Source organism: Leucoraja erinacea, chromosome 35 (assembly GCF_028641065.1).
Source record: "Leucoraja erinacea ecotype New England chromosome 35, Leri_hhj_1, whole genome shotgun sequence".
Lineage (NCBI taxonomy): Eukaryota > Metazoa > Chordata > Chondrichthyes > Rajiformes > Rajidae > Leucoraja > Leucoraja erinaceus.
The window spans coordinates 14,553,777-14,608,274 of record NC_073411.1 but is presented as its reverse complement, the minus strand read 5'-3'; the positions used below and the strand labels follow the sequence as shown (position 1 = coordinate 14,608,274).

Sequence of the window (54,498 nt, the reverse complement as noted above, 5' to 3'; positions counted from 1 at the left end):
TGAAAGCAGTCCAGATTTACCAGTTTTCCTGTCCCTCTTGTGATAAACTGAGCAAACAAACACATTCCTACAAAAAAGTCTGAAGAAGGGTCTCAACCCAAAACGTTACCCATCTCCTTCGCTCCATAGATGCTGCCTCACCCGCTGAGTTCTCCAGCATTTTTTATCTACTTTTGATTTTCCAGCATCTGCAGTTAAACACATTCCAACATTTGACCTGAGTTACTCCAGCGCTGTGTGTATTAACCGTATCTGTATTTCTTTGTGACTACATTCCTGCAATTCTTTGTCTACATTCCTGCAGTTAACCTGCCTTGAGGTTGTTGCAGTGCCGTGTGGTTGGTGGGACTGAAGTGAGGTGCCCCCCCTCCCCCCCTACACCTATCATTGTCTGTCTGTCAGTGCACATGATGTTGAATCCTGTAACTCCACCACTTTGTATTGTTTCAAACTAATTTTGTTTCGAGTAAACTTTTTATTTATTTATTTGACTTTACTGTGTTCGTGTGAACACCCATTGGGCAGAAGAAACTAAACAGATAATTTGCTCTAATTCCTGTATTCATGTTCCCTTTAATTGTTCTTGTCGTGCCTTTTCCCGATCTCATGAGGAACATTTCCACCTTGTGCCCCCATTATTCCTATCGGTTTTAACATCGGCTTCCCCCTTAGCCAATGAACCTACAAACCCCTCACTCATTCTGGTTGGAAAGACCATCCACATGCCATTTGTTGGGCCAGGCACCATAAATGTGTGCCTTCTTGTCAACAACTGTATACAGTAGCATCAGCAAGACAGCACAAAGGCCTGGTGTACGAACATGAACTTCCGTACACTTTAGTGATACAATTAATACCTTGGGCCCAACCCATGGTCAACCAAACAGGATTTCTCAGACCCACCCGCCTTGCTGCGAGGAAGAGACTCCAACCACAAAGGGTGTACTCACTCACTCACTATACATGTACATTAAACCATTACCTCCAACCAAGTGTGATTTGACAGGTGTAGTGTGGTGTTTTGGATGATCAACAGAGATGATAGTTCCAATACTTTCACATTTAATTTAACATTTCGTGATAAATAACTGCATACAGGAGGACTTTACAAAAACATGGTTTATCATTGCCGACACGGCTGTCTCCAGGCCCATCTGTGCCGGTACCAGGCAGGTCGTTGCAGGCTCAGCTCCCAGATTCACTTCTTCACCTTGCCCTGAGCTGCCACGGCCTCCATGGCTGCCTTCACCGTCGCCTCGTCTCCCAGGAACTGCATGGGCTTGGTGGGCTTCAGATTGGCATCCAGCTCGTACACGATGGGTATGCCGGTCGGCAAGTTCAGCTCCATGATCGCAGCATCCGACAACCCTGGAAAGACCAACGGTGACAAACTTAGAGGATGCAATGTTCTGTGACAACACTTCAATCAGAATCCTCCTCTGCAGCCACATCCCCTTTGCCCCCAGACAGAGGTAAGCAATGTGTCACGTGATGAACTGCTGTATCATCTCTACTACACAACACGTACATTATATAAAGCACTCCATTCAATAAGCAAGGATATCATATGCAGGAACGCTATCTATCTGTCTATCTATCTAACACACAGGGAAATGGATGCCAGCACACATTGGCTATGAGAGAAAGTAAGAACAGGTTTATCAAGAGTGAAGAAACAAGCAGCAGCAGAAAGGATGTGCAGGAAGAGAGGTGGAGGGACGGCCATGCAGGCAGGGCAGGTGAAGTGGGATAGACAGCTTGGTGAAGGGGGGGGGGGGGGGGGGGGGGGGGGGGTGGGGTCAGTGGAGCGCCAGTGATCTGGAGGGACAGACTCGGGTTGAAGCGAAAGAAAGTAAAGTAAACAAACAATGGTGCCAAGGCTGAATATGTGGAAGGTGGGAAGACAAAAGGTAGCGGATTGGAATCGAGCTGGAACAGTGTGGGATAGCACCAACCCATCCAAGCTTATTCCAGACAACTTCATGACATCCTTTCTTCTCAGAAGGCATTGAAAACAGCTGCTGTTCATCACCGAGCTGATTCAAGCTGATGACTATTAACCAGTTGTGGCCCCAACAGAAACCTAGTTGAAACTTTTCCCATTGTCTGGGCTGCTTCATGATCAGAATGGGAAAATCCCGTCTGATTTTGGCCTGTGGGGTGCAGGCTAATACTAAAATGTTACTGAAAACTAGTTGTTAACAGTAGAGATCAGGGTTAAATAAAGCAAATTTAATACCAGAACGGTTCTAATGCACAAGGAGGTGGAGGGTATTGGCAGCAAAGTTGGTATGTGCATTATTTTGTCAATTAAGTGATTTATACCAGACTTGATATGGGTAACACACTTTTCCTATCTTCTTCCAGGAAATCAATTATTTGGGAAGCTGCAAAAGCCGCTTTCCCAGGCTTCTCTACATTTTCAGTTTAGGGCAGTACAGTGGCACAGTGCTAGAGTTGCTACCTTGCAGCACCAGAGACCTGGGTTCAATCCTGAATACAGTTATGGTTTGTACGGAGTTTGCACATTCTCCCTGTGACCATGTGGGTTTTTTCCATGTGCACTGGTTTCCTTCCACAACCCAAAGACTTGCAGGTTTGTAGGTTAATTGGCTTCAGTAAAATGGTAATTTGTCCCTAGTGTGTAGGATAGTGCCAGTGTACAGGGTGATCGCTGGTAATAGCTGGTGCTGTATCTCATGTCTTAAGCATCAATCTGTATAATCTCAATTAATTCAACCCCCACCAGTGCTGAGAGAGTTCCAGCAAAGTTCTCTGCCACAGGCCCTGACCTTTATGAAGCAGGGCTCTGCTCTCCAGTTACAGTCTAGTCTGTCTGGTCTGTCAGCTTCTGCTGGGTATTTTTAGCATCCACTGATGCATGGTCAGGAGCGAAGGAGGGAAAAGGCTACAGTGACATTTATAGCACCCTGCCCATCAAACTTCACCTCACAAAAATGAGCCATGCCCAACAGCGTTCCATATGAAACAAGATATACGAACTGAACAAACTTTGACATTACACACAACGAACTGCAGTTGCTGGTTGATAAAAAAAACATTGCTGGAGTAACTCCACGGGTCAGCCGAACATGGATAGGTGGTGTTTCGGGTGAGAGCCCTTCATCAGATGGTGTACTTGGGCACAGCAGGTGCAAGTGGAGGACCAAGATGGAGGCTGGGCCGTTGTCACATCTGTCCTCCAGCTTTGCCGTAGTCTTCAGGACTGAATGCAGGGATGGAACCACAGAACAGCTGGGCCGAGCAGGTACACTGTACCTGGCTCTCTTGCCCTGGGTCAGACCAGAGTAACTTGCATCATACAGGTACACTGTACCTGGCCCTCCTGCCCTGGGTCAGACCAGTGTAACTTGCATCATACAGGTACACTGTACCTGGCCTTCCTGCCCCGGGTCAGCCCAGACCAGTGTAATTTGCATCATACAGGTACACTGTACCTAGCCCTCCTGCCCTGTGTCAGCCCAGAACCATCATACAGGTACACTGTACCTACCCTTGCATTGTACAGCAGAGTAACTTGCATTGTACAGCATATAGTGTGACCATCTTTCGGACGAGACAACAAACTCAGACCAATTGTACTTTGTTAGGCAGGCACTAAATATCCCACTGTACTATTATAAGGAGCAAGGGAGTTACAGCAGAGGCCTGGCTGATATGAATCCGCCATATCCACTGGTACCTTGCTTCATGTTCAGATGTTTTCCCAACCATGCAATTGGTGCGAAGGGGACATTGTGGAGATGCATAACTGACAACGCTAGAGTACCAGTGCAAGCCTCTGCCCTCCCAACGCTACAGTATTTGGCCCACCATGTCCGCACCGTCCAGCGATCCTGCATACTGGTACTATCCTACACACACACTAGGGATAATTTACAATTAAACCAAGCCAATTAACCTACAAACCTGTGCGTCTTTGGAGTGTGGGAAGAAACTGGAGAAAACCCACACGGTCATGAGGAGAATGTGCAAACTCCACATGGACAGAAGCAGAGTGACACTACAAGGCAGCAACAGCACCACTGTGCCAGTCATTAGGATTTCCAATGTGGAGCAAACGGCTAAAGGCTTGTAGTGGAAGATATTTTATCAAACATTCCAAGCATCCTTGTCCTTCCCAAGGGGCTCTGCCGCTCCACACACAGGGCGCTCCATCAGTGCTGAGCCTCACACACATTCTTTACAAGTGGGTGCAGGATGTGGAGTTTTTGCAGGCACTTCAGCCACAGACAGCATCCTGCCCTCACCCAAATCTACATCTAGGATTCTCAGCAGCATTCACTGATTCATGATATGGTGTGGGCAACAAAAGTCAGAAAAGCAGACAATGTCAAGCATTCTAATGTTTGCCACGGCTCTTCAACTGACTAAGTCTGGAGGGGTCTCGACCCAAAACGTCTCCCATTGCTTCCCTCCAGAGATGCAGCCTGTCCGGCTGAATTACTCCAGCATTTTGGGTCAATTTTCGTAAACCACCATCTGCAATTCTTATTTTGTTTCAGCCCAGTGGAGGCTTTTCCCCTCAGTAAAACTCGTAATGGGCAATGTATCATTAGTTAGGAGAAGAACTTGCACATCAAATAATCTAGTCATTAGGAAACGGTGAAATTAGTTAGACACATAGGGTTTAAAAGTCACGTCTGGTTAAATGATTTACTAAACTAAACTCAGTTAATAAATCTTTTATTCTTGGACTGGGCCAGTTTAAATAAGCGTTGATTAAAAGAAAGGATTTGCAATGACAGATTATGCAAAGAGCAGAGAAATAGTGACTTCACATTGACCATGTCATGTACTGAAAATCCTTTTGATGAGACTCCTGCTGACTGCAAACAAGCACATTGAACTCTGAACATTAAACCACTGGAGCAGATAGGCGACTGCAAGACTTCTGCCTGGCGGTTTTGTCGGTAGCTCCAAAGCTGACTGACCCTGGATGGGAATGAACGCTCTCCGAGCTCAGCTCACTGCCCTTCAAAGGTCAATGGTAAGCAATACCTTCCCAAGCTGCCCCTGCAGAGAAGGCTACATAATATCTGAATACTTGATACGATGGGACCTCACCCTGCCTGTAAATGACCCATAGTATTTCAATGACTGGCAATAGCATGTGTGAGCTGGAAGTTCTAAAGCAGTGTCAGGAGGCAGATCTTTGGATAGAAAAAAATGGGTGATGTTTCGGGTCGAGATCCTTCTTCAGACTGAGTCTCCCTCATCTATTCAGAGATGATGCCTGTCCCGCTGAGTTACTCCAGCATTTTGCGTCTGTCTGGAATGATTGGTGATCTGTGCAAAATTATCAAGACTACAAAAATTGATCACTTGCAGCAGAGCTGCTGCACCTTAGGGGGCTGACAAAGTAAAGCATCATCTTGCCTCCAAAACTTTATGACCATTCAGACAATGATGCTTGCACTCGACTCTAACGTGCTACTGCTCAAGCTGCTGCATAAAGAAAGGTCAGAACAAAGAACTGCTCACTCTGTGGAAATACACACCAAAGAACCACTGATTTATTGAGCAGCCCTCAGATAGCATTGTCCTCCCTCACTGATGCATCAAAGCAAGGGCCTGGTCCACTGGACTCATCTCACACGTGGGACCATCCAACTCAAAGGCGAGATTGCTACTAAAAGTACAAAATTAGTTCAAGAATCTCTATCATTGAAACCAGCTCTTTGCAAGCACACACAGGTTATTTTGCAAGCACACACACGCAGGTTATCCCTTACCCTCTAGGTGCTTGACGATACCACGCAGACTGTTCCCATGGGCCGCGATCAGGACGCGCTTCCCTGCCTTGATCTGCGGTGCAATCACGTCATTCCAGAAAGGCAGGGCTCGTGCAATTGTATCCTTAAGACTCTCGCAGGTCGGCAGCTCACAAGACTTTAGTCCTTCATAGCGCCGAGCCTGGGATTAAACATTTGCAGCTCAGTTCAATATGCTCCAAGATAATTGGCATATCACAACAGATAATAATAATAAACACTTTATTGATCCCCTCAGGAAAATTCAGATGTCCAGAGGATAAAAGTTTTGAGTTTGCACTCCTAGGACAGTTTGTCAGTTTTATACTTTTAATGTTTTAAATACCTTCTGAAGTGCAGTCACATTATAATGTAGGTCATACAGCAATTGACCACAAAAGGCATTGCAAAAACCATATTTTTTTTGTGAGCTTCAGAGATTAATATAGGCACCAGACAGAAGCAACCAACCAAACAGCCATCACTGTTTGCATTAACTTTTAGACTATATTGATGGTCATTTTAGTGGGTGAGGTGTTTAAATATAGCCTCATTGCATCTTTAACAGACGCTGCTGTTAAAATTTTGAGACACTTCCACGACCTGTGTTTAAGCATCGCAAGGGAACATGTTAGTGGGGACAGAGGCAAGACTAGAAATGAAAAAATGCTAGTGCATGAGCACACTTCTAGCGACCCGGTTTCAGGCAATGCGTCAAAACGGCAGAGAATGCGGTGCTGTAAATTGTCCATGACATGAGGAGTGAGGTGGACAGAAGAGCAACGTGAGGAACTGCACGTCTCACTGCGAGAGGCGGAGAGAGACACAGAGCGGACGCAGAGTTGCAACATGAGGAAATGTCTGCAGCACCGTCCGCTCACAACACAGATGCAGTTGTGTGCATGATGTTAAATGTACAAATATGCTCCACGATTGAAGACGAGTGCAACGATCAATGGGCAGAGGTCGGACATTTTGTGAAGGGGCAGCGAGCTACACTGGCTCAAGTGCCAGCATTTGGGGAGAGGGGGGGTCGCCCGTTCTCCTCCACCCACAAAGTCTAGAGGTGTCACTACCCCACCCACACAGATATGGGGTAAATCCCATCGTACCCCCACACACCCAGCCAGCTAGCTAGCAATCCAGGGGTAATTCCCCATTATTCCACCCCCACATACCCTCCCTCATCCTCTTCCCCCCCCCTCCCCCTACCCCTCCCCCCATCACCCCACGTCCCCCCCCCCCCCTACCCCATTTCCCCCTCCCCCTCACCCCCTCCCCCTCCCCCCCCCCCTTTCCCTCCCGGGCCTCCCCCCCCCCCACCCCCCCCCTCCCCCCCCCCCCCCCCCCCCCCCCCCCCCCCCTCCCCCCCCCCCACCCTCATCCCTCCCTCCCCCCCCCCCTCTCTTTCCCCCCTCCCCTCACCCCCCCCTCCACCCCACCCTCCCTCACCCTCTCCCTTCCCCCCCTCACTTCCCCCCTCACCCCCCCCCCCTCACCCCCCCCCCATCCCCCCCCCCCTTTCCCCCCCTTCCCCCCCTCCCCTCATCCCTTCCCCACCCTCACCCCTTCCCCTCATCCCTCCCTCATCCCTACCCCCTCATCCCCCCCTCACCCTCATCCCCTCCCCCCCCCCCCCCCCCCGCCCCGCACCCACCTTGCTGATGGTGGTGTAGTAGGGGTGCTGCTCGTCCATGGGGGGCGGCGGGGTGTCGAAGGAGCGGCGCCAGATCTTCACCTGGGCCTCGCCGTGTTTGGCGGCGGTCTCGGCCTTGTTCAGGCCGGTCAGGCCGCCGTAGTGCCGCTCGTTGAGGCGCCAGGTGCGGGTGACGGGCAGCCACATCTGGTCGGTGGTGTCGAGGATGAGCCACAGGGTGCGGATGGCGCGCTTCAGCACCGACGTGAAGCAAATATCGAACTGGTAGCCGGCGTCCCTCAGCGCCTCGGCGCCGCGCTTCGCCTCGCACAGCCCCTTCTCGCTCAGCTCCGCGTCGAACCAGCCGCAGAAGCGGTTCTCCTGGTTCCAGGTGCTCTCGCCGTGGCGCACGATCACCAGCTTGTAGCACGCCATGGCCGGGGAGCCGCGAAATCAAGGCAGGCTGCGGTTGCTGTGGCGACGGCGACAGGCCCGGGAATGGCGGCTCCAGCTCACCGCGGCCCTATATATACCCTCGGTCCGCCCCGCCCCTAAACCATCGACCCCCCCTGGCCCCCTGGCCATCGACCCCGCCCCCTAAACCATCGACCCCCCCCTGCCCCTAAACCATCGACCCCCGCCCCCCCTGGCCCCTCGACCCCGCCCCCTGGCCCCTAAACCATCGACCCCGCCCCCTGGCCCCTCGACCCCGCCCCCTGGCTCACCCCCCCCTGCGACCACCCCGCCCCCCCTGGCTCATCCCGACCCCGGCCCCTCGCCCCCTGGCCCTCGACCCCGCCCCCCCTGGCTCATCGACCCCGCCCCCCTGGCTCATCCCCCGCCCCCTGGCCCCTCGACCCCGCCCCCCCAGCTCCCGCCCCCCCTCCTCATCGACCCCGCCCCCTGGCTCTGGCCCCGCCGACCCCCCCCCCCCCAGCCCCTCGACCCCGCCCCCTGGCCCATCGACCCGCCCCCTGACTCCCGCCCCCCCCTCGCCCCTAAACCATCGACTCCGCCCCCCAGCTAAACCCCGCCGACCCCTCCCCCCCCCCTCCCCTGCCCCGCCCCCTGGCTCCCTGACTCCGCCCCCTGACAATCGCCCCGCCCCCTGGCTCCCTGACTATAGGTTCCCCCGCCCCCTAACCCCGCCCCCTGGCTCCTCGACCCCCCGCCCCCTGCCCCTCGACCCCGCCCCCTGGCCTCTCGACCCCGCCCCCTGGCTCCCCCTCGACCCCGCCCCCTGGCTCATCGACCCCGCCCCCTGGACCCTGACAATCGCCCCGCCCCCTGGCTCATCGACTCCGCCCCCTGACAATCGCCCCGCCCATGAATCCATAGGTACCGCCCCTCCGCCCCCTGACTCTCGCCCCGCCCCACCCATCCCCGCCCCCCATGGCTCCTCGACCCCGCCCCCTGAACCAGCTCACTCCGACCCCTGACCCCGCTCACCCACCTCCTAGTATCTTTGGTTTTAAGACTAGTGATCGGTGGCCAGGTAGTTTACAGGTGTGGTTTTTTGCAGTGTAGGAGCAAACCGGAGCACCCAGAGGAAACCCTTGCAACGCTGTGAAGAACCTGCAAACTCCACACAGACAGCAGCCGAGGCCAGAATGGAATACAAGTTGCTGCATCTGTCAACACCTAGAGGCGGTGGACTGGAGGATTGGGAATCTATGCATGTAGGTCACTAAAACATCAGGTCACCTGTGGAAACTGCCTTTTCTATTTAGACAATTGTAGTCCCAGTGCCAGATTGATTTATTGAAAGATACATCATGGAATCAGGGCCTTTGACCCAGCGAGTCCATGCCCATCACCCGTATGCATTAGTTCTATTTTATTCCGTGTGTGCTCACCGCTCCAGGGGCAGGGTATAACCTACAGACCCACACGTCTTTGGGATGTGAGAGGAAACAGAGAGAACGTACTAACTCCACACAGACAGCGCCCAGGGTCAAGATGGAACCCGGGTCTCTTGCGCAGTGAGGCAGCAGTTCTACCCACTGCGCCACCATGTCGCCAGAAATTGAAACCTTTCCGTCATCCCTGGCTGTGGTGACAAGGGCCAGCGGTGAAGAGACAGAGGGCGTGAGATTAGGATAGAAGAGGTGCGATTGTGAAGCCAGAGGAAGGAATGGGTGGGGAGGGGAGAAACCGGTGTGAGTACAGGTGGGGCATAGGGAAGGTTGGGGGAGGGAGGGGGTGGTGAAAGAGGTGAGGGGGTTTATATTAGTTATCTGAAAATGGTGGATTCAGTGTTCATACTGTTGAGTTGTAAGTTATCCAAGCAATAGTTCGAGCAAATTGCTCAAAGGACTTGGTAGGTCAGCCAGCATCTGTGGAGTTAATAGACAGAAAATGTTTCGGGTGGGGACCCTTCTTCAGAGTGAATAGCGATAGTTTCACTGTGACAGGGCTTGCATGGATGAGTGAGTTAGAAGCCTTCCTTTTGTGCAAGGTATTTAGATTCAAATGTGGGCTAGACATGGGATCCGGAGTCAGGTCAGGCATCGCTAATGGCCTCTGATTCACAGGAGATCCTTCTTCACTGTGGTAATAAAACATGGCAACTCCTCCCCCTTCTGTTGTGGAGTAGACTGAGACTGACACCCCTCCCCCTCCCCAATCTTTGCACATCCCCCAAGCCTTTCCACTCGTCACTTTAATTTCATATTTCATGTGTTTTGTGTATTTTGTGTTTTGATGGCTGTTGGCAGATCAAATTCCCTCCTGGGATAAATAAAGTTGTATCGTATCATATCTCTGCCACAGAAGGCGGTGGAGGTCAATTCACTGGATGTTTTCAAGAGAGAGTTAGATTTAGCTCTTAGGGTTAATGGAATCAAGGGATATGGGGAAAAAGCAGGAATGGGGTACTGATTGTGGATGATCAGCCATGATCATATTGAATGGCAGTCCTGACTGGAAGGGCCGAATGGCCTCCTCCTGCACCTATATTTCTATGTATTGTATCGTATTGCCCAAACGACAGCCTGTGGTTGTGACGTCACATCCTCTGACCTTCATCCTGAGTTAAAAGTCAGAAGATGAAGTAACAGCTGTTACGATTATCTCACAGTGTGAATCAAATTCAGGGCTCGGACTGGTCAGGATCCCTGCACAGTCCGTCAGTTTGGTGCTCTATATGGGCGAGAGATCGAGTTTCTGGGACAGTGTGACCTTCAGACAATTTAAGTTCCTGTCTCAGTAACTGGGTGAAGCTGCATTTAAAAATAGGCACGGACTTAACTGATTGCAGTTAGTTCCATCTACTGGTGGCTTTCCATGTCAACAGACAAGAGCACAAAGGTTTTGGTGAATTAGTTCTGTTGTCTAAGAGTGCCCAGCAGAGGGAACTGTTGTTGGTTTATTACTGTGGAGGAAGGAACTGCAGATGCTGGTTTACACCAAACATAGACACAAAATGCTGGAGTAACTCAGTGGGACAGGCAGCATCTGTGGAGAGAAGTTTCGGGTCAAGACATCTCCTTCTTCTTTAGACACTACACCTACTGTGAGCCTTGTGACCGAGGAATGGCCTTAGAACTTTCACATTTATAGGTGACCTGCTGATTCTTCATTGCCAGATAGACAATAGACAATGGGTGCAGGTAGGCCATTCGGCCCTTCGAGCCAACACAGCCATTCAATATGATCATGCCTGATCTTCCAAAATCAGTACCCCACCTGCTTTTTCCCCATATCCCTTGATTCCTTTGGCCCTAAGACCTATATCTAACTCTCTCTTGAAAACATGCAGTGAATTGGCCTCCACTGCCTTCTATGGAAGAGAATTCCACAGATTCTCAACCGGGTGAAAATGTTTTTCCTCATCTCAGTCCTAAATGGCCTCCCCCTTATTCTTAAACTGTGACCCCTGGTTCTGGACATTGGGAACATTTTTCCTGCATCTAGCCCAAGGGTTCCCAACCTGGGGTAATGGGGTAAATGTCGCCTAACCAGGGGGTAAATTTGTTGATTGTGGATCTGTATATATTTTTTCTCATTGGCTGACTGTGTTTGGTTCTGGTATATACCGGTATCTGTTCATCATTAGTTGTTCAGAAATAAGTGAAATAACATTGTTATGTGCTATTAAAGTCGCCAGGGGTAAACGGGACGAGAAAGGTTGTGAACCCCTAATCTAGCCTGTTTAACCCCTTAAGAATTTTACATGTATACACATCAGTATACAAGCCCAGCCGCTCCATTCTATCAGATTCAGATTCAATCTTTATTGTCATTGTGCAGTGTACAGTACAGAGACAACGAAATGCAATCAATATACGACAGTCCCGGCATCCCGGGAATTAACCTGGTGAACCTACGATGCACTCCCTCATTCGCAAGAATGTCCTTCCTCAAATTTGGAGACCAAAACTGCGCACAATACTCCAGGTTGTTTAAGAAGAAACTACAGATGCTGGAAAAATCGAAGGTAGAAAAAAATGCTGAAGAAACTCAGCGGGTGAGGCAGCATCTATGGAGCGAAGGAAATAGGTGACGTTTCGGGTCTAGACTCTTCTTCAGTCCTTCACTCCATAGATGCTGCCTCACCCGCTGAGTTTCTCCAGCATTTTTATCTACCTGGCTGTCAGTATCATCAAAGACCCACACCATCCTGGCCACACACTCATCTCCCTGCTACCGGCTTCAGGTAGAAGGTACAGGAGCCTGAAGACTGCAACGACCAGGTTCAGGAATAGCTACTTCCCCACAGCCATCAAGCTATTAAACCTGGCTCGGGCAAACTATGAACATTAATAGGGTGCAGCAGACACAAGAAAGCTGGAGAAACTCAGCGGGTCTCTCCAGCTTTCTTGTGTAACCTTCGATTCTCCAGCATCTGCAGTTCCCTCTTAAACACTATGAACATTAATAGCCCATTATCTGTCATTTTGCACTTTATTTTATTTATTTATTCATGTGTTTTGTAGTCAATGCCTACTGTGTTCTGTTGTGCTGAAGCAAAGCAAGAATTTCATTGTCCTGTCAGGGACACATGACAATGAACCTGAACTTGAACTACCTGCAATACACCAGGTGTGGTCTCACCAGGGTTCTGTACAACTGCAGAAGGACCTCTTTGCTCCTGTACTCAACTCCCCTTGTTATAAAGGCCAACATGCCATTGGCTTTCTCCACTGCCTGCTGTACCTGCATGCTTACTTTCAGCCTGCTGTACCTGCATGACTTTCAGTGACCATGGATTGGATTGTGTTAAAAATTTATTGTGTTTTTGTGTGTGCCCTTTATTATTGTATCGCTGCTGACGTATCATTTTACTTGCACTTTTTGTGCAATGTGACAAATAAACCGTTGTATTATTATTGTATTGTATTGTTGTGTATTTGTAGCAGCAGCAAGGAGTGTTTCTGTGACCAGGACCCGCGGGGAGGGGAGGGGGGAGCAGGGGGGAGGCTGTTCAGGGACGGACCCGTTTCCGGCGGTCCCTCCCCCCCTCCCGTCCCCAACGCGCCGCCGCCATTGGCGGAGTGAGCTGTCGATCAGCGGGTGTGTGTGTGTGTGTACAGACCTCGGTATCCGGTTCCGGTGGGCGGGGCGAGGGCGAGGGTTCCGGTTCCGGTGGGCCGGGCGGCGGCGGCGATGCGGAGAGTCACGTTGTTCGTCAACGGCGGCGGGAGCGGCCCGCGGGCCGGGAAGGTGCGTCCGTAACGCGGGGACTGTGTGTCCGTAACGCGGGGATTGTGTGTCCGTAACGCGGGGACTGTGTGTCCGTAACGCGGGGACTGTGTGTCCGTAACGCGGGGACTGTGTGTCCGTAACGCGGGGACTGTGTGTCCGTAACGTGGGGATTGTGTGTCCGTAACGCGGGGACTGTGTGTCCGTAACGTGGGGATTGTGTGTCCGTAACGCGGGGATTGTGTGTCCGTAACGGGGGGATTGTGTGTCCGTAACGCGGGGACTGTGTGTCCGTAACGCGGGGACTGTGTGTCCGTAACGCGGGGATTGTGTGTCCGTAACGCGGGGACTGTGTGTCCGTAACGCGGGGACTGTGTGTCCGTAACGCGGGGACTGTGTGTCCGTAACGCGGGGACTGTGTGTCCGTAACGCGGGACTGTGTCCGTAACGCGGGGATTGTGTGTCCGTAACGCGGGACTGTGTGTCCGTGGGGATTGTGTCCGTAACGCGGGGACTGTGTGTGTCCGTAACGCGGGGACTGTGTGTCCGTAACGCGGGGACTGTGTGTCCGTAACGCGGGGATTGTGTGTCCGTAACGCGGGGATTGTGTGTCCGTAACGCGGGGATTGTGTGTCCGTAACGCGGGGATTGTGTGTCCGTAACGCGGGGATTGTGTGTCCGTAACGCGGGGATTGTGTGTCCGTAACGCGGGGACTGTGTGTCCGTAACGCGGGGACTGTGTGTCCGTAACGCGGGGACTGTGTGTCCGTAACGCGGGGATTGTGTGTGTCCGTAACGTGGGGGACTGTGTGTCCGTAACGCGGGGACTGTGTCCGTAACGTGGGGACTGTGTGTCCGTAACGCGGGGACTGTGTGTCCGTAACGCGGGGACTGTGTGTCCGTAACGCGGGGACTGTGTGTCCGTAACGCGGGGTGTGTCCTGTGTGTCCCGTAACGCGGGGATTGTGTGTCCGTAACGCGGGGACTGTGTGTCCGTAACGCGGGGATTGTGTCCGTAACGTGTGATTGTGTGTCCGTAACGCGGGGACTGTGTGTCCGTAACGCGGGGATTGTGTGTCCGTAACGCGGGGATTGTGTGTGTCCGTAACGCGGGGATTGTGTGTCCGTAACGTGGGGATTGTGTGTCCGTAACGCGGGGATTGTGTGTCCGTAACGCGGGGGGATTGTGTGTGTGTGTCCGTAACGCGGGGACTGTGTGTCCGTAACGCGGGGACTGTGTGTCCGTAACGCGGGGGACTGTGTGTCCGTAACGCGGGGACTGTGTGTCCGTAACGCGGGGATTGTGTGTCCGTAACGCGGGGACTGTGTGTCCGTAACGCGGGGACTGTGTGTCCGTAACGCGGGGATTGTGTGTCCGTAACGCGGGGATTGTGTGTCCGTAACGCGGGGATGTGTGTCCGTAACGCGGGGATTGTGTGTCCGTAACGCGGGGATTGTGTGTCCGTAACGCGGGGATTGTGTGTCCGTAACGCGGGGATTGTGTGTCCGTAACGCGGGGATTGTGTGTCCGTAACGCGGGGATTTTGTGTCCGTAACGCGGGGATTGTGTGTCCGTAACGCGGGGATTGTGTGTCCGTAACGCGGGGATTGTGTGTCCGTAACGCGGGGATTGTGTGTCCGTAACGCGGGGATTGTGTGTCCGTAACGCGGGGATTGTGTGTCCGTAACGCGGGGACTGTGTGTCCGTAACGCGGGGACTGTGTGTCCGTAACGCGGGGATTGTGTGTCCGTAACGCGGGGATTGTGTGTCCGTAACGTGGGGATTGTGTGTCCGTAACGCGGGGACTGTGTGTCCGTAACGCGGGGACTGTGTGTCCGTAACGCGGGGATGTGTCCGTAACGCGGGGATTGTGTCCGTAACGTGGGGACTGTGTGTCCGTAACGTGGGGACTGTGTGTCCGTAACGTGGGGATGTGTGTCCGTAACGTGGGGATTGTGTGTCCGTAACGTGGGGATGTGTGTCCGTCCGTAACGTGTCCGGGGGGACTGTGTGTCCGTAACGCGGGGATTGTGTGTCCGTAACGCGGGGATTGTGTGTCCGTAACGCGGGGGATGTGTGTCCGTCCGTAACGCGGGGACTGTGTGTCCGTAACGTGGGGATTGTGTGTCCGTAACGCGGGGGACTGTGTGTGTCCGTAACGTGGGGATTGTGTCCGTAACGCGGGGACTGTGTGTCCGTAACGCGGGGTACTGTGTGTGTCCGTAACGTGGGGGATTGTGTGTCCGTAACGCGGGGACTGTGTGTCCGTAACGTGGGGATTGTGTGTCCGTACGCGGGGGGATTGTGTGTCCGTAACGCGGGGATTGTGTCCGTAACGCGGGGATTGTGTGTCCGTAACGCGGGGATTGTGTGTCCGTAACGCGGGGATTGTGTGTCCGTAACGTGGGGACTTGTGTGTAACGCGGGGATTGTGTGTCCGTAACGTGTGTGTGTCCGTAACGCGGGGATTGTGTGTCCGTAACGCGGGGATTGTGTGTCCGTAACGCGGGGATTGTGTGTCCGTAACGCGGGTGTCCGACTGTGTGTCCCGTAACGCGGGGACTGTGTGTCCGTAACGCGGGGACTGTGTGTCCGTAACGCGGGGACTTGTGTGTCCGTAACGCGGGGATTGTGTGTCCGTAACGCGGGGACTTGTGTCCGTAACGCGGGGACTGTGTGTCCGTAACGCGGGGATTGTGTGTCCGTAACGCGGGGACTGTGTGTCCGTAACGTGGGGACTGTGTGTCCGTAACGCGGGGATTGTGTGTCCGTAACGTGGGGACTGTGTCCGTAACGCGGGGATTGTGTGTCCGTAACGTGGGGGACTGTGTCCGTAACGCGGGGATTGTGTGTCCGTAACGCGGGGACTGTGTGTGTCCGTAACGTGGGGACTGTGTGTCCGTAACGCGGGGATTGTGTGTCCGTAACGTGGGGACTGTGTGTCCGTAACGCGGGGATTGTGTGTCCGTAACGCGGGGACTGTGTGTCCGTAACGCGGGGATTGTGTGTCCGTAACGCGGGGACTGTGTCCGTAACGCGGGGATTGTGTGTCCGTAACGCGGGGATGTGTGTGTCCGTAACGCGGGGATTGTGTGTCCGTAACGCGGGGATTGTGTGTCCGTAACGCGGGGATTGTGTGTCCGTAACGCGGGGATTGTGTGTCCGTAACGCGGGGACTGTGTCCGTAACGCGGGGACTGTGTGTCCGTAACGTGGGGACTGTGTGTCCGTAACGCGGGGACTGTGTGTCCGTAACGCGGGGACTGTGTGTCCGTAACGCGGGGATTGTGTGTCCGTAACGCGGGGATTGTGTGTCCGTAACGCGGGGACTGTGTGTCTGTAACGCGGGGAGTGTGTGTCCGTAACGCGGGGACTGGTGTGTCCGTAACGCGGGGACTGTGTGTCCGTAACGCGGGGATTGTGTGTCCGTAACGCGGGGACTGTGTGTCCGTAACGCGGGGATTGTGTGTCCGTAACGCGGGGACTGTGTGTCCGTAACGCGGGGACTGTGTGTCCGTAACGCGGGGACTGTGTGTCCGTAACGTGGGGATTGTGTGTCCGTAACGCGGGGACTGTGTGTCCGTAACGCGGGGACTGTGTGTCCGTAACGCGGGGATTGTGTGTCCGTAACGCGGGGACTGTGTGTCCGTAACGCGGGGACTGTGTGTCCGTAACGCGGGGACTGTGTGTCCGTAACGCGGGGACTGTGTGTCCGTAACGCGGGGACTGTGTGTCCGTAACGCGGGGACTGTGTGTCCGTAACGTGGGGACTGTGTCCGTAACGCGGGGACTGTGTGTCCGTAACGCGGGGATTGTGTGTCCGTAACGCGGGGACTGTGTGTCCGTAACGCGGGGACTGTGTGTCCGTAACGTGGGGACTGTGTCCGTAACGCGGGGACTGTGTCCGTAACGCGGGGATTGTGTGTCCGTAACGTGGGGACTGTGTCCGTAACGCGGGGATTGTGTGTCCGTAACGTGGGGACTGTGTCCCGTAACGCGGGGACTGTGTGTCCGTAACGCGGGGATTGTGTGTCCGTAACGTGGGGACTGTGTGTCCGTAACGCGGGGATTGTGTGTCCGTAACGTGGGGACTGTGTCCGTAACGCGGGGACTGTGTGTGTCTAGCGCGGGGTCTGTGTGTCCGTAACACGCGGGGTGTGTGTACGTAACGCGGGGACTGTGTGTCCGTAACGCGGGGACTGTGTGTCCGTAACGCGGGGATTGTGTGTCCGTAACGTGGGGACTGTGTGTCCGTAACGCGGGGATGTGTGTCCGTAACGCGGGGACTGTGTGTCCGTAACGCGGGGACTGTGTGTCCGTAACGCGGGGGACTGTGTGTCCGTAACGCGGGGACTGTGTGTCCGTGCGGGGATTGTGTGTCCGTAACGTGGGGGGACTGTGTGTCCGTAACGCGGGGGATTGTGTCCGTAACGCGGGGATTGTGTGTCCGTAACGCGGGGACTGTGTGTCCGTAACGCGGGGATTGTGTGTCCGTAACGGGGATTGGGGATTGTGTGTCCGTAACGCGGGGACTGTGTCCGTAACGCGGGGACTGTGTGTCCGTAACGCGGGGACTGTGTGTCCGTAACGCGGGGATGTGTGTCCGTAACGCGGGGACTGTGTGTCCGTAACGCGGGGATAACGCGGGGATTGTGTGTCCGTAACGCGGGGATTGTGTCCGTAACGCGGGGACTGTGTGTCCGTAACGCGGGGACTGTGTGTCCCGTAACGCGGGGATTGTGTGTCCGTAACGCGGGGATTGTGTCCGTAACGCGGGGACTGGTGTGTCCGTAACGCGGGGACTGTGTGTCCGTAACGCGGGGATTGTGTGTCCGTAACGGGGACTGTGTGTCCGTAACGCGGGGATTGTGTGTCCGTAACGCGGGGACTGTGTGTCCGTAACGCGGGACTGTGTGTCCGTAACGCGGGGATTGTGTGTCCGTAACGCGGGGACTGTGTGTGTCCGTAACGCGGGGACTGTGTCCGTAACGCGGGGACTGTGTCCGTAACGCAGGGATTGTGTGTCCGTAACGCGGGGACTGTGTGTCCGTAACGTGGGGACTGTGTGTCCGTAACGCGGGGACTGTGTGTCCGTAACGCGGGGACTGTGTGTCCGTAACGCGGGGACTGTGTCCGTAACGCGGGGATTGTGTGTCCGTAACGCGGGGACTGTGTCCGTAACGCGGGGACTGTGTGTCCGTAACGCGGGGATTGTGTCCGTAACGCGGGGACTGTGTGTCCGTAACGCGGGGACTGTGTGTCCGTAACGCGGGGACTGTGTGTCCGTAACGCGGGGACTGTGTGTCCGTAACGCGGAGACTGTGTCCGTAACGCGGGGACTGTGTGTCCGTAACGCGGGGACTGTGTGTCCGTAACGCGGGGGACTGTGTCCGTAACGCGGGGACTGTGTCCGTAACGCGGGGACTGTGTCCGTAACGCGGGGACTGTGTGTCCGTAACGCGGGGGACTGTGTGTCCGTAACGCGGGGACTGTGTGTCCGTAACGCGGGGATTGTGTGTCCGTAACGTGGGGACTGTGTCCGTAACGTGGGGACTGTGTCCGTAACGCGGGGACTGTGTGTCCGTAACGCGGGGATTGTGTGTCCGTAACGCGGGGACTGTGTGTCCGTAACGCGGGGACTGTGTCCGTAACGCGGGGACTGTGTGTCCGTAACGCGGGGATTGTGTGTCCGTAACGCGGGGACTGTGTGTCCGTAACGCGGGGACTGTGTGTCCGTAACGCGGGGATTGTGTGTCCGTAACGCGGGGACTGTGTGTCCGTAACGCGGGGACTGTGTCCGTCCGTAACGCGGGGACTGTGTCCGTAACGCGGGGACTGTGTGTCCGTAACGTGGGGACTGTGTGTCCGTAACGCGGGGACTGTGTCCGTAACGCGGGGACTGTGTGTCCGTAACGCGGGGATTGTGTGTCCGTAACGCGGGGACTGTGTGTCCGTAACGCGGGGGACTGTGTGTCCGTAACGCGGGGACTGTGTCCGTCCGCGGGGACGTGGGGGACTGTGTCCGTAACGTGGGGACTGTGTCCGTAACGTGGGGATTGTGTGTCCGTAACGCGGGGACTGTGTGTCCGTAACGCGGGGATTGTGTGTCCGTAACGCGGGGACTGTGTGTCCGTAACGCGGGGACTGTGTGTCCGTAACGCGGGGACTGTGTGTCCGTAACGCGGGGACTGTGTGTCCGTAACGCGGGGACTGTGTGTCCGTAACGCGGGGACTGTGGGGCATAACTCATTCAGGATTAGATCCGTCACCTATCCATGTTCCCCACAGATGCTGCCCGACCCACTGAGTTACTCCAGCACTTTCTCTCTGTGTGTCTGTCTGTGTCTGTTTGTCTGTGTGGCTGGCTGTGTCTCTGTGTGTGTGTCTGTCTGTCTCTGTGTCTGTCTGTCTCTGTGTCTGTCTGTCTCTCTGTGTCTGTCTCTGTGTTCTGTGTCTGTCTGTGTGTCTGTCTGTGTGTGTCTGTCTGTCTGTCTGTCTCTCTGTGTCTGTCTGTCTGTGTGTCTGTCTGTGTGTGTCTGTCTGTCTGTCTGTCTGTCTCTGTGTGTGTCTGTCTGTGTGTCTGTCTGTGTGTGTCTGTCTGTCTGTCTGTCTCTGTGTCTGTCTGTGTGTGTGTGTGTGTGTCTCTCTCTGTCTGTCTGTCTCTGTGTGTCTGTGTGTGTGTCTTTGTGTGTGTGTGTCTGTCTGTCTGTGTGTGTGTGTGTGTCTGTCTGTGTGTGTGTGTGTGTCTGTGTGTGTCTGTGTGTTTGGCTGTGTCTGTCTGTGTGTCTGTGTGTGTCTCTCTGTGTCTGTCTCTGTGTTTGGCTGTGTCTGTCTGTGTGTCTGTCTGCCACACCTCTGTCCTACGCTCTCTGCACTGAGCTCCAGGGTGTTTTTAGGGGGGATGCAGCAGGTTCTTTACGAAGGACATTTATTATCACATACGCCAAATGGTGCAGTGAAATTTGACTTGCCATTTGCAGCACACGAATAAAGATAAGACACAACATTAAAGAATTTAACAGTAAACATAAAAACATCCCCCCACAATGGTTCCCACTGTGGGGGAGGCAGCAAAGTCCAGTCCCGTCCCGTTCCCTGTTCACCCATAGTCGGGCCCATTGTGGCCTCCGCAGTCGCCTCTATGGCAGCCCGATGCTTCAGGCCGTCTCGCTGGGAAGATGGAACTCCGGCGTCGGGTGAACACTCCTCAGCAGCTTGAAATGTCTGGACTGAGAGAGGTGTTGGATCACCACCTGTCAACGGCAGCTACTCACTCCATTGTTCAAGCTGAAGTGCCTTCGCGACCCACGGGACAATTCTTCAGTCAGTCCACTTGCCAACTCTTCCCTCTTGTTTTGTCTTGCAGGTTGTTGCAGTGTACGGGGCTCTGTCTGATCTGCTGTCTGTAGCCAGCAGCAAGCTGTGTATTAAGGCTGCACACCTCTACAATGGCAAGGGCGGTCTCATAGACGACATTGCACTCATCAGGTGAACTAAAGAGAATTCTCTTCCACCCAGTTCCTTGCCACCTCCTCCATCCACCTATTCACCCTCACACCCTCCCTCTCCCCCTCCCCCACCCTCTTCTACCTCCCCCCCCTTTACAACACGTCCTGCACTTATTACCTACAGCCTCAGTTACCAGGATGGGGAAGGGCGATGATTTTGCAGTTACCTGCAATTGGAGAATGGTATAGAAATTAGGTGCAGGAGTAGAGGCCATTCGGCACTTCGAGCCTGCACAGCCATTCAATATGATCTTGGCTGATCATCCAACTCAGTATCCCGTCCCTGCCTTCTCTCCATACCCCCTGATCCCTTTAGCCACAAGGGCCACATCTAACTCCCTCTTAAATATAGCCAATGAACTGGCCTCAACTACCTCCTGTGGCAGAGAATTCCATAGACTCACCACTCTCTGTGTGAAAAATGTTTTCCTCATCTCGGTCCTAAAAGATTTCCCCCTTATCCTTAAACTGTGACCCCTTTTTTCTGGACTTCCCCAACATCGGGAACAATCTTCCTGCATCTAGTCTGTCCAACCCCATAAGAATTTTGTAAGTTTCTATAAGATCCCCCCTCAATCTTCTAAATTCTAGCGAGTACAAACCGAGTCCATCCAGTCTTTCTTCATATGTCCAGTCTTTCTTCATATGTTAATATCATTGTGTTATAAGCTACCCAAACGGAATATGAGGTGCTGTTCCTCCAGTTTGCGTGTGGCCTCACTATGGCAATATGTGGAAAAGTTGCCCCTCATATTGCTATTAAATCTTTCCCCTCTCACCCTTAAACTATGTCCTCTGGTTCCAGCCTCTGCTACCTTATCTGGTCCCCTATGAAGTATAACGGTACAGTCTTTGGATGCACGTACATTTGCCTTTAAAAAACATTTTCCAGGCAATGTGAAAGGTGCTAAATTGATGAAGTTTCTTGTTTGGTAGAGGACCTCCTTTTTAACGATCTGACTGTGATTACTATCCAAGTTTAGTTTAGAAATACAACGTGGAAAGAGGCCCTTCGGCCCACCGAGTCTGCGTTGACTAGCAATCCCATAGGCGAGTTCTAACCTACACTCTTGGGGCAATTATCAGAAGCCAATTAACCTACAAACCTGTACGTCTTTGGAATGTGGGATGGAACCGGAGCACCCGGAGAAAACCCACGCAGGTTAGGGTGAGAACATATAACCTCTGTACAGAAAACACCCGTAGTCAGGATCGAACCTGGGTCCCTGATGTTATGAGGTAGCAACTCTACCACTGTGCCACCGTGCCGCCCACTGTGGTTGATGTGGAAGACCAAGGGCCAGATGGTCAAATTCTTGGCCCAAGGTTTAAGGCAAGCTGAGTTATTGAACACGTTAGTTGCTGTGCTGGTAATCTATTTATTTCTCCTTTTTGATCAGAGATGACGATGTACTGTATGTGTCTGAAGGGGAGCCCTTTATAGGTGAGTGAATCTGTGCAGTGAAGAGTAATAAAAACATAGAAATTAGGTGCAGGTGTAGGCCATTCGGCCCTTCGAGCCTGCACCGCCATTCAATATGATCATGGCTGATTATCTAACTCAGTATCCTGTACTTGCCTTCTCTCCATACCTCCTGATCCCTTTAGCCACAAGGGCAAATCTAACTCCCTCTTAAATATAGCCAATGAACTGGCCTCAAAATGATACGCTGGTCCTGACCACTGTTGCCGAAGGGCCCCGGCCTGAAACGTCACCTGCCTATTTCCTTAGCTCCACAGATGCTGCTGCACCTGCTGAGTTACTCCAGCACTCTGTGAAACGTCACCTATCCATGTTCTCCACAGATGCTGCCTGACCCGCTGAGTTACTCCAGCACTTTGTGAAACGTCACCTATCCATGTTCTCCACAGATGCTGCCTGACCCGCTGATTTACTCCAGCACTCTGTGTCTAGCACCTGTCAGGCGTATCGTGACTGAGGTCATGAGAAAATGGAGATTTAATTTGTTTATTGTGATGGGGTGTTTGTTGCCGATCTCTCGATACCTCGGTGTCCGGAGGTCAGTGCAGACACAGCCGGGTTGAGGACTCTCCTCACCATGTGGCTGCTCTCCCGGTAGTTTATCCCGTGCTGTCCCACCCATCACCAGCGACCAGCGATAGACACAGAGGCTCGTCAGGTAGCGAGTGAACTCATTTGGCCAGTTGGGGATTCAGCCCCTCTAGTTCTGCCACCACTAAATGGGAACGATGTATAATTTGGACACTTGGACTATCTTTAATCAGACTTTACTGGACTTAATCTTGCACTAAATGTTATTCCCTTTATCCTGTATCTGTACACTATGGGTGGCTTGATTATAATCATGTACAGTCTTTCTGCTGACTGGTTAGCAGGCAGCAACAAAAAGCTTTTCACTGTACCTCGGTACACGTGACATATACAGGGCTGGAGCATCTTCTTGCTTCTACCATGGATGTCATTTTCAACGGGGGCCACGGACTTGGTTAGGGAGAAACATGGAGACATGTTTTAGTTTAGTTTAGAGACACGGCACGGAAACAGGCCCTTCGGCCCACCGAGTCCGTGCCGACCAGCGATCCACGCACACTAACACTACCCTACACACACTAGGGACAATTTACACTTACACCAAGCCAATGAACCTACAAACCTGTACGTTTTTGGAGTGTGGGAGGAAACGAAGATCTTGGAGAAAACGCACGCAGGTCCCGGGGAGAACATGCAAACTCCGTACAGACAGCACCCGCAGTCGGGATCGAACCCGGGTCTCTGGCGCTGTGAGGCTGCGCCACCGTGTTTACATTGTTTTTATCCCCTGGCAGATCCTGAGGCGGACGGGGAGGGGATTGTGGACAAGTCAGCGATGTGTACGGACTGGATAACACTAAACGTTGGTGGGCAGTACTTCACCACCACACGGTAAGGCAGGCTGCGTTGCCGGGGCTTGTGTGGGTGTTGGCTGGTGTTGGTGGCCGGGCTGGTAGAGGCTTGTACAGTCTGTGGGGGGTGTTGTCCGGCCACTGGTGCTGCTGCCTCTGTATCGGCTGCTGAGCTTTCTGCAATTTCTCGATCGCTTCAACTAATGCTTATTGCTATTAAAGCCTGATGATCAATGAGGCTTAAAATACCTGAAACAGTTAGTGATTTTTTTTCCCTCTGAAAACTTCTTTATATAAAGTGTTGGAGTAACTCAGTGGATCACACATCATCCCTAGAGAACATGGATAGGTAATGTTTTGGGTCAGGGCCTTTCTTCAGTAGTTTGAAGGGTCCCGACCCAAAACGTCACCTATCCATGTTCTCCACAGATGCTGCCTGACCCGCTGAGTTACTCCAGGACTCTGTGAAACGCCACCTATCCATGTTCTCCACAGATGCTGCCTGACCCGCTGAGTTACTCCAGCACTCTGTGAAACGTCACCTATCCATGTTCTCCACAGATGCTGCCTGACCCGCTGAGTTACTCCAGCACTCTGTGAAACGTCACCTATCCATGTTCTCCACAGATGCTGCCTGACCCGCTGAGTTACTCCAGCACTCTGTGAAACGTCACCTATCCATGTTCTGCCACCCGCTGAGTTACTCTGCACTGTGAAACGTCACCTATCCATGAGTGCTGCCTGACCCGCTCCAGCACTCTGTGAAACGTCACCTATCCGGCTGTTATCAGGCATTTGAACCGCCCTGTCAACAACTAGAGAGCAGTCCTGAGCTACCATCTACCTCATTGGAGACCTCGGACTATCTTTGATCAGACTTTATTGGAAGGCAGATTATTATCTGAATGGTGTCATATTTGCAAGAGGGGAGGTTCAACGAGACCTGGGTGTGCTTGTACATCAGTCACTTAAAGTAGGCATGCAGGTACAGCAGGCAGTGAAGAAAGCGAATGTCATGTTGGCCTTCATTGTGAGTAGATTTGAGTTTAGGACCAAGGAGGTCCTATTGCAGTTGTACAGGGCCCTGGTGAGACCGCACATGGAGTATTGTGTGCAATTTTAATTTCCTAATTTGAGGTAGGACATTCTTGCTATTGAGGGAGTACAGCGTAGGTTCAACAGGTTAATTCCCGGGATGGCGGGACTGACATATGATGAAAGAATGGGTCGACTGGGCTTGTATTCACTGGAATTTAGAAAGATGAGAAGGGATCTTATAGAAACATATAAAATTCTTAAAGAATTGGACAGGCTAGATGGAGGATAAATGGTCCTGATGTTGGGGGAGTCCAGAACCAGGGGTCACAGTTTAAGAATAAGGGGTCGGCCATTTAGGACTGAGATGAGGAAATAACATTTCATGCAGAGAGTTGTGATTCTGTGGAATTCTCTGCCACAGACGGCAGTGGAGGCCAATTCACTGGATGTTTTCAAGAGAGAGTTAGATTTAGCTCTTAGGGCTAAACAAATCAAGGGATATGGGGAGAAGGCAGATGTGGGGTACTGATTGGGGATGATCAACCATGATCATATTGAATGGTGGTGCTGGCTCGTAGGGCCGAATGGCCTCTACTCCTGCACCTATTGTCTTTGGGTTCATTTAAATGGTTTCGCTCCCAAAGACTAAAAAGTAGTTTTGTTCATTCAAGTCACAAGGTCATAGTCATCAGAGCAGAATGAGGCCATTCAGGCCATCAAGTCTACCCCGCCATTCTATCACGGCTGATCTATCTCTCTCCTAACCCCATTCTCCTGCCTACTCCCCACAACCACTGACACCCGTACTAATCAAGAGTCTATCTATCTCTGCATTAAACCTTGTCTAACTGTGACGTTCACCCCCTTGTAATCCCCAGGAGCACTTTAGTGAACAAGGAGCCGGAGAGCATGCTCGCCCACATGTTCCGGGATAAAAGTGAGTATCCCCGCCTGCTGCCGTTGTGGAGGGGATGTGGTGGAGATGGCTGCCGCTGTGTGTGGTGGACAGTGGGCTGGGTCTGTCATTGCCAAGAGCCTTTGACCAGCTGGTGTTGGTGGCCTGTTGACCCTAGGCTGCAGTTGTGTGGGGTGGACAGTGGGCTGGGTTTGTCACTGCCAGCTAGCTCCCTGTGGCCAGCTGGCGTTGGCTGCTGCTGTGTGTGGTGGACAGTGGGCTGGGTCTGTCACTGCCAGCTCCCTGTGGCCAGCTGGTGTTGGCTGCTGCTGTGTGTGGTGGACAGTGGGCTGGGTCTGTCACTGCCAGCTCCCTGTGGCCAGCTGGTGTTGGCTGCCGCTGTGTGTGGGGTAGACAGTGTGTGGTGGGCCTGTAGCAGGAGGCTAGGTCTGTCATTGCCAGCTAGCTCCCTGTGGCCAGCTGGTGGGTGTTGGCGGCATGTTGACCCGAGGTTGCTGCTGTGGGGGCTGCTGATTTAGTAGACCAGGAGGACACACAGTGTGGCTGTGGAGGGAGGTACGGGGCACTAGGGGACAGTGATGTCGATGATGCCTCCTTCACTTCAGATTATTGGTGTAAACGTGGCGGAGAGCTTAGTGTGAGAGGCCCATAGACATCCTCTGCAAACCGTAACATTAATCAAACACTAGTTGGTGTATATTCTGTTTAACTTGGAAATAAAATTCTATTGGCAAATGGCGCAGAGTTGGAGTAACCCAGCGAGTGGATCAGGCGGCAATTCTGGAGAGTATGGATGGGTGACGCCAGAGGCCCGGGTTCGATCCCGACTATGGGTGCTGTCTGTACGGAGTTTGTACATTCTCCCCATGACCTGCGTGGGTTTTCTCCGGGTGCTCTGGTTTCCTCCCACAGTGTAAAGAAGTGCAGGGTTGTAGGTTAATTGGCTTCTGTAAGTTGTCGATTGTCCCCAGTGAGTAGTTTAGTGCTAGAGTATGGGGTGATTGTTGGTTGGCAGGGACTCGGTGGGCCGAAGGGCCTGTTTCCATGCTGTATCACTAAACCAAACGATACTGACACACCGGTGAGGAGAAGGTTATTAGCCCAGAATCAGAATGACCAAGAAGTGTAGGCATCACATACGTTGCTGGTGAGCTAAACTTCTCCCCTTCCTCCTGTATCTCGTCCCCTCTCCTGGAGTAGGTGCCTGGGGTAATAAGAAGGATCATCGGGGAGGCTTCCTCATCGACCGAAGCCCAGAGTACTTCATGCCCATCCTCAACTACCTGCGACACGGCCAACTCATCGTCAACAAAGGCCTCAACTTACTAGGTAGGTTCAGACTTAGTCTGAAGAAGGGTCTCGACTCGAAACATCGCCCATTCCTTCTCTCCAGAGATGCTGCCTGCCTGTCCCGCTGAGTTAGGGTCTCGCTGAAGAAGGGTCTCGACTCGTAACGTCGCCCATTCCTTCTCTCCAGAGATGCTGCCTGTCTGTCCCGCTGAGTTACTCCGGCATTTTGTGTCTATCTAAAGATTTAACATCGCTGCTTCTCACCTTTGTCGGGTTGAGAATTCTATAGATTCTCTTGCCCTCAGTGCCAGTCCCTCTGGACAGTTGGCAGGAACGTCGACAGTGAATCCGGCCGGTACGCTCCGTGTGGAAAGCTTTGACCGGTGGCCGACAGAGGGCTTGGCTAAAGGATCTGCTGCTGAAACTAATGCAAACACACCTCCACTCTTGCAGGAGTTCTCGAGGAGGCAAAGTTCTTCGGCATAGACTCTCTCATCGAACAGTTGGAACAATTAATTAAGGTAACGATTCAACTAAATGTTTTTGATCTTCACAGTAAATAACATCTCCAGTTTCTGCTGGTGATTGGGCTAAAGGCATCGCCCAGGGTTCAGGACCTTGTTCTGACCACTACTCATGTACCTTGATGTGTATTCCTGTGCTGCAGGGATCTGGTGTCCTTGTGAGCATGTGTGTGTCTGCATTCTTTGAACACGCATGTGTGTGTACTCATGCTAACCTGGTGTTGTATGTATGAGCCTGGCTTACCCTGTGTTCTGGTAAGCCTGTGAGCACATGTGTGGAAGAAAGTCCACTGGGATTGGTGCACGTATGTATGCTGTGTGTGCGTGCTCATTAGAGCTGGTGTGTGTGTCACTGTGCGCATGTATGTCACTGTGTGTTGCGTGTGTGTGCAAGTGTGTGTGCGCGTCTATGTATGTCACTTTATGTCCATGTGTTTGTGCGCGCATGTGTGCGAGGGTGCATGTGTGTGTGTGTCACTGTGTGTCGTGTAGGTATCTCACTGTGTGTCATTCTGTGTGTACGCACATGTGTGTGAGTGCGTGCGTGTGTGTGTGTGCGTGCGCGTGTGTGTGTGTGAGTACGTATGACCCCAGGAATGGTGCTGAAGTAAACACTCGCCCTGTTGGTCTGGACAGGGTGAACGCATGGTCCAACAAGAAGCTTTCTCCCAAAGCTAAGCACAGCTTGAAGATGCAGCATGAGAATGGCAGTGTGTCTGGCACTGAGCACTGTACTTAACAGACAGGAACCTTATCTAAAGGAAGAGCAACACTAAACAGCAGCATTGTGCCATGAATTGTAATGTTATTACCTCTTCCATTTAGAATTCGTTACCAGCTGAAGACCACTCTCCCATCTCCCGGAAGGAGTTTGTCCGATTTCTATTAGCAACACCAACAAAGTCGGAACTTCGATGTCAGGTGATTGTGAGGAGGTTTCTCCACGGTGCTGCACGCTCGTCATATGTGAACCAACTCAGATTCCTGATTCAACCTTCAGATTCAGATCTCCAGCTTTTACATTGTCTCCTCAGTGTACAGTACAGAGACGTACAAACTCGCATTTACAAAAGTGCTGAAGAAACGAGCGGGTGCATAGCAAACTATGGAGCGAAGGAAATAGATCAACCTTGTAAACCTCCCTGAACCCTCTAGGCAAAGCACATCCCTCCTCAATATGGAAGATCAAATAGGAAACGTTTCGGGCCGAAACGTTACCTATTGCTGGAGAAACTCAGCGGGTTGACCCGCTGAGTTACTCCAGCACTCTGTGAGGCGAAGAAACTCAGTAACGTTTCGGGCCGAAACCCTGAAGGAAATAGGCAACGTTTCGGGCCGAAACCCTTCCGGGTTTCGGCCCGAAACGTTGCCTATTTCCTTTGCTCCATAGATGCTGCCGCACCCGCTGAGTTTCTCCAGCACTTTTGTCCACCTTCGATTTTCCAGCATCTGCAGTTCCTTCTTAAACCCCTCACAGACAACACCCCTAGGTAGTCAGGATGGAACCCGGGTCTCTGGCACGGTGAGGCAGCAGCTCTACCCGCTGCGCAACAGTGCGGGTCCTGGTTGTATGTCTAACCAGGTTGGTCACCGGATCAATCGTGCAGCCAGTGTTGAACCAGATCATTGGTGCTAGTGGCGACTGGAGCTGGAAATGATCTACATACAGTACAGGAAGCAACTGCAGGTGTAAGAAAGAACTGCAGATGCTGGTAAAATCGAAGGCAGGCACAAAATGCTGGAGTAACTCAGCGGGTGAGGCAGCGTCTATGGAGAGAAGGCGATGTTTCTGTTTTGAGACCCTTTTTCAGACAAGGTCTGAAGATGCTGCCTCACCCGCTGAGTTACTCCAGCATTTTGTTTCTGCCAAGGAAGTGCAGATGCCGGTTTAAACCAAAGATAATGAGGGCATGGAAGGAGAACTGATTCTGAAGAAGGGTCTCGACCCAAAACGCCCCCCCCATTCCTTCTCCACAGATGCTGCCTGTCCCACTGATTTACTCCAGCACTCTGTGAAACGTCACCTATCCATGTTCTCCACAGATGCTGCCTGACCCGCTGAGTTACTCCAGCACTCTGTGAAACGTCACCTATCCATGTTCTCCACAGATGCTGCCTGACCCGCTGAGTTATGGTGCAGCAGCGTCTATGGAGCGAAGGAAATAGGCAACGTTTTGGGCCGAAATCCTCCAGGAAATAGCTCTGTGAAACGTCCCCTGGGTTTCCCCGAAACGTGTTCTTAGCTCCACAGATGCTGCCCCGCTGACCCTCCAGCACTCTGTGAAACATCACTCCAGTTCTCCACAGATCTGCCTGACCCTATGAGTTACTCCAGCACTCTGTGAAACGTCACCTATCCATGTTCTCCACAGATGCTGCCTGACCTGCTGAGTTACTGCAGCACTCTGTGTCTATCTTTGGAAATGATCTAGAGTCAGAATGTAGTTGGGTAAATATTTGAAGTGGGAGTGTGATTTGGTTCTTCCAGGGGGGGAGCCCCTCCTGCACCCCACGATGTAACTTGGAATATTTTACCCCCAAGCAGGGTCTGAACTTCCGAGGGACTGACCTGTCCCGACTGGACCTGCGCTACATCAACTTTAAGATGGCCAATCTGAGCAACTGCAACCTTAGCCACGCTAACCTGTGCAGCTCAAACCTGGAGCGGGCTGACCTGTCCGGAGCTATCGTAGACGTAAGTGCCACTGGCTTCCTTCCCACTGAGTTAATCCACCTCCTCCCACCACCAGCTGCATTAAACCCTTTGTGCAATGTGTAACGATGCCATTAGTGATGTGTACAATACCTGTGTGGCATGTTCATTCAGCACCAGGCCCTTCAGCCCATTGCATCCGTGCTAGCCATGCATTTACCGAATGAATCTAAGCTGTTCCCTACATATCCATGTGCCTATCTAAAAGCCTCTTTAACACCACTATCATACCTGCAACCCCTGGCAGTGCATTCCATGCACCCACTATCATCTGTAAATAAAAAACCTGCCCCGCACTTCTCCTTTAATCTTAAAGCTCACATCTTAAAGCTCTCTTGTATTTGACATTTCCACCCTAGATGAATGGTTCTATATCGTGTCTACGCCTCATGGTTCTATTGAGTCTCCTCTCAACCTCTGATACTCCAAAACAAACCAAATCCAGGTTTGTCCAACTTAAACCCATGTCCTCTGGGTCTTGACTTCCCCGACTCTGGGTAAAACACTGCACATTCACCCGATCTACTCTCCCCACCATCTTAAAATCCCCCCTCACTGTCCTGCGCGCCAAGGAATAAAGTCCTACCCGGCCCTGCAAGTCCTGGCAACATCCTGGTAAATCTTCTCTGCATCTTTCCCAGCTGAACAGCATAATTCCTGCAGCAGGGCGACCAAACCTGAACATGATACACACACCAGCCTGGTGCACCACTGTAGCATCATGTCCCAACCTCTATACTCCTACCGCCAATATTCATGCCCAAATCGTTCATGTACTCAGTAGCCAATGCTCATTGAGTGCTTCATTTAGAGCTTTGACCCTACAAATTATGGACTAATAGTTGTGGAATAATGAGTCAGATGTAGCTAACGGAATCAAGGGGATATGGGGAGAAGGCAGGAACGGGGTACTGATTGGGGATGATCAGCCATGATCATATTGAATGGCGGTGCTGGCTCGAAGGGCCGAATGGCCTCCTCCTGCACCTACGTTTCTATGATTTTGAGGGCCACCAACCAGTTGGAGCAGGGAGCTGCCCGTGCTGTTGAGTTGCCGTGTTGACTGTGATCTCTGCTGCAACAGGGTGCCAACCTGCAGGGGGTGAAGATGTTGTGTTCCAATGCAGAGGGAGCCTCGCTGAAGGGCTGCAACTTCGAGGATCCTTCTGGACTCAAGGCCAATCTGGAAGGTGAGTCAAGCATCTTACAACCTGTGGTAGTTTTAGAATCCTCTGCCCAGCAGAGAAGCCTGCGTGTGTGTGTTTGTTTGTTTGTACATTCGTTCTGGTTAAGGCTCGGGGCCCACAGTTGCTTGCCTTTTTCTTTTTTTTCATCTATAATTTAATTTTAATTGCAAGTTTGCGGGTATCTTGTTGTGTGCCGTGACTGTCGGCAGGCCAATTTCCCATCGGGAATGAATAAAGTTCTATGGTATGGTATTATTGGCCAGGCGGGCAGGAAAAGTGACCACTGTTATGTGTGCGTGTGCCAGGTGCCAATCTGAAGGGAGTGGACATGGAGGGGAGCCAGATGACGGGCATCAACCTCCGAGTGGCCACACTGAAGAATGCCAAGCTGAAGAACTGCAATCTGCGGGGGGCCACACTAGCCGGGACTGACCTAGAGGTGAGCAGAGACAACGTCCCACCCACTGGCCTTCCTTGTCGAATATTACCCACCATCGCACTGCCTTAAAGTGGCAAGTGTTGGCACAGAAAGAATAGTGAAAGGCTTGGGTAGAGTGGATGTTTCTGTCTATGTTTCTGTCCCACTGTGAGGACCCCCAACACCGATCACTGACGGGTCCAGTTGCCAAAACATCAGCATTTGTTAACAGATTATCGGAGTTATCCAGCAGACTTTCAGAAGCTAATGCTTAAAGCTCATTTAAACATTGCGTAAATGTACAATACTTAATTACACCAAATGAAAGGCCTGAAAGGCAATCAAAATAAGTCCACAATATGCTTGCTCTTTTGAGTCGGTGCAGTATAGCACAGAAACAGGCCCTTCAGCCCATCGTATAGGTGCTGTGCAAGTTGGCATATTGGGCGAGTCTCATTTTGAGTTCAGTTTATTGTCACGTGTACCGAGATACAGTGCCTGCATTTGGCCCAGAGCCCTCCAAACCCTTTCTATTTAAAACTTCCATGCATAGTCATACAGCACAAATCAGGCCATTCAGCCTGCCAAATCCATGCTAGCCCTTTAGACCAATCCCACCTTGTATTCCTATCAGCTTCCACCCTAGACTCTGCCTCTCACCAACATACTCAGCTTGGCAAGCCTCATTTACCCACCAACAACATGCAAACTCCCCACAGACGGTAAGGGTGTAGGGGGGAACCTTGTGCACCTTCATTGTAAGGCGGTGTTTGGGATCTCCAGACAGTACTTTAGCCTGTGAAAGCCTCTTGCCTGTCGAACCGCTTGTTAACAGTAAATACTTGATGTTTTACAGAATTGTGACCTCTCCGGCTGTGACCTACAAGAGGCCAATCTCCGTGGCTCCAATGTGAAAGGAGCCATCTTCGAAGAGATGCTGACCCCCCTGCACATGTCCCAGAGCGTGAGATAAGTGGGAAGGAGGGGGGAGAGCGCTCTCCCCAGCCCAACCCGCCTGCCGCTGTTAAACAGCTCAACCCAGTGTTGAGCGGACTATAGCTTCTCCCCGCTGCCTTTGTGCTTCAACAGGGGACCGCTCGCTCCAAACTAGAGTGGACCAGAATGTGCCTGCCTACATACCCTGCTGCACATCAGCAACCTAGTCACTCACCCTATGTTTCATGGCCGGCTGCCACTGCCCTATACTCAGGTCTGTGGGGCAAATGTTTATAGATATGTATGAATATATTAGCACACTCACACACACACTCTCTTACACACACACACACACACACACACACACACACACACACACACACACACACACACTCACACACACACACACACACACTCACACACACACACACACTCACACGCACACTATCTTACCCACACACACACACACTCACTCACACACACTCACTCAAACGCACGCATGCACTCACACACACACACACTCACACACACACACACACACACACTCACTCACACTCAAACGCACGCACGCACACTTACACACACACACACTCATGGACACACGTGCACTCACGCACGCACACACACGGACACACGTGCACTCACCCGCCAACACGCACACACACTCAAACGCACGCATGCACTCACGCCAACACACATGCACGCTTTCACATGCGCTCTTACACACTCACACACACGTACACACCCTCTTGCACACACTCACACCCGCATCAAGGCTGAGGTGCACACTTGAGTCTGTTCTACCTCTTTCTGTCTAATGGATGGACAAATGGTACTTTAGAGAACAGGGTGCATGTGAGGAAGGTGCGTGGACACCACAGCTTCCAAGACGAGCACGCTCACTCCACAAGCAGCGTGAAGTCTGAGCTACTTTGCACAGTAGTTATCTGACAGTCAGCTAGACTGTACGGACCATAGAGAGAGAGAGAGAGATGTTCTTCCAGCAGCTTTGTTTTCTGCGTGCGGCAGGCCAAGCAAGTGTACTTTACTAATCAGTGGGTAAGAGTTGATTGTTGAACATACTCACTGTTACAGTGTGAGTGTGTTGTCATGTTGTGACCCTGCTCCTCACCCCCGTGTCACCTTCATTGAGTGACTGAGAGCAGCAACGAATGGCGTTGCTTCAACATTGCCACGGGGTGGTCTTTGGGGGGGGGAATAATTGACTAGACGGTCACAGGTTGTAAGATTAGTCGGTGATTAATTAACTGTAGTAAGCCGGTCGAGTGTGAGATGGGGAGGGGAGAGGGGGGGCCGCTAGTCGTCGGGGTACTCGTTCTCCAACCCCCCCCACCCTGGCCAGTGAGGGAGGAGCACTGGAGGTTTGTCCGCGGTGAGATGAGCGCTGCCTGTTGTGGTGCCACATCGGGGGGAGGGCAGGGGTGATGGAGAGAAGGGGAGGGAGGGCATAACGCCCTGAATGTTCCACCGCTCCACCCTAACCCAGGCGTGGACCTCTTGTCCCGAGCCTCCAACGCCTCGTACTGCTCTGGATGGGGTAGAGGTTCAGCAACTACCCTTGGCGCCAGTCGGTGTAGCCGGGGGCTCTAACTGCAAAGCCCCCGAGCATTGGGTTCACTGTGGGCTCTGGGGGGAGAGCAGTAGCCCATAGTCTGGCTGGAATCACTCGCTCCAGCACTGACCGCCTGCACCAGCCCACGCCACACCAGACATCTATCAGTCCCGCACCTTACTCTTCAAACGTATAAACCTGTTTTTACCCCGGCGAATGAAGAAACGAGGAGGTGGGGAAAAAGGAATGGGGTGCTGATTGTGAGTGCTGGAGTAACTCAGCGGGTCAGGCAGCATCTGTGGAGAACATGGACAGGTGACGTTTCACAGAGTGCTGGAGTAACTCAGCGGGTCAGGCAGCATCTGTGGAGAACATGGATAGGTGACGTTTCACAGAGTGCTGGAGTAACTCAGTGGGTGCAGCAGCATCTGTGGAGAACATGGATAGGTGACGTTTCACAGAGTGCTGGAGTAACTCAGCGGGTCAGGCAGCATCTGTGGAGAACATGGATAGGTGTCGTTTCACAGAGTGCTGGAGTAACTCAGCGGGTTCAGGCAGCATCTGTGGAGAGCATGGATAGGTGACGTTTCACAGTGCTGGAGTAACTCAGTGGGTGCAGCAGCATCTATGGAGCTAAGGAAATAGGCAACGTTTTGGGCCGAAACTCTTCCGGGTTTCGGCCCGAAACGTTGCCTATTTCCAGAAGGGTTTCGGCCCGAAATGTTGCCTATTTCCAGAAGGATTTCGGCCCGAAACGTTGCCTATTTCTTTCGCTCCATAGATGCTGCTGCACCATAACTCAGCGGGTCAGGCAGCATCTGTGGAGAACATGGATAGGTGACGTTTCACAGAGTGCTGGAGTAACTCAGCGGGTCAGGCAGCATCTGTGGAGAACATGGATAGGTGACGTTTCACACAGTGCTGGAGTAACTCAGCGGGTGCAGCAGCATCTGTGGAGACACTTGTCTCTGCTACCACACCAGGATAACCCACAGACTGTCCACCAGAGGTTGCTACTGAGGGGGGAGTTCGGGAGATATTAAGATGGTGGCCATTCACAACACTAAGAACCATCGGTACATTGTCAACTCCGCTTGGTGTCGATGACTTATTGCCATAACGTATGTGAGGTCATCTTGAACCTGCGCTGATCTTTATCCTGATTAGTTTAATTTACCTTTTTGTTTAGGAATATATTTCACAAAGACAGCTTAATTTATATATTAAAAGATATTACTCCATAATTCTGTGTGGTGCTATTTTTGTGACTATATATCACTATGTCATGTTGTTACTTGTGGGCGGGGCACCAAGGCAAATTCCTTGTATGTGAATACTTGGCCAATAAACTTTCATTTTTTGCATCAGTAAAGTTACAAACCAGGTTTTCACATTTTTAATTTGACTAAAATTGATGAATTGAATTTGACATTCTGTCCCCTAAACGGTTTATTGGACATTGACCAACCGATGTGTAAAAGCATGAGGGGAATAGATCGGGTAGAAGCACAGAGTCTCTTGCCCAGAATCGGGGAATCGAGGACCTGAGGTCATAGGTTCAAGGTGAAGGGGAAAAGATTTAATAGGAATGTGAGGGGAATTTTTTCCACACAGAGGGTGATGGGTGTATGGAACAAGCTACCAGAGGAGGTTCTCACTGTGACTATGTGAGTTTCCTTCCACATCTTAAAGATGTTGCAGTTTCTAGGATTGTTCTGTAAAATTGCTCTCGGTGCAGGGAGTGGATGGGAAAGTGGGACAACATAGAACTGATATTAACGGAGGATCGATGGTCGGCCTGGAGTCCAGGTTAGTTTACCGCCAGGGTGCAGTGTAAACCTTTTGTTGTGGTCTATCCAACCAGCGGAAAGACAACACATGATTACAACCCATCCACTTACAGTGTACAGATAAATGATAAGGGAATAATGCTTCGTGCAAGGTAAAGCCAGCAAAGTCCGATCAAAGATAGTCTGAGGACTGAGTGGGCCGAAGGGCCTGTTTCTGTTACAAATGGTTGCAGTGGTGTCTCGGGGGAACGATGGTGGTGCGTGTGGGTTGGAGTGACACGTGGAGAACTTGCCCTAGTCCACCTTCACTTCGCTGGCCCTTTGTGTAAGAGCCGAGAGATCGAATTGCAGGTAAAGTGCCGACTAAAATCCATTAAATTGGGCGATTGGAGCAAACAGTGGATCAAGTGAACAAGTCATCACATTTCCCTAAGCTCCCGTGCGTCAAGGATTACAAGAATAGAACTAATCCTGCCCAAATGGCAGCTAAAGGAGGCATCTCGCTGTGATGGTTCAATCATGATTCAGTTATTGAACATTTGGTGGTACAGTACACTGGTCCCCAGCAGGTGAAGGCACATTTCCGCACTAATCTTCTCATTAGTCACCTTCCACAGCAGTCAACAACCCTCAACACTTAATTCCAAAAGTTTTAAAGTGTAGAATAATAAGTTGTATTATCATATGTCCCAGAATGAAATTCTTACTTGCTGCAGCACAACAGAATATGTGAATATGTAAACATTGTATATAGCGAGAAAAAATAATTCAATAAATAACAAATACAGTGCAAATAACAAATAATAATATAGTCTTTTGCAGTTCAGAGCTCAGAGCTTATTCATTGTGTTTAATAGCCTGATGGCTGTAGGGAAGAAATGGTTCCTGAACCTGGACGTTGCAGTCTTCAGGCTCCTGTACCTTCTTCCTGATGGCAGAAGTGAGATGAGTGTGTGGCCAGGATGGTGTGGGTCCTTGATGATGCTGGCTGCCTTTTTGAGGCAGCGACTGCGATAGATCCCTTCGATGGTGGGGAGGTCAGAGCCGATGATGGACTGGGCAGTGTTCACAACTTTTTGTAGTCTTTTCCGCTCCTGGACCAAGTTGCCGAACCAGGCCACGATGCAACCAGTCAGAATGCTCTCTATCGTGCACCTGTAGAAGTTTAGGAGAATCCTCTCCAACATGCCGAATCTCCGTAATCTTCTCAGGAAGTAGAGTCGCTGATGTGTCTTCTTTACAATTGCATCGGTGTGCTGGGTCCAGGAAAGGTCTTTTGATATATGCACGCCCAGGAGTTTGAAATTATTGACCCTCTGCACCATATAAACAGGAATGTGAGTCCGCATCCTTCCCCTACTAAAGTCCTTGGGCTTACTGATGTTGAGAGCCAGGTTATTGTGCTGGCACCATTTGGTCAGTCTCTCGATCTCACTTCTATACTCTGACTTGTCCACATCTGTGATACGTCCCACAACAGTGGTGTCATCGGCGAACTTGATGATGGAGTTCGCACTATGTCCGGCTACGCAGTCATATAGTGTCCTGCTAAAATGTGGCCACTCTGGCCTCTTCCGGCCCGTGTGATCTGCCCCCCATCTTATCCATCTGCAACCTTGTTTGTTTTTTTGCATATCTTTCATTCATTGATCTTTATTTCTCCACATCACGGCCCATATCCCTCGTTTCCCTCTCCCTAGTCTGGGATACAGTAGAGCTTTATTAATCCCAGGAGGAAACCGAAGCCTGATCTGCCCACTGTCATAAAACACAAAGTGCATGAAATGGTGGACAAGTCCAAGAGTTGGGGGGGGGGGGGGGGGGGGTGGGGGGGGGGGGGGGGGGGGGGAGTCCGTCTACCCCCCATGACAGAAGGGGGAGGAATGAGCTGGGAATGAGGGGTGTGGATCAGTTGCAGGCAGAGGAGATGAGTGGGACTTGGCATCATGTTCAGCATGGACATTGTGGGCCGAGGGCCTGTTGCTGTTGCTGTTGCTGTTCTGCGTTGCAAGTTCTCTGCCCCCTTGGGATTGAATAATTTCCAAGCCATTTGTTACTTTGACTTCAGTAAGTCCAGGGGAGGGGACGATGGATTTGAGGTAATCCTTGCTCCATGCTGTGTGTCCCTGCTGGTGTAGACATGTCTGTGTTGTATATAAGCTGCGGGCACAGACCCAGCCAAAGATCTTCGAGTGGAACCTGCAGCCACGCCACAGCCACAAGGTAAGGTCATCGTGGTCTTGTTGCCGTGCAGACACAGAGTGCTGGAGTAACTCAGCAGGTGCTGCAGCATCTATGGAGCTAAGGAAATAGGCAACGTCCCAAAACGTTGCCTATTTCCTTCGCTCCATAGATGCTGCTGCACCAGCATCTGTGGAGAACATGGATAACTCAGCGGGTCAGGAGTCAGGCAGCATCTGTGGAGAACATACATGCATAGGTGACGTTTTGAGATGGGCGTCTTTTTCAGACTGGAGAAGGATCTTGACCCGACATGTTGCCATGACCGCTGAGTTACTCCAGCACTCTGTGTCTTTGTTTACAATGGTGAAAGTGTGGCTTGTTCAACTGCTCATCTGCCACTTCCCTGCATCTGTAATCGGGGTGGAACGGTGGCGCAGCGGGTAGAGCTGCTGCCTCACAGCACCTGAGACCCGGGTTCGATCCTGACCACGGACGCTGTCTGTGTGGAGTTTGTCCGTTCTGCCCGTGACCTGCGTGGGTTTTCGTCCACACTCCAGTGTATCTGTGAAGGAAACTAATGTAATATGATGTTGCAAATATGAGCCTGTACCAAATAGGAGTATTGGCCAAATGCGGGCAGATGGAATTAACTTAATTGGTTAAAGTGTGTAAGAAAGAACTGCAGATGCTGGTTTAAATCAAAGGTAGACACAAAATGCTGCAGTAACTCTGAGGGTGAGGCAGCATCTGTGGAGAGAAGGATGGGCGATGTTTTGTGTCTACTTTAGCTTTATTAGTTTCTGTAAATTGTAAATTGTTCCTGACTGGTGCAGGTCTGTGAGACAAACACCTCCTTCACCACATTATCTACCAGTCTCCTTGCAGAATGTTGTGGTCACAGAAGCTGACTTGTCTGGTCGTGGTCTCCATGGTGTTTGTCCACATGTCCTCATCACAGCACTGGTCATATGGCCTCCGCCCCGGTGGCAAGAGAGAGACTAACGACAACGTGATGGACTCGACCCACCATGTAAGTAGCCTCCCCCCTCACACTCACTCACTCCTGTACTGTAGAGATACAGCGCGGAAACAGGCCCTTCGGCCCACCGAGTCCATGCTGACCAGCGATCACCCCGCAAACTAGCACTAACACACACACACACACACACACACACACACACACACACACACACACACACACACACACACACACACACACACACACACACACACACACACACACACACACACACACACACACACACACACACACACACACACACACACACGGGACAACTTACAATTTACAGAAGCGAATTAACCAACAAGCCGACAAAATGTGGGAGAAAACTGGAGCCCCCGTGGTCAAAGAATAAAAGGACATACCTTTAAGAAGGAGATGAGGAGGAATTTCTTTAGCCAGAGGGTGGTGAATCTGTGGGATTCTTTGCCACAGACGGCTGTGGAGGCCACAAGTCAGTGGATGTTTTTAAGGCAGAGATAGATAGATTCTTGATTAGTGCGGGTGTCAGGGGTTATGGGGAGAAGGCAGGAGAATGGGGTTAGGAGGGAGAGATAGATCAGCCATGATTGAATGGTGGAGAAGACTCGATGGGCCGAATGGCCTCATTCTGCTGCTATGACTGATGAACTAATGATCTGTGTGGCTGCAGGTGGTGACAGTGTCTGAGTTCCCACAACTTCTGCCTTTTTTTTTTAACCAAAAATAATGTATCCAACTATTTAGAACAATGTGTCTGACACTAAAGGATTCCAAACAAAACTCACCTCCACAATACAAGAAAAACGGATTTTGTTTAAATTACTTATCAATGATGCATTCCACCCACTGTTTGTGTGCAGGAAGGAACTGCAGGTGCTGGTTTAAACCGTAGACAGAAAAATGCTGGAGTAACTCAGCGGGACAGACAGGCAGCATCTGTGGAGAGAAGGAATGGGTGACATTTCGGGTCGAGACCCTTCTGAGATATCTCAATATATCTCGTTCCCCTCTCCCCTCACTCTCAGTCTGAGGAAGGGTCTCGACCCGAAACGTTACCCATTGCTTCTCTCCACAGATGCTGCCTGAATGTCCCGCTGAGTTACTCCAGCGTGTTGTGTCTCTCACTGTTTGTGTCTTGCAGACTAGGTGTGCACCAGGTTGGAAGACGGCTGGTGCGGGCTGTCACCAAGTGTTGGAGCAACACGAGGAATATCAGCACAGCCCTGGGCGGGATGATTGCCAGCATGCTCCATCCTCCACACGTATCTGACACTGTCCGGCTTCAGCTCTCCAGGCCCAGAACGCAGACGCCTGTGTGTATGTGTGTGTGTTTAACGTGTACATGACCACAATAAAACATTGTTGGTAGCAGACACAAGGCTGTGTTGGTTTCTAAATCTGTTCCCACACAATGTGACTCTGGGTACAAGGGCACATTGCTTAGTTTATAGTCACGTGTACAGAGGTACAGGCCCAGCGGGTAGAGTTGGTGCCTCACAGCGCCACAGACCCGGGTTCGATCCCGACTACGGGTGCTGTCTGTGTGGAGTCTGTACGTTCTCCTTGTGCCTTTATTGGCTTTGGTAAATTGTCCCTAGTGGTCAATGATTGGTCGGCACAGACTTGATGGGCTGAAGGGCCTGTCTCCATTCTACACCTCTAAGCTAAACTAAAAACTAAACTCCCGAGTTGGATTAGGGTCAGTTGCTAGTTTGGATGCAAGGAATTGCAGGTGTTGGTTTACAAAAAAAAAAAGACAGAGTGCTGGAGTAACTCAGCGGGTGCAGCAGCATCTATGGAGCTAAGGAAATAGGCAACGTTTCGGGCCGAAACCCGGAAGGTTTTCGGCCCGAAACGTTACCTATTTCCAGAAGGATTTAAGCCCAAAACGTTGCCTATTTCCTTCACTCCATAGATGCTGCTGCACCATAACTCAGCGGGTCAGGCAGCATCTGTGGAGAACATGGATAGGTGACGTTTCACAGAGTGCTGGAGTAACTCAGTGGGTCAGGCAGCATCGCTGGAGAACATGTGTAGGTGACGTTTCACAGAGTGCTGGAGTAACTCAGCGAGTCAGGCAGAGAACATACATGGATAGGTGACGTTTTGAGATGGGCGTCTTTTTCAGACTGGAGAAGGATCTTGACCCGACATGTTGCCATGACCGCTGAGTTACTCCAGCACTCTGTGTCTTTTTTTACAATGGTGAAAGTGTGTCTTGTTCAACTGCTCATCTGCCACTTCCCTGCATCTGTAATCGGGGTGGAACGGTGGTGCAGCGGGTAGAGCTGCTGCCTCACAGCGCCTGAGACCCGGGTTCGATCCTGACCACGGACGCTGTCTGTGTGGAGTTTGTCCGTTCTGCCCGTGACCTGCGTGGGTTTTCGTCCACACTCCAGTGTATCTGTAAAGGAAACTAATGTAATATGATGTTGCAAATATGAGCCTGTACCAAATAGGAGTATTGGCCAAATGCGGGCAAATGGAATTAACTTAATTGGTTAAAGTGTGTAAGAAAGAACTGCAGATGCTGGTTTAAATCAAAGGTAGACACAAAATGCTGCAGTAACTCTGCAGGTGAGGCAGCATCTGTGGAGAGAAGGATGGGCGATGTTTTGTGTCTACTTTAGCTTTATTAGTTTCTGTAAATTGTAAATTGTTCCTGACTGGTGCAGGTCTGTGAGACAAACACCTCCTTCACCACATTATCTACCAGTCTCCTTGCAGAATGTTGTGGTCACAGAAGCTGACGTGTCTGGTGGTGGTCTCCATGCTGTTTGTCCACATGTCCTCATCACAGCACTGGTCATATGGCCTCCGCCCCGGTGGCAAGAGAGAGACTAACGACAACGTGATGGACTCGACCCACCATGTAAGTAGCCTCCCCCCTCACACTCACTCCTGTACTGTAGAGATACAGCGCGGAAACAGGCCCTTCGGCCCACCGAGTCCGTGCTGACCAGCGATCCCCCCGCAAACTAGCACTAACACACACACACACACACACACACCCCCACACACACACACACACACACACACACACACACACACACACACACACACACACACACACACACACACACACACACACACACACACACACACACACACACACACACACACACACACACACACACACACACACACACACACACACACACACACACACACACACACACACACACACACACACACACACACACACACACACACACACACACACACACACACACACACACACACACACACACACACAAAACTTACAATTTACAGAAGCGAATTAACCAACAAGCCGACAAAATGTGGGAGAAAACTGGAGCCCCCGTGGTCACAGAATAAAAGGATGTACCTTTAAGAAGGAGATGAGGAGGAATTTCTTTAGCCAGAGGGTGGTGAATCTGTGGGATTCTTTGCCACCGACGGCTGTGGAGGCCACAAGTCAGAATAGAATAGAATAGTTTCTTTATTGTCATTGTAACATGAACCATGTACAACGAAATTTAAAAATGTCAGCCAGTCAGTGCACCATTCAAACATTTCTAAAAGCTAACGATACATACAAGGTAAAATATTAAAAGATAAACAACTAAAATAAATATCATGAAAATAGCTTCACGCATAAACACCCAACCCTCCATCCTTCTGTCGATTTCACAGTGTACCACAGTCCCTTAGTCTGTATCGCCCCTGCGTTCCTTGGCGGCTACATTTAGTGCCTTTATAGCAGTGGGGTAAAAACTGTTTTTTAGTCTGTTTGTCCTTGTCCTTGTAGATCTGTACCGTCTGCCTGACGGCAACAGTTCAAACAGGGAGTGTCCGGGGTGGGAAATGTCCTTTATGATACTCTGGGATTTTTTGGTGCAGCGGGAACTGTGTAGGTCCTCCAAGGTAAGGAGAGGGCAGCCGACAATCCTCTGGGCGTTGTCAATGGCCCTCTGGAGCGCTTTCCTCTGAGCCGCTGTGCAGCTGGTGTACCACACGCATACACAGTATGTTAGTATGCTCTCAATGGAGCACCGATAAAAGGACAGCAGCAGTCTCTGAGTGATGTTGTTCTTCCTGAGCACCCTCAGGAAGTGCAGTCTCTGCTGGACCTTTATCAGCAGCGCAGTGGTGTTCACGCTCCACGTCAGGTCCTCCTCAATATGGATTCCCAGGATGTTTTTAAGTGGATGTTTTTAAGGCAGAGATAGATAGATTCTTGATTAGTGCGGGTGTCAGAGGTTATGGGGAGAAGGCAGGAGAATGGGGTTAGGAGGGAGAGATAGATCAGCCATGATTGAATGGTGGAGTAGACTCGATTGGCCGAATGGCCTCATTCTGCTGCTATGACTGATGAACTAATGATCTGTGTGGCTGCAGGTGGTGACAGTGTCTGAGTTCCCACAACTTCTGCCTTTTTTTTAACCAAAAATAATGTATCCAACTATTTAGAACAATGTGTCTGACACTAAAGGATTCCAAACAAAACCACCTACACAATACAAGAAAAACGGATTTTGTTTAAATTACTTATCAATGATGCATTCCACCCACTGTTTGTGTGCAGGAAGGAACTGCAGGTGCTTGTTTAAACCGTAGACAGAAAAATGCTGGAGTAACTCAGCGGGACAGACAGGCAGCATCTCTGGAGAGAAGGAATGGGTGACATTTCGGGTCGAGATCCTTCTGAGATATCTCAATATCTCTCATTCCCCTCTCCCCTCACTCTCAGTCTGAGGAAGGGTCTCGACCCGAAACATCACCCATTGCTTCTCTCCAGTGATGCTGCCTGAATGTCCCGCTGAGTTACTCCAGCGTGCTGTGTCTCTCACTGTTTGTGTCTTGCAGACTAGGTGTGCACCAGGTTGGAAGACGGCTGGTGCGGGCTGTCACCAAGTGTCGGAGCAACAGGAGGAATATCAGCACAGCCCTGGGCGGGATGATTGCCAGCATGCTCCATCCTCCACACGTATCTGACACTGTCCGGCTTCAGCTCTCCAGGCCCAGAACGCAGACGCCTGTGTGTGTGTGTATGTGTGTGTGTTTAACGTGTACATGACCACAATAAAACATTGTTGGTAGCAGACACAAGCTGTGTTGGTTTCTAAATCTGTTCCCACACAATGTGACTCTGGGTACAAGGGCACATTGCTTAGTTTATTGTCACGTGTACAGAGGTACAGGCGCAGTGGGTAGAGTTGCCGCCTCACAGCGCCACAGACCCGGGTTCGATCCCGACTACGGGTGCTGTCTGTGTGGAGTCTGTACGTTCTCCGAGATCTTCGGTTTCCTCCCACTCCAAAGACGTGCAGGTTTGTAGGTTAATTGGTTTGGTGTAAATGTAAATTATCCCTTAGCATAGTGTTAGTGTGCAGTGATCGCTGGTCGATGCGGGCTCAGTGGGCCGAAGGTCTGTATCTCTAAACTAAACTACAGTGAAAGGCTTTTGGTGTCACAGTAGCGCAGCAGGTAGAGCTGCTGCCTCACAGCGCCTTCATAACAAGAGGATTTCAGTATAGGAGTAGAGAGGTTCTTCTGCAGTTGTATAGGGCTCTGGTGAGACCACATCTGGAGTATTATGTACAATTTGGGTCCCCTAATTTGAGGAAGGACATCCTTGTGATTGAGGCAGTGCAGCGTAGGTTCACGAGATTGATCCCTGGGATGGCGGGACTGTCATACGAGGAAAGATTGAAAAGACTAGGCTCGTATTTACTGGAGTTTAGAAGGTTGAGGGGTGATTCTTATAAAAACATATAAAATTATAAAAAGACTGGACCAGCTAGATGCAGGAAAAATGTTCCCAATGTTGGGCGAGTCCAGAACCAGGGGCCACAGTCTTAGAATAAAGGGGAAGCCATTTAAGTGAGGTGTGAAAAAACGTTTTCACCCAGAGAGTTGTGAATTTGTGGAATTCCCTGCCACAGAGGTCAGTGGAGGCCAAGTCACTGGATGGATTTAAGAGAGAGTTAGATGGAGCTCTAGGGGCTAGTGGAGTCAAGGGATGTGGGGAGAAGGCAGGCACGGGTTATTGATTGGGGATGATCAGCCATGATCACATTGAATGGCGGTGCTGGCTCGAAGGGCCGAATGGCCTCCCTCCTGCACCTATTTTCGATGTTTCTATGAGAGACGGGTTCGATCCTGACAACAGGCACTGTCTGTGTGGAGTTTGTACGTTCTCCCTGTGACTTTATTGGCTTTGGTAAATTGTCCCTTGTGGTTAATGATTGGTCGGCACGGACTTGATGGGCTGAAGGGCCTGTTTCCATTCTACACCTCTAAGCTAAACTAAAAACTAAACTCCCGAGTTGGATTAGGGTCAGTTGCTAGTTTGGATGCAAGGAATTGCAGGTGTTGGTTTACAAAAAAAAAAGACAGAGTGCTGGAGTAACTCAGCGGGTGCAGCAGCAGCTATGGAGCTAAGGAAATAGGCAACGTTTCGGGCCGAAACCCGGAAGGGTTTCGGCCCGAAACGTTGCCTATTTCCAGAAGGATTTCGGCCCGAAACGTTGCCTATTTCCTTCGCTCCATAGATGCTGCTGCACCATAACTCAGCGGGTCAGGCAGCATCTGTGGAGAACATGGATAGGTGACGTTTCACAGAGTGCTGGAGTAACTCAGCGGGTCAGGCAGCATCTGTGGAGAACATGGATAGGTGACGTTTCACAGAGTGCTGGAGTAACTCAGCGGGTCAGGCAGCATCTGTGGAGAACATGGATAGGTTGACCCACTGAGTTACTCCAACACTCTGTGTCTATCTCCAGTTTAAACCCTTCACTTTACCGTTTCTACAGAACAACCTCTCCCCAAACAGACCCCAGCTGGTAGAATCATCTCGCTCAAAAACAATAAAAGCTTCTGTATTCGGATGTAATCAAAGTACAAGCTTCACCTGGGCTGCCTCATTCACTCACTTCAACTGTTGCATTTATTGTATACATCAGTATATTTACACTTTACACCAAGGAGTGCATGTTAAGAGTTAAACTATTTTTAAGTGTATTTTCCTGAATTGCATATTTGAGTGCCCATGTCATGTATCGAGGGTGTTGGCTGGTTGAAGTTCTAAACATTCACAATTTGGTCGGACAGATTTTATAGCTGTGCGAACATTTTGAAAGTGACCCCCCCCCCCCCCCCCCCCAGTATTTGGCACATGGGCTTAATTTAAAGATAAAACAGAAAATGCTGGAATAACCCAGTGGGTTGGGCAGCATCTGCGGAGAGACAAACAGAGGCATGAATGTTTCAAGTCAGAGACTTTGTCAGCAGAAAGTTAAATGTGTCCACATTTGACAAAGGATCACTCACTCGAAATATTAACCCTGCAGAGGCTGCCTGACCAGCTGAGAGTCTGCGGTGATTTTTAATCTTTAGCTCAGGTTTCCAGCGTCTTCCAGCGTTATTGTTCTTGTGATTTTGTTTTGTGAGGCTTTGAGCTGGAGACTCGTTCGACTGTACATGAAGTGTCAGCACTGACCTGAGCTCAGCGTCTCACACTGAGATAACTATCCCCATCCAGTCTCTCCACTGTGTGGCAGCAACATATACACTTGGAATAGTTGTGTCTGTTTCATCGCTGTGACAAGTTAACGTGCGGGCAGATGGGAGATAGTCTTGGCATCGTGTTCAGCACAGACATTGTGGGCCGAAGGGCCTGTTCCTGTGCAGTCACAGGGAGGGCATGCAAACTCCACGCTGACAGCACTTGAGACTGGGATCGAACCCGGGTGTCAGGAGTCGTGAGACAGCAGCTCTACCCGCTGCACCACCCATCTCAATGCAGAGACAACAGCGATATCTTTGTCTGCATGATTGTGCAGCGGGTAGGGCTGCTGCCTCACAGCGCCAGAGACCCGGGTTCGATCCTGGCCACGGGTGCTGTCTGTGCGGAGTTTGCACGTTCTCTCCGTGACCGAGTGGGTTTTCTCCGGGTGCACCGGTTTCCTCCCACACTCTCAAAGACGTGCAGGTCCGTGGGTTAATTGGCTTGGTGTAAATTGTCACTGGTGTGTAGGATAGTGTTAGTGTACGGGGTGATAGTTGGTCGGCACGGACTCGGTGGGCTGAAGGGCCTGTTTCTACACTGTACCTCTAAACTGAAGTAAACCAATCTTTGATGACTGGGTCCGGGCAAGATTTGTTATCTAGCCATCCCAAACCCACCTCTCCTGTGGTTGGGAAACATAACATGTGTGGATGTAACTTATTCCCAGCAATGTCAGAGTGTTGGAGCTAAGGCACACCTTGCTCTCCGGCCCAAGTCTGGCTCTCCCTCTAAGGCTCATGTCTGTTCCAACTGCAAAATGTGTCGACTGGAAATCTTACGGAAACATATACAATTCTTAAGGTACACAAAATTGCTGGCGAAACTCAGCGGGTGCAACAGCATCTATGGAGCAAAGGAAATAGGCAACGTTTCGGACCGAAACCCTTCTTCAGACTGAAGGAAATAGGCAACGTTTCGGGCCAAAACCCTTCTTCAGACTGAAGGAAATAGGCAACGTTTCGGGCCAAAACCCTTCTTCAGACTGAAGGAAATAGGCAACGTTTCGGGCCAAAACCCTTCTTCAGACTGAAGGAAATAGGCAAGGTCAGTCTGAAGAAGGGGTTTCGGCCCGAAACGTTGCCTATTTCCTTCACTCTAAGATGCTGCCGCACCCGCTGAGTTTCTCCAGCAATTTTGTCTACCTTTGATCTACCAGCATCTGCAGTTCCTTCTTGAGTACAATTCTTAAGGGATCAGACTGGCTTAATGCAGGAAAAATGTTGGGGGGAGTCCAGAACCAGGGGCCACAGCTTAAGAATAAGGGGTAAGCCATTTAGGGCTGAGATGAGGAAAAACATGGCTCGAAGGGCCAAATGGCCTCCTCCTTCCTGCACATAGATTCTATGTTTCTCTGCCTCTGACATTCTACCATTGATTGCACCCGCCTTGTGTCCCTCCACCCTTGCTTGGAGCCTCAGAGTCAGCTGGGTGGGGGATGAATTTAAACTGAGAGTGTGGGTCAGAATGATTGGTCAGTATCCCAGCTTCCCTCTTCCACAATTACATCCCAGTGGCCCAGACCAGAATCACAGAGTGATACAGTGTGGAAACAACTTGCCCACACCGGCCAACAATGCCCCAGCTACACTAGTCCCACCTGGTCCATATCCCTCCAAACCTGTCCTAACCATGTACCTGTCTGTTTTTTTAAATGATGGGTTGGTCCCAGCCTCAATTGCCATAGAGGGAGTGCAGAGAAGGTTCACCAGACTGATTCCTGGGATGTCAGGACTGTCTTATGAAGAAAGACTGGATAGCCTTGGTTTATACTCTCTAGAATTTAGGAGATTGAGAGGGGATCTTATAGAAACTTACAAAATTCTTAAGGGGTTGGACAGGCTAGATGCAGGAAGATTGCTCCCGATGTTAGGGAAGTCCAGGACAAGGGGTCACAGCTTAAGGATAAGGGGGAAATCCTTTAAAACCGAGATGAGAAGAACTTTTTTTCACACAGAGAGTGGTGAATCTCTGGAACTCTCTGCCACAGAGGGTAGTTGAGGCCAGTTCATTGGCTATATTTAAGAGGGAGTTAGATGTGGCCCTTGTGGCTAAAGGGATCAGGGGGTATGGAGAGAAGGCAGGTACAGGATACTGAGTTGGATGATCAGCCATGATCATACTGAATGGCGGTGCAGGCTCGAAGGGCCGAATGGCCTCTACTCCTGCACCTAATTTCTATGTTTCAACTAGCTCCTCTGGCAGCTTGTTCCATACACCCACCACCCTCTGTGTGAAAGAGTCTGTGTTTGTATTGTAGTCAGCAGGGATAAATTAAACCAGTGTGTGGGCTTCCTGTGTTAGAGCAGGGACCAGGGAGAGTGGTGTGCCAATAAACATGGTGGGGGCCAGAGCAGGGGGGCTGTGCACGTACTCTGCCTATACTGAGGGTGGTGGGGGCCTGAACATGCTGCCTGGGGTGGTGGTGGAGGCAGAGAGACCAGTGTGGGAGGTGTGATCGTGACACAGTGCTAACTCTCCCAATGCATTTCGTTGTGTCTGTACTGTACACTGACAATGACAATTAAAATTGAATCTGAATCAAAGAGAAGATAATTTGAAGTAAAGAATCAGCAAGTTGAGATATGTGGGAGGAAACTGCTGGTACTGGTTTAAACTGTAGACACAGAAAGCTGGAGTAACTCAGCGGGACAGGCAGCATCTCTGGAGAGAAGGCATGGGTGACGTTTTGGGTCGGGACCAAATCCCCTTTGTAGAAGAGATCACACACACACAAGTCTCCAGAGATGTTGCCTGTCCCGCGGAGTTACTCCAGCATTTTGTGTCTATCTTGTATAGGACATTGGGCGGGCCACATCTGGAGTACGGGTGCAGTTCTGGTCACCCCCATTACAGCATGTGGGGGCTTTGGAGACGGTGAAGAATCTTACAACAAGCTGCCTGGGTTGGAGGGTGTGAGATACAGGGATGTGTTTCTCTGGAGTGTCGGAGGTTGAAGGGAGGTGTACAAAATGATGAGGGGCATAGATAGTGTAGACAGTCAGAACATTATTCCCCATGAGTGGAGATGTCAGAGGCTAGAGGGAGTAGCTGCAAGGTTGGGGGGGGGGGGTGAAGATTAAAGGGGGTGTGCGGGGCAACTTCTCCACACAGTGGGCGGTGGGTGCCTGGAACGCGCTGCCAGGGGTGGGGGTGGAGGCAGATACGATAGTGGTGTTTAAGAGGCTTCTAGATGGGCTCATGTATATGTAGTGAATGTGGATCGCGTGCAGGCAGAGGGGACAGCACGGACATCATGGGTCGAAGGGCCTGTTCCTCTACTGATTTGACAGGTTCTATTCAAAATCCCTCACACGTCGACCATCCCCGATCCCACGACACGCAAGAGGCACCGCGTGTTACATACGTGTTCAATAGAATTATTTACACTCCTTCCACAATATTCTTGTATTCAAATGTTAAGTCTTAAATTAATGCAAATTTCCCTCTTTTTGCACTTAATATGAATAGTGCATTATTATCCATAATCTCCTTTGTAGAAGAGCGCACACGCACACACGTGCAGACACATGTACGCACACATGCATGCGCGCACACACGTACATAGACACACAGACACACACACACAGACAGTGAGTGTTGGACGTTGCCAGGCCCCAGTGATCCAGTGTTGTGGGGATTTCTCCGGCACTGCGTGTTCATGTGTGCATGCAGTGAGCCGTGTGCGTGTTCAGTGTGTGACGGTGAGCCGTGTGCGTGTGCGCTGTGTTGTAACGTTGGGCTTTAGCCCGTGTGTGACGTTAGGGAAGTCCCCACTCCGGCCATGTCCATCTCCAGCTCGTCTGTGCCAGAGATTTGCCCGGGCAGTCCATACGGCCTGTGGCCTCTGTGGCAGCCTCTCCCCACTGGTCAGCGGTCGTTCCCATCCCACTGGTTTGTTCCGTGCCCGATTGTCCAGAGGCGAGACGTGACGTGCCGCACGAACTCTGTCCGGGGCAGATCCTGCAGCCGACCCCATTGTCCAGGCACCAGTGGACCTGACCGTGACCTTCTGGCCACTTGGACCCGCTGTGGTCATCTCCAGGACGCTGACCTCCATCCATCTCCTTGACCCCTGACCCCCGACCTGTGGCAGGGTGGAGGTGGTGACCCCGTGGTGACCCGGTGTTGGGACCGGCTACTCCTCTGCCGGGCAGTGGCGTTGGGGCGAGGGGGGGTGAGAGTGCCGGGCCTTTGGCGGTGGGTGGGGGGGGCGAGGCGAGGTCTTCTCCGGCAGCGGTGGAACCAGCTGCAAAACACCAGACACACGTGTTAGTTACATCCTCGTTAAACCCCCGCCCCTGCATCATACAGTGCGCGTGGACGCAACACTGTGTGTGTCCACTCTCTCCACCGCTTCCTGCTTCAGTAACGGGCACACACACGGACAGGGGAGACCACAGAGTGTGTGTGTGCTGGACACAGCCCGGCCCATCACAGTACTGACCCCCCCCACCATCAAAGGCCCATCACAGTACTGACCCCCCCATCCCGACCCCCCTATCAAAGGCCCATCACAGTACTGACCCCCCCCTCCCCATCATCAAAGGGATCAATAGACAATAGGTGCAGGAGTAGGCCATTCAGCCCTTCGAGCCTGCACCGCCATTCAATATGATCATGGCTGATCATCCAACTCAGTATCCCGTACCTGCCTTCTCTCCATACCCTCTGATCCCTTTAGCCACAAGGGCCACATCTAACTCCCTCTTAAATATAGTCAATGAACTGTGGCCTCGACTACCCTCTGTGGCAGAGAGTTCCAGAGATTCACCACTCTCTGTGTGAAAAAAGTTCTTCTCATCTCAGTTTTAAAGGATTTCCCCCTTATCCTTAAGCTGTGACCCCTTGTCCTGGACTTCCCCAACATCGGGAACAATCTTCCTGCATCTAGCCTGTCCAACCCCTTAAAAATTTTGATCATCCCCAATCAGTACCCCGTTCCTGCCTTCTCCCCATATCCCCTGACTCCGCTATTTTTAAGAGCCCTATCTAGCTCTCTCTTGAAAGCATCCAGAGAACCGGCCTCCACCGCCCTCTGAGGCAGAGATCTTCTTCTGAATTTGTAGTGGACAGGGCAGTACTCTGCCTATCGCCAACTTGGATGTGATGTGCATACTAACATGCTCACTACAGGAGTCGCTCAAGAAGGCAGCTAATATCATCAATGACTATGACACATAAGGCCATTCGGCCCATCGTATCTGCTCTGTCATTTCATCTCCCTTTACCGTAAGCTGTGACACCCACACCACCCCATGGGGAAAATTGTTCAGGAGCCTGAGAACCGTCACCTCCAGGTTCAAGAACAACTGTCCCAACAACCAGCAGGATCCTGAACCACCGTGGACAAGACCAACCACAACCCTAGCTCAGCACCAAACTAACATGGACTTTGCACAAAGGTTCCATGCCTTAGTTTGGTTTGCACTATTGTGGTCTGGTTGACCTAGATATCTGATAACTAGAGATATACACAGAGTGCTGGAGTAACTCAGCGGGTCAGGCAGCATCTGTGGAGAACATGGATAGGTGACGTTTCACAGAGTGCTGGAGTAACTCAGCGGGTGCAGCAGCATCTATGGAGCTAAGGAAATAGGCAACGTTTTGGGACGAAACCCGGAAGGGTTTCGGCCCGAAACGTTGCCTATTTCCAGAAGGATTTCGGCCCCGAAACGTTGCCTATTTCCAGAAGGATTTCGGCCCCGAAACGTTGCCTATTTCCAGAAGGATTTCGGCCCCGAAACGTTGCCTATTTCCTTCGCTCCATAGATGCTGCTGCACCATAACTCAGCGGGTCAGGCAGCATCTGTGGAGAACATGGATAGGTGATGTTTCACAGAGTGCTGGAGTAACTCAGCGGGTCAGGCAGCATCTGTGGAGAACACGGATAGGTGATGGGATGCTTTTTCAATCTGAAGAAGGGTTCTGGCCCAATACGTCACCCATTCCTTCTCTCCAGAGATGGTGCCTGTCCCGCTGAGTTACTCCAGCACTTTGTGTCTATATTTGGCGTTAAGCAGCATCTGCAGTTCCTTCCCACACATGCTGCCACGGGCGGTCCAGTCAAGGCGTTACCTGCAGTGAGTGCCTCTGGCTGCCGTTCTCACACGGTTTGCTCTTGGGGGGGGTTGGTGGAGGTGTGGAGGTGTCTCCAGGGCTGGTGGACATCATGGAGTCCGTCTGGAGCAGCGACTGGCCTGGGGAGGAGGGAAGAAAGATTCTATAAAGGACCTACAGCAGACATAATACCCCACCGGTTTGAACATTGATGTATCTCGCTTCAAATAACCCCGGCATTCCATCTCTCTCCACCCCTCCCCCACCCAAGTTGCACCAGCTTCTCGTTCTCACCCAGCAAACAGCTACCAATGGCCTGTTACCTTTACCATTGTTACATTTTGCAAATCTTTCATTCATTTTTCTGTATCTCTCCACATCACCGACTATATATCTCGTTCCACTCTCCCCCGACTCAGTCTGAAGAAGGGTCTCATAGAAACATAGAAAATAGGTGGAGTAGGCCATTCGGCCCTTCGAGCCAGCACTAACCATGTAACCATATAACAATTACAGCACGGAAACAGGCCATCTCGACCCTTCTAGTCCGTGCCGAACACATAATCTCCCCTAGTCCCATATACCTGCGCTCAGACCATAACCCTCCATTCCCTTCCTGTCCATATAACTATCCAATTTATTTTTAAATGATAAAAACGAACCTGCCTCCACCACCTTCACTGGAAGCTCATTCCACACAGCCACCACTCTCTGAGTAAAGAAGTTCCCCCTCATGTTACCCCTAAACTTCAGTCCCTTAATTCTCAAGTCATGTCCCCTTGTTTGAATCTTCCCTACTCTCAGTGGGAAAAGCTTTTCCACGTCAACTTTGTCTATCCCTCTCATCATTTTAAAAACCTCTATCAAGTCCCCCCTTAACCTTCTGCGCTCCAAAGAATAAAGCCCTAACTTGTTCAACCTTTCTCTGTAACTTAGTTGCTGAAACCCAGGCAACATTCTAGTACTGCCATTCAATATGATGATTGTGGCTGATCATCCACAATCAGTACCCCGTTCCTGCTTTTCCCCCTATATCCTTTGATTCCGTCAGCCCTAAGAACTAAATCTAACACTTTCTTGAAAACATCCAGTGAATCAGCCTCCACTGCCTTCTGTGGCAGAGAATTCCACAGACTCACAAATCTCTGGGTGAAAACATTTTTTCCTCATCTCAGTCCTAAATGGCTGACCCCTTATTCTTAAACTGTGACCCCCGGTTCTGGACTCCCCCAACATCGGGAACATATTCCCTGCATCATGTTTCGGGTCGAGACCCTTCTTCAGAGCTGGGCTAGAATCTAAAGAGTTATCTGGCCGTGGGTAAAAGGGTTCTGGTGAGAACTGGATGGAGGTTTGGGCAGAGAGAAGGCTGGGTTGACACGGTGGTGCAGCGGGTAGAGCTACTGCCTCACAGCGCCAGGGACCCAGGTTCAATCCTGACTACGGGTGCTGTCTGTACGGAGTTTGCACGTTCTCCCCGTGACCTGCGTGGGTTTTCTCCGAGATCTTCCGTTTCCTCCCACACTCCAAAGACGTGCAGGTTTGTAGGTTAAATTGGCTTTGGTGTAAATGTAAATTGTCCCCAGTGTGTGTAGGATAGTGTTAGTGTGCGGGGATCGCTGGTCGGCACGGACTCGGTGGGCCGAATGGCCTGTTTCCACGCTGTATCTCTGCAGTAAATGTGAAGTGAAGGAGCAGAGACTGATTGTGGGGGTGGGGTTGAGACGGGGGGGCTGTCTGGTGCGAGGGGGTCTGTACATACTCGGGCTCCTGCTGCTGGTCAGTGTCGGACACAGTGGGCTGGATATCTGCAACGCAGACAGGCGCTTGTCACCAAACTGTAGACTCTTGGGTCGCTGTGGCCTCAGGGGCGGCTCCTGGCAAAGAGAAACACAGGCGTTAGTAATCA

The 54,498-nt window shown here is 51.3% G+C and overlaps 4 protein-coding genes across 7 annotated transcripts in view; 2 read left to right on the top strand and 2 right to left on the bottom strand.

Annotated features, from left to right (window-relative positions):
- Positions 1-1,041: 1,041 nt before the first annotated feature.
- Positions 1,042-7,938, bottom strand: LOC129713408 (phosphoglycerate mutase 2). Its single transcript, XM_055662449.1, has 3 exons — positions 7,432-7,938; positions 5,757-5,937; positions 1,042-1,368 (listed from the first exon to the last, which is right to left on the bottom strand). Exons 1-3 carry the CDS (start codon positions 7,843-7,845, stop codon positions 1,199-1,201), a joined length of 765 nt encoding a protein of 254 aa, XP_055518424.1. The 5' UTR covers positions 7,846-7,938; the 3' UTR covers positions 1,042-1,198.
- A 5,032-nt stretch (positions 7,939-12,970) lies between these two features.
- On the top strand, positions 12,971-35,393 carry LOC129713402 (BTB/POZ domain-containing protein KCTD9-like). Of its 4 annotated transcripts, none has more exons than XM_055662435.1 (12): positions 12,971-13,074; positions 20,420-20,541; positions 21,962-22,005; positions 23,370-23,466; positions 25,343-25,401; positions 26,581-26,709; positions 27,124-27,191; positions 28,020-28,115; positions 29,740-29,889; positions 30,992-31,097; positions 31,400-31,533; positions 32,369-35,393. In XM_055662435.1, the coding sequence occupies exons 1-12, from the start codon at positions 13,018-13,020 to the stop codon at positions 32,483-32,485; spliced, it is 1,179 nt and encodes a 392-aa protein (XP_055518410.1). In that variant the 5' UTR covers positions 12,971-13,017; the 3' UTR covers positions 32,486-35,393. The 4 variants fall into 4 exon arrangements, with proteins under 4 accessions (XP_055518410.1, XP_055518409.1, XP_055518408.1 ...); XM_055662434.1 differs by having other exon boundaries at positions 29,737-29,889; XM_055662433.1 differs by having other exon boundaries at positions 26,578-26,709.
- Positions 35,394-41,694: 6,301 nt separating this feature from the next.
- On the top strand, positions 41,695-44,602 carry LOC129713401 (progonadoliberin-1-like). Its single transcript, XM_055662431.1, has 2 exons — positions 41,695-41,870; positions 43,829-44,602. The coding sequence occupies exons 1-2, from the start codon at positions 41,727-41,729 to the stop codon at positions 43,955-43,957; spliced, it is 273 nt and encodes a 90-aa protein (XP_055518406.1). The 5' UTR covers positions 41,695-41,726; the 3' UTR covers positions 43,958-44,602.
- A 5,316-nt stretch (positions 44,603-49,918) lies between these two features.
- Positions 49,919-54,498, bottom strand: part of LOC129713400 (dedicator of cytokinesis protein 5-like) — a 73,403-nt gene continuing 68,823 nt past the window's right edge. Inside the window, 3 exon segments of the mRNA XM_055662430.1 lie at positions 49,919-50,778; positions 52,608-52,729; positions 54,352-54,466. Of these exon segments, the coding sequence (XP_055518405.1) occupies positions 50,668-50,778; positions 52,608-52,729; positions 54,352-54,466 (348 nt within the window). The 3' untranslated portion in view covers positions 49,919-50,667.

Bases quoted from the DNA above. Each gene is read 5' to 3' on its own strand.
- LOC129713408 (XM_055662449.1), bottom strand. From the start codon at position 7,845: ATGGCGTGCTACAAGCTGGTGATCGTGCGCCACGGCGAGAGCACCTGG. The intron at 5,938-7,431 runs GTGGGTGCGGGG...GTTTAATCCCAG, and splicing joins ACTACACCACCATCAGCAAG to GCTCGGCGCTATGAAGGACT. The intron at 1,369-5,756 runs GTAAGGGATAAC...TGGTCTTTCCAG, and splicing joins TATCGTCAAGCACCTAGAGG to GGTTGTCGGATGCTGCGATC.
- LOC129713402 (XM_055662432.1), top strand. From the start codon at position 13,018: ATGCGGAGAGTCACGTTGTTCGTCAACGGCGGCGGGAGCGGCCCGCGG. The intron at 22,006-23,369 runs GTGAGTGAATCT...ATCCCCTGGCAG, and splicing joins TGAAGGGGAGCCCTTTATAG to ATCCTGAGGCGGACGGGGAG. The intron at 31,098-31,399 runs GTGAGTCAAGCA...TGCGTGTGCCAG, and splicing joins ACTCAAGGCCAATCTGGAAG to GTGCCAATCTGAAGGGAGTG.
- LOC129713401 (XM_055662431.1), top strand. From the start codon at position 41,727: ATGTTGTGGTCACAGAAGCTGACGTGTCTGGTGGTGGTCTCCATGCTG. The intron at 41,871-43,828 runs GTAAGTAGCCTC...TGTGTCTTGCAG, and splicing joins TGATGGACTCGACCCACCAT to ACTAGGTGTGCACCAGGTTG.